This window comes from Hevea brasiliensis, chromosome 2, assembly GCF_030052815.1.
Source record: "Hevea brasiliensis isolate MT/VB/25A 57/8 chromosome 2, ASM3005281v1, whole genome shotgun sequence".
NCBI lineage: Eukaryota > Viridiplantae > Streptophyta > Magnoliopsida > Malpighiales > Euphorbiaceae > Hevea > Hevea brasiliensis.
In genome coordinates this window covers 107,235,200-107,292,934 of record NC_079494.1, presented here as the reverse complement: position 1 = coordinate 107,292,934, position 57,735 = coordinate 107,235,200, and the positions used below count along the sequence as shown (strand labels likewise).

Here is a 57,735-nt window from a genome sequence, read left to right as displayed (position 1 = left end):
TAACCTGCAGCATTGCAGAGATATTCTGGGCAGTAGAAAAACAGAAAGTCAACCCGGTACCGGCAATTCTTGCAGAGACTTTATTGACTCTTACCTATTGCAGACGACAAGGCAAGGGATCCATTAAGTGCTATTCTCAATTATTGTACCTCTGGATCATCAGTCACATATGTCCTGTAAAGACAAAGGGATAGACTTGGTACCTTGACCAGCCTCTCATCGAGAAGATGACCAGACTAGTAATCAACCCAAAGGATGAGTTGCATTGGCAAGAACTGATCTTGAGCTTCAACAGCCCTGACTACTGTTGGAGGAAATTGTGGACGTCGGGTCAACCCATTTTGGTTAGCACGGGTGGCAATCAATCAGTATCCCTAATTAGAGTGACCGGGTACACAAGTTACACTCCAGCATTAGTAATGAGGCAGTTCGGCTCAACCCAGTCCAGAGTCAACATAGAAGAATACCACCAAGGTCATTTCTACCATGAACTCGATAATGAGGAAGAATTAAAAATAGCTCGTAGATCCTGGGAAAGTATCACTATGGTGGAAAGGTCGCCTAAAGGTCCAAGTGTCACGAGCGATTATCTTAAATGGAGGGCTGGCAGGGATCAAGGACTCCTAACTGCGAATCCAACCAAATTCGAAGGCAGCGACCTCCATTAAGACATCCTTTCAAAAGAAGCTAGCACTCGTTTGGCCGACTCCCTACAAAAGGCAAACACCAAAAACTCGCAATTATAAGAGCAAATAAAACAGTTAGAGGACCAACAGCAGATCCTCAAAAGAAAAGTGAGAAGGCTCAGGGAAGAGGCGAAGACCGAAAAGATAGGGTTTGAAGAGCAAGAAATACGATGGGAAAGGGAAAAGAGCTCTCTCCAGGCTACAATGAAAGAAGCAGAAGTACAGAATAGCAAGCTTCAGGAGAAAATGAAATATCAGGGGATACTCATGAAAGAGTATAAACAAGAGAGCAAAAAGAAGAAGCTTGAACTGAAGGAGCAGGCACAGCTTATCAACGATATTATGAAAGAATGTGCTAAAGAAAGAAAGGAAAAAGAAAGACAAGCCGCTCTCTATCAAGAGCTAAAAAAGAATGTTAACCAGCTGGAGAGAATGATAGCACAAGGGAAACAAGAACTCTTACCTGAATCCGAATATGCCCTGAAAATGTTTGACCCTGCCAGACAAGAAGAAAGGCTTTATGAATATCTCAGGAAGTGTCATTACATTATAAAGAACCTTCCTGAGCCTAGGCCAATGTAAAGAATGCCATGTATGAACTATTCAATTAATGGAATAACTTTAGGCCACTGTTTAGCAAAATTTTGAATGAGTAGTATGACTCCCGTAGGTAGCCCCTCGTTAGGGTTATGCGAAAAGTTGAAAGCGCCATATGGACAAGTTCCATAGAGGTGTGTTCAATCCAGTCATTCACCGTCGGACTATCGAACGATGCCATGATAAAACTGATGCAATTATTCTTCTGCAGATTTCACTCTTGGCTTTCAGACGCCACCATATCCTTTGTCCAAACCAGGACCTTTAATTACTCTTTTTCAAAATTCGAAATTCATTAAATTTTTTATTTTCCTGCAGAAAATCAATATTGCTTCAAACAAAGCAAGCCTGACCAGACACGCAATTCAACCCAGGCGAGTGTACTTAACAAGATCACGAACAAGAAGGCTAATGGAAGACCAGGAACAAGTCCAGAACCTACAAGGGCAAGTGTCCGAGCTAAAAGACCAGGTCTCAGAGCTCATGAGACTAATGAGGGAGATGTCCCAAAATAAGCCTGCTTCAGAAATTAACTTACCACTACCTCCCCCACCTCCTACAACGGTTGATTCCCAACGTGTTTTAACCTCTTTTACCTTCTAGCCATTGATCCCGGATCCGACAATCACCGTCAATCCGGCCCCACTGAATAGTGACCCACCTTTCTCCTATTATCCGGCTATCTCGAATGCCGAACCATACCCTTCAGTCCTAATCCCTCTAGTTCATTCCACCCCTCATCTTCCAACTGGGGGAGTATTTCATGCAGTAGGAGGAGAGAATAAGATGAGAGAAAACGAGAAGTTGTCCGCTCTAGAAGAGAGATTAAGAGCAATAGAGGGGCTGAACATGTATGGTTCAGTCGATGTGGCATCACTGAGATTGGTGCCAGATGTGGTGGTGCCACCCAAGTTCAAAATCGCGGACTTCGACAAATACACCGGGAACTCAGACCCCCGCATTCACCTGGCCACCTACATTGCCAAAATGTCTGCCCTAACAGAGGACGATCGACTCCTAGTCCACTTCTTCCACGAGAGTCTCTCTGGGGCAGCCCTGAGATGGTGCATTCAGTTGGACAGGAGCAAATTGTGCTCTTGGAAGGATTCGGCTAACGCTTTCCTAAAACAATACAAGTTCAACTGCGATGTGGCCCCTACAAAGAGAGACCTCCAAAACTTGGTGCAGAGAGATAGGGAAAGTTTTAAAGAATATGCCCAGAGATGGAGAGAGAAGGCCACAGAAGTGTATCCTCCAGTGATTGATAATGAACTATACTTCTTGTTCATTGAGACATTGAAGGCTCCCTACTTCAATCTGATGATTGGAAACACTTCCAATAGTTTCTCGGACATCATCCAAGCTGGTGAGAGGATAGAAGCCAACTTAAGGATGGGACGACTACAGGAGTTGACTGAGAATCCTGTAAAGAAGACTGCCAGTTTTGGGAAGAAAAAGGAGGGTGATGTGCATTCCATCACCCGGCAGAACAATCACTCCCCACTTCCTCAGAACAACTACCGGCCATATCCACCATCTCATGGCTAAACCGTTGTAAACATTCCACCCCCTTTCCTAAATTATCCTCACCCACGCCCACAGTATCCACCACCGACAAACTACCAGCCCAGACCACCTCCTCCACCTACTCAACCCAGACCACCTCAAAATAATCCGAGACCACCAAGAAATCCTGATCCACCTCTTCCCCTACCACTTAGCGAAATATACTGATACCTTGTCGGTATAAACCAAATAGTGCCGATTCCCCTTGACCCAATTCAGCCGCTATACCCTAGGTGGTATGATGCCAGTGCTCGGAGGGGCACAGGGGCACTCGACTGACAATTGCGGGGCACTCAGAGGAAGAGTACACGCCCTAATCAGGAATGGGTGGTTGAAGATTAAAGGGAATGGTTCCCTCCCCAATGTTACCTCAAACCCATTGCCCAATCATAATATGGGCAATGGCGTGAACATGATAGAGTTAGAAGGAGAAGGGTTGACACCAGAGGTAGATGAACTGATTCCTCACTTTGAGGAAATTTTTAGAATGGCAGTGAAGGAAGGTTACCTCTATCTTGAAGCACTAGAAACTGAAGATAAGGCGGGATGCCCCTATAATGGGAGGGCAGCTAACCATGAATTGAAAAATTATGAACAGTTTAAGCAAGAGGTTCAGAACTTACTGTCCCTCAAAGTCTTGAGATGTCAAACGAGGTCGAAGATGGAGGAGGGAGTAAACACAGCCCGATTCGGCCAAAATGCCTCCACCTCTAAACACATAATTACCTTCTCAGCCCCAGCATCATCACCACCAGTAATAATTATCCGAACTCGGCCTCAGCTCCCCGTCACAAACACCCATGCCGTACCTTGAAACTATAATTTTCAAGTCTTCACCGAAGGAGCATCAAGCAGTACACCGGCTCCTAGTGTGACACCCCTTACCCGACTACAGTGTAGCCGAGCAAGTTATGCCACTTAGTGTGCCGGAGCACTCTATTTTATCTGATTTCATTACAGTCCTTTATTTATTTATTCAAAAACTTTATTGAAGATTTAGGCTATTTTTACTTTTATCAAAATCTAACTAAATTGGAAATTTCAAAAATTTTAACAATAATCCGACAAAGTGTCGGCTGTAATTTGGACTAACAGTTCTTCTGAACCTGCCAAAGACAATTTCAATATATACTCGATTTCTCAAACTTAATAGTCTCAAAAATTTTCAAACATAATGTATCTCAATACGATTCAGATTTCTCGAAATCTCATTAGATTTTCAATATCTCAATATTCACAAGTATAATCTCATTATAACTCAAATTCAATTCACATACTAAAATACTTACTTTGAATAGCTTCCATAATTCATAGGTTAATTACATGAGTTTATTTTGTACAAGATATACAAATAATTTACAATGTGCTAGGAATGAACAATATACATAACATGTATAAAATGAGCCCTATCTACATGCATTGCTGAGGAGGTGACAATCTTGAACTCTTCTGACACTTCGCAGATCTGACTCCAAAAATCTCGATCGACCATCTCTGGTTTTACCTTGAAGACTGCGCGAGGAAGCAATTCCATCGCGCTAAGCATTTCTGCTTAGTGGTGCAATAATATAACAAGAAATAATATATACAAATAAAGAAAGAACAGAGCATAATTTGAATGCTTAAGAATCAATTTAATTTAATACAATGTGTCTAATGTTAATTATCTTTTGTTCTCATTTATTTCGCTTTGGAAGCGTTTAATTCCGAAATTCACAGTGATAATGTATGATATACAGAATTAATAAAAATACTCAATTTATATTCATATGGCAATAGAAGGTACATTTAAAATATTTAGTTAAGTTATACCTATTTTTGCAACTCTCTTATCATTTTACTTAACAATTTTTATGTGGTTTGGATCATTTCATAATTGTAACTAATTCTTTTGAAGTCTTATTAACTCATTTATTTGATCTCTAATATTTTTAATTACTAATAGTCTTAATTTATTTCAATAAATTACACTGCCCAAGTGACCTACGACAGGCTGACTAAACTGGATAACGGGTCGTTGGCACTGACACCGCGGTGCCTCGGGCCGTCATACCATGGGACGCAGAACGTCAACCATGTATGCAGTCAGTATGGCTAAAAAGCCATGATATCACATAATCGGGCATAAAAGCCATGAATGTTGGCGTAAAGCCATGAATACGGGTATAAAGCCATGAATACGGGTATAAAGCCATGAATACAGGCATAAAGCCTTTCGCAGTACTGCTAAAACAATACCCTATTGGCATGCCAAACTATCCAATCTGACACACATGTCTAGGCAATACAAGGGCATATAATATCATCAAATATTAATATGTTGTGTTTTATGTCTTTATTATTTCACGATAAATTTCATAATTTGTACATTGATCATAATATTCATACATTCCTTACATCATTCCTATTGATCACAATTCACAATAATGGTATTCATATACCATTGTACTCAAAATATTTCTCCTCTCTACAATAATGAGAACTAATGTCTCATTCATACATTAATATGGTTCATTTATTCATTCATTATGTTATTCATATTGATCACAATTCTAAGCAATGGTTCACATGTACCATTGTATTCAAAACATTTTTCTTTTCTCATTTATACATTCAAGAATCTATTTATGTAATTACAAATTTTATATTTCAAGTTGAGTTACTAATATTTTATGAATTCCATTTGTGATGGGCATATATGCCCTAACTATCTATTCACATCAATTAGGTGACTTATTTTTCATATTTCAAGTAATCCATGAATATTTCATGGATTTCAAATTTATGGCCTAAATTTCTTTTTAACAATTTTGACTAGGATGCATAGTCCATATTTGTCATACAATTCTAAGCATTTAAGCTTAGAATTGGTTCTAGGTCTTCATCTTAATTCACTAATCATTTTGATTACTATTCACCATACTAGTCAACCAAAATGTTGACCTTTTTATACTTAATGGATATATTAATTCTAATTACACCAAGATCCCACATTTTGAGTTTTACATTTACTAGTATTAATTGCCAATTGCAATTTAAAGTCCCTTAGATGCATTTCTAATTTCAAATTTTGAATTTCAAGTTTTGGTGTCACTATTCACCTCATTGGTCAACAAAAATGTTGACTTTTGCATAGATAATAGGTACATTGTTTTAACACTCCCGATGTACCACATTTTGCATTTAAAACTTGTTGGAATCAATTACCAAATCCATTTCCAAGCTTATTTCAAGTTTTCATGTCACTATTCACTTCATTAGTCAACTAAAATGTTGACTTTTGCATAGAAAATATGTACATTGACTTTGGCACTTCAAACATACTACATTTTTCATTTAAAACTTGTTGGTTTTGGTCACTTTCTCAAAGCTTAGGTCATTTTGGCAAAATTGCCAATTTTCGATTTTGGTGCTCCGAAGTTGCACTGTTTCATTGGTCGATTTACTATTGGAATTTGACAAAACTTCCTTCATAGAAAATGTTCCTTATTTTGTCTAGTTGAATTTCTTTTTTTGAATCACTCCATTTGGAGTTTTGTAGCTCAAGTTATGGCTAAAATAAGTTTACTGTTCACGTGCACTGTTCATGCTGCTATCATGGGTTCTGGCAGATTTTGATCCAACTTTGGTCAGTAATTTGATCAAGTTAAGTTCCTAATTTAGTCTAACTTTCTTCATATGAAATGTTCTACTATGCCTTAGGTTTCCATCGGTTCAAGAATCGACTAAATCCGAGTTTTCTAGAGAGAGTTATAGTCCTCCAAACATTGCTGCTCAAATGAAAATTCTGGAAATCTCAGTACAGTAAACTTCACTTTGCTCAATGATTTGATTAGGTTCTGGTCATAATTTGGGGTAGGTTTCTTCATGAAAGTTGTTTGTCTATGTCTTAACTTGTTGCTGTAAAAATTTCAGGTCAATTGACCAAATCTACAGTGAGTTATGGCCAAATGAACAGTTACTATTCATTTGGTCAATTCTGCAGGGGCTGTTGCAGAGTGTCCGGATTGGGGCCAAGTTTTGGTCCTCTTGCTTTGGTCTTTTGGGCATGGTTTCTTCAGCAAAAATGTGCCATTATAAGCCTAGTTTCATGTCCAATTGGCCAAACACCAATTGGACCTACACAGCCCAAGCTATGGCAGTCCAAGTGGACTGAAATTTCAGTCACCTTCTTTCTTTGTCCTAAGCGACATTCTCATTCACTTTTCCATGCCATTTTTCAGTCCAAATTGTGGTCAACTTACCTAAAATGGTCACTAATTGACCATTAAAATGTTCTTTCACAATTGCATAAGCTAAATCCAAGTTTCACTCCCAAACCCTAGCTCAACAATTTCAAAATCATGCATTTTCACTTTATTTCATCAATCTACTTAGCAAATACATATTGTGGGCAGCCCTATTACCCATTTAACTTCATTAAATTCAACACCATCAAACCCTAACCATGGCTGCCAAAAATAAGGGATGGCATACCAATGTCTTTCATCAAGTTTCTTTGTCATTTAATCACCAATATAGTGCTTAAACATGAAATTGAATTGAAATTTAAGGTTTTGGTCACTAACCTCTTGTAGGGCAGAATTTTCTCAAGTTAAATCTTCATTTTCTTGTACTCTCATGGCTGCCAAATACTTCCTCTAGGTCCAAGGATTCATTTTAGTGTTGGGATCTTGAGGAAATATGGTGAGGAAGCATGAGAAATGAAGCTTTTGTTTGAAAATCAATGGAGGGTGAAGAGGGAGAGATTCACGTTTTGGCTGAAGAAGAAGAAGGAAACAGCAGAATTTTGGGTCCATTTGTCTCTTTTAATTGTTTAAAAAAAAGACTTATTGAATGGTGATTGGTGGAGGGTATGTAAATGACATCATGTGATGTCATTATCCCTAATTTCCTTCATTTTTCTTTTCTTTTCTTTTCTACCACATTTCAATTTAATTTTTAGCAATATTTCTTCATATTTTATGTCATATTAATTATTTACATATGGACAAGTCGGCCAAAAATCACCTCTGAAGGCGAAATGACCAAAATGCCCTCCGTTTGGCTTAACGGGTCAAATTATTTTATGAATTTTTCCCCCGGGTCTAGGGCTCCTCGTTGTGAGAACCGCAACTTACCTCTGGTTACCCATCGCTTGGGCACTGGCTCACTTGACTTAGTTGTATTTTATTTCTAACATTTTTACTAAATTTTTCTTATTAATATTTGAGTTAATTATGGTTCCTGACTTTAGTTTAAATATTTTTCCGGACGTTCTAGCTGTCCGGACCGACCACCGATCAGGAGCGATGGTATGCGGAATTGCTACCGGGAGGATGTTACACCTAGCCTTGCCTCACCTTCAGTACCTCCTAAACCGTGCTTCGCTCCTCACGAGCACTTCAAGATGATTTACGCTGGACCTTCTAGCGGTGCTACTCCCCAATCTAACCCTCAGCCAGTCACTACCACAAAGTTCTCCCCACATGATCAAGAAGTTGAGTTTATAACCCGAAGTGGGAGGTGTTACGGGAATGAGGAAAAGGAAAAGAAGAGAGGGAAAGTAAAAATGGGAGAGCCACGAGAAAATACGGAAGAGGAGGCTGAGAAAGCAGAGAAAGAAGAACCTGCCGGACCAAAAGAAGAGGAGGAACTGTTGCGTCAAATAATGAAGCAAAGCGAGTACGACGTGGTGAAACAGTTAAGAAAGACACCTGCTCGAATTTCACTATTGTCCCTAATTCTGAGCTCTGAGGTGCACCGTCAAGCCCTGCAGAAAATTCTGGATCAGGCCTTTATGAACCCTGACATCACACTAGGGCAGTTCGAGAAGATAGTAGGACAAATTCAGGCATCTAGTTTTGTCACTTTCTCAGAAGAAGAGATAGACCCTGCAGGCTTAACGCACACTAAGGCTCTGCATGTGACGGTGAAATGTAAAGGTTGCATAGTGGCTAAGGTCCTTATTGATAATGGATCCGCGCTCAACGTACTGCCTAATGCCACCTTGGCTAGGCTACCGGTTGACCGGTCAAACATACGCCAAAGTGCTCTGATGGTAAGAGCTTTTGATGGTACAAGGAGGGAGGTGCTGGGAGACATAGATTTGCCACTCCAAATCGGCGCATGCACTTTCAACGTCACGTTCCAAGTGATGAACATTGAGCCCGCATACACTATGTTGCTGGGGAGGCCTTGGATCCACTCAGCAAATGCCGTTCCTTCAACTTTGCACCAGAAGATTAAATACATTATGGACGGCAAAATCATCACTGTGAGAGGGGAGGAAGCCATGCTAGTCACCAAGCCGCAATCACTTCCTTATGTAGAAGCAGCTGAGGAGTCATTGGAAAGCTCTTTCCAGGCTCTTGAATTACAAGAAACCATTTCAAGAAATGAAGGGGCTACGGCTATGGTCTCCAAGGTGATGCTCAAGAGCGGTTATGAAAAAGGCAAGGGGTTAGGCGCCACATTGCAGGGAATTGTCGAGCCTTTACCGGCTATCCAGAAGGTTGGCCGTTGCAGTTTGGGTTATGAGGAAGACGCCATTGTGGATGGATGATTCTGGATGAGAAGTATGCTTCGGGATCAAAGATTTGATCAGAAAATCGGGAAAATGAAGGTAGTCCCGAGAATCACAGAGGTCTTCACTAAGCCGGTTATAAAAAATCCGGCGGAAATTGAAGAATCACCCGATGAACCATCCGTCGATGTCATCCATCTTTATTCCTTATATGAGGCTCTAGTCTCGCCAATAGCTGAAGGACAAGAACTGGACAACTGGACGGCAGAGGACATCCCTGTACTCAATTTCGAGTAAAGTAATTTTGGTTATCAACACTTGATCATTTTGTCCATGATGACAAGTGTAATACTATAAATGGACCCTTTTTCTTATGTCATAAATATTAATGAATTAATAGCGCATGTTATATCCAATTCTCTTCTTCTTTCCTTTTTGAAATCCATTCTTATAATATATTCCATTTTCGTTTCTTCAGGACCATTCATCAATTAACACCTAATAATTCAGTAGACTCATAAATTCCTCTGGTTAATTTTGAAATCCCCATAACTGCCATTACTTCAAGTGATTCTGAGGTGGAGCTCACAGAAGAAAGGGATGAACCTTCCCTAGTGCCTTTTGGGGATGAAACGCACACCGTAAGCTTAGGCACAGAAGAAGTAAAAAGGGAACTTAAGGTTGTGGAGAGTCAAGAATTAGAGATATGGTCAGTTTGCTCAAAGAATTCCTAGACGTGTTTTCATGGAGCTATGACGATATGACTGGTTTGGACCCTCATATAGTAACGCACAAAATTCCCCTAATTCCGGAGACAATCCCGGTAAAACAAAAATTAAGAAGAATGAACCCTGACATGCTGCTCAAAGTTAGGGATGAAGTCAAGAAGCAATATGATGCTGGGTTTCTGGAAGTGGTTAAATATCCCCAATGGATAGCTAACATTGTCCCGGTGATGAAGAAGGACGGGAGAGTCAGGGTGTGTGTTGATTACAGGGATCTTAATAAAGCAAGCTTGAAAGATGATTTCCCTCTCCCACACATAGATGTGTTAGTAGACAATGCTGCGGGATTGGGCATATGTTCGTGTATCGAAGGGGCATCTGGATACAACCAAATCCCAATGGATGAGGAAGACAAGGAAAAACTACTTTTATCACTCAATGGGGGGTATTTTGTTACCGGGTCATGCCTTTTGGATTAAAGAATGCTGGCGCCACCTACCAGCGTGCTATGGTCACATTATTCCACGATATGATGCATAAAGAAGTGGAGGTATACGTGGATGATATGATCATCAAGTCCAGGGGAGGAGAAAGCCATGTGCAGGTGCTGAGGAAAGTATTCGAGAGACTCAGGAAATATCAACTGAAACTGAACCCCGCCAAATGCATATTCGGAGCTAGATCTGGGAAGTTGTTGCGATTCATAGTGAGTGAGAAGGGAATAGAATTAGATCCAGATAAAGTTCGAGCAATTCAAGAGATGCCATCCCCAAAAACAGAAAGGGAGGTGCGCAGTTTTCTGGGGAAATTGAACTACATCTCGAGATTTATTTCCAAACTCACTGCCAAAGCTGAGCCTATTTTTAGACTACTCCGAAAGAACAACACCACTCAATGGGATTCCGTTTGTCAAGAGGCTTTCGAGAAAATTAAGCACTACCTGTCAAACCCACCAGTATTGGTTCCGCCGGTGGCGGGAAGGCCTCTGATTCTGTATATTGCAGTCCAATAGAGCTCAATGGGATGTGTTTTGGGGCAGCATGATGATACTGGTCGAAAGGAAAGAGCCATCTACTACTTGAGTAAGAAGTTCAATAATTGCGAGTCGAGGTACTCTTTCCTGGAGAAAACTTGTTGCTCGTTGGCCTGGACGGCAAATCGGCTTAAACACTACATGCTGAATCATAAGACATGGCTCATCTCTAGGATGGATCCTATTAAGTACATGTTCGAAAGCCCATTTGTGCCGGGAAGGATAGCCAAATGGCAGGTCATACTCTCTCAATATGGCATTGTCTATATGACCCAGAAGGCGGTAAAAGGTAGCATAATCGCTGATCTCCTAGCAGAAAACCCCATCCAAGATTATGAAGCCTTGGATTTTGAATTCCCTGATGAGCATGTTAACGAAGTGGAAAACGAGGAAAAAGAATTTGCTGATGTATGGGAAATGTATTTTGACGGAGCTGTTAATTTGTCCGGTAATGGAATCGGAGCTGTATTGGTATCCCCGGATGGGAAACACTTCCCGATAGCTATCAAGTTGAGATTTGACTGCACCAACAACGTCACAGAATACGAAGCTTGTGTGATGCGTCTACAGGCTGCCATCGAAATGAAAGTCAGGAAGTTAGAGGTAAATGGAGACTCAGCCCTGATCATTTATCAAGTTAAGGGAGAATGGCAAACTAAGGATCCGAAGCTAATCCCATATCAGAAGTACTTACTGGAGCTAATTAAGAAATTCGAAGAAATCTCTTTCACTCACCTTAGTCGAGACAAGAATCAATTTGCAGATGCCTTAGCCACCCTGGCTGTTATGGCTCAAATGGAAGAAGGGTAGACGACTCAGGTATTAAAGATTAAAGCAAGGAGTGAGCCGGCTACTGCTTCATGATCGAGGAAGAACCTGATGGCAAACCTTGGTATCATGACATCCTGCTTTACATCAGAACCAGAGAATTCCCCTCAGGGGAGAGCAAAAACGAAAGGAGGATGATTCGGAGATTAGCATTGGGATACTTCCCCAGTAGAGAAATTCTATACAAAAGGAGCTCCAACGGCGAATTGTTAAGATGTGTGGATGCAAAAGAAGCGAAGAAGATCCTTTTCGAGACTCATGAGGGAAATTGTGCAACCCATGCCAATGGGCATATGATGGCTAAGCAAATCATGAGACGGGGATATTTTTGGACTACTATGGAAAAGGATTGCGTCGAGTACTTCCGAAAGTGCCATAAGTGTCAAATCTACACGGATCCGATAAATGTTTCGCCTCACCAATTGTTCAACCTTGTCTCACCATGGCCTTTCGCAATATAGGGCATCGATGTGATTGGTCTCATCAACCCTAAGGCATCCAATGGGCATAGATTTATCCTGGTGGCTATCGATTATTTTTCTAAATGGGTCGAAGCGACATCATATGCTCACATTACGCAGAACATGTTCCTAAAATTTCTCAGAAATAATATCATCTGTCGGCATGGCCTCTCAAGTGAAATCGTCACTGACAATGCCAAGAATTTGAATGGTCCGAGGGTTCAAAGGTTATGTGATCAATACAGGATTCGACATCTCAATTCCTCCCCGTACCATCCCCAGATGAATGGAGTAGTGGAAGCTGCAAATAAAAATCTCAAGAGAATAATCCGGAAAATGATGGTCACTTATAAGGATTGGCATGATATGCTTCCCTACGCCCTTCACGCATACCGGACTTCTGTAAGGACATCAACTGGGGCAACCCCATACTCACTGGTTTACGGGATGGAAGCTATACTGCCTATTGAAGTTGAAATTCCTTCCCTAAGGATTTTGAAGGAATCAGGGATTGATGAGTCGGAGTGGATCCAGTCAAGGTTGGACAAATTAAATTTGCTAGACGAGAAAAGGTGGCGACATGTCATGGGCGATTATATCGAGAAAGGCGGCGGGGCATTTGACAAAGGCGTCCGCCCACGTGAATTTCAACCAGGGGATATCGTCCTAAAAAAGATACTCCCGAATCAAAATGATCCCCGGGGTAAATGGTCACCAACCTATGAGGGACCCTATGTGGTTAAAAAAGCATTTTCTGGTGGGGCCCTGATCCTGACTCATATGGATGGTGAAGAATTTCCAAGACCAGTGAATGCTAACACTGTCAAAAGATATTATACATAAGAAAGTGGGTGAAAATCCAAAAGGACGCCCCTAAAAAAAAAAAAAAAATCTAGGGGTGAAAACCCGAAAGGGCATCCCTAGAACCAGAAAAAGGAGAAATAAGGAAGGGGGTATGGAATCAAGGATGGAAATAAACTTCCACTGCATGAATCTTCATTATAAGAGCATTTAAAGTAATGGCAGTTAAGAAATTTCAAAGTCAACTACAAGGAATCTGTGAGATCCATCCATGTACCCCTTTTCTTTGAAACTGTACATTTATTTTCCAAACCATAATAAAGTTATATTTCCTCCGCATATGTCTTTTTGCTTTTATCTTTCCCGCATACTCACACTTTAATATTATCCTTTTTCAACCTCTTTCTCTAATGCGCTATTAATCTATTAAAGTTTTGTCATAAGATTAAGATTTGAATACTGATAACCTCATGTACTTTGCTATGAAATTTGCAGGGAATGGCCCAAAAAAAAAAAAGAAGAAAAAACTAGAAGTGAAAACCTGGAAGGGCGCTTCTAGTCAGATGGGCAAAAGGGAAAGTGAAAACCCGCAAGGGCACTTTTCGCAAAATAAGGAAGTCAATGGCAGAAGGGGAACTGTGGGAAGTAAGTAAGTAACCAAGGACAATGGGTTAAGTCTTGCAACTCATCCTCCATTAATCGTCTATCTTCGCAATCCTGTTAAGTACACTTCGTTGCGGAGGAACTTCTCGTGTCGAGTTAGACTTGCTTTGTAAGTTGATTTTAATTTCCAGCATTTAAATTTCTTGTTAGTCAACCTCTGGTTCCTTGATATAAGTTGATTTTAATTTTCAGCATTTAAATTTCCTGTTAATCAACCTCTGGTTCCTTGATCTAAGTTGATTTTAATTTTCAGCATTTAAATTTCCTGTTAATCAACCTCTAGTTCCTTGATCTAAGTTGATTTTAATTTCCAGCATTTAAATTTCCTGTTAATCAACCTCTGGTTCCTTGATCTAAGTTGATTTTAATTTTCAGCATTTAAATTTCCTGTTAATCAATCTCTGGTTCCCTGATCTAAGTTGATTTTAATTTTCAGCATTTAAATTTCTTGTTAATCAACTTCTGGTTCCTTGATCTAAGTTGCTTTTAATTTTCAGCATTTAAATTTCTTGTTAATAAACCTCTGGTTCCTTGATCTAAGTTGACTTTAATTTTTCAGCATTTAAATTCCTGTTGCTAACCTCAACATTTCAATACCCAATCGCCCAAAATAAGGGTCTGAATCTTTACATAATCCCTACACGGGAAAATTTTTCCCTTCAGTAGGAATTATGTAAAGAGGGGCAGCTGTCGACACCATATTTTGGCCGATCCCCGGAATCAATAAACTTTGAAACCGATTGTCACGACTCAACCTATGGGCCGGACCGGCACTAGGACCTGGGCCAGCCTAAAGCCCCCGAGGCCCGTAGTAAGCCTAACTGTTCATTAACCCAACTCTAAGGCCCATTTGTGCGCAATTTCAAGAAACCAAACGGACAGAATCCGGCCATAAAATGGACTTTCCAACGGGGAGTTTTCGACTCACCCGACCTGTAAACATAATAAATACTCAATTGGGGAGCTCAGCTCACCCTCCACATACTCATATCCTCATAAAAATAAATGGGAGCTCAGCTCCCTCATCCAATTCATCAAACATACATATCATTATACGTTTACAGGTCCAACATGATAATAATATTACAGACCATAATCAAATAAATACTTCTAACACATGCGGAAATTCTAGGAGTAAATAAAATTACACAAATATTGATAAACAACCTGCGAAGGAGAAAAGCAGGTTAACCAAAAATAAAATCCTCTGTGCTTTGAAAAAATATTGAGCAGAGTGGCGTTCGACTCGAGAGTAAAATATCAATTTTAACCATAATCTCTATAACTATCTAGAACTAATGCAACCTGTAGATTGAAATGCAACATCAAATTCATTTTCACATCATAACATAAAAAAGGTAATTTGGAGCACTCACGCACCCTGTCGCATCAATCATAACATATGGGGTGATCCCTATCTGACTCTCTTAAATCCAACTTTGGTGCCGTGAAGAACTCAAGCGGACTTTCGCTTAATAAACCAAATCGAGGGTCCCAGTGAAGAACTCAAGCCGTGACTACCCCTCGAAGGATCGGGTCCCGGTGAAGAACTCAAGCGTGACTACCGTCCTATCCATAGTCCACACCACATCACACGCACGCCAACGCACGCTGCTGCTCCAAATTACCACAACAACATCATGGCACTTTATGATTATCAATGCATCATAAATCGTGCCTAGAGTTTAACTACATAAATATATGCATATAAGTGATGCATGGGCATGCTGAATATATAATAATATCGAAATTACAATTAAAATGAATATTTTACTCACAGACTTGTGGTGGTCACTTTGGTGGCGGAGGAAGAAAGGCTGTCGGCTCACGACAATTTTATTACAATCATTTAATACAAATGACTCAATACAAATCAAGAAAAGACCCAATACGTCCTAAGTCATGCAGAAAATCAGTGAGTCTCCCTATACCTAGGACCTACCCAACTGTAAAAGGGCTCAAAACACACTTCTATATCCACAATCCATATATCCACAACTCAATCACATCACGGCCCCTCTGGGCCCATCAAATCAATCATCCATCACAATATGTAAAATTTCAATTTAGTCCTTATAATTGATCATTTTTGCAAAAACTGCTCAAATAAGCTCTAAACATTATAAAACTTTGCCCCGCGATCCTTAGAAATATTACTAAGCTATTGCAAAAAGAATCGTAATTTTCTAAGCTACCACGAATATTTTATGGATTTTTAATCCTATTTAAGCACTAAAAAATTACGAAAAAGCAAGGTTCGGGTTTACCTTTGCCGATTCCGACTTTGGGAACGTGCTCGGGATGCCTAACAATAGTGGGGTAGCCAAAATCTCGATCCAATTCAGAGACTTTTCCGTGGTAGTGCATGCGTAGGAAATTCACGAATCCGGACAAGCTGTCAAATTCATGAATTGAGGATACCTACACGAAGCCCAATAATAATATATAAAAATCAGGGGTGTTACATTCTTCCCCCCTTACAGAAAATTCGTCCTCGAATTTTACACAAGGCAGAATAAAGTACATGATTACACATTGAACAGATAAGGGTACTTGCTACGCATGTCCCGTTCTGACTCCCAGGTGCACTCTTCCACTGACTAGCTCCTCTACAAAACCTTAACCATAGGGATCTGTTTTGATCTTAGCTGTCTCACTTGGTAGTCCACTATGGCTATAGGTTGCTCCTCAAATGTCAAGTTCTCTTTTAGCTCTATTACATCTGGTTGTAGTACATGAGAAGGATCTGGAATGTATTTCCTGAGCATGGGATGTGAAACACGGGATGAACGTGAGAAAGGTTGGGTGGTAGCTCCAACCAGTAGGCAACTGCTCCAACTCTATCAGTAACCTCAAAAGGTCCAATATACGGAGGTGTCAACTTGCCCTTCTTTCCAAATCTCATGACTCCCTTCATCGGAGAAACCTTCAGGAATACATAGTCGCCTACTGCAAACTCCATATCCCTCCGTCAGAGTGCATAACTCTTACGCCTCTTGAAAATTTGTTTTCAATCGTTCCTGATTAAAGGAACTATCTACAAGTGTCTTGCACTAGGTCTACATCATGCACCTTCGCTTCTACCATTTCTGTCCAACACAGAGGAGACCTACACTTTCTTCCATATAGTGCCTCATAGGGTACCATCCCTATGCTAGAATGGTAACTGTTGTTGTAGGCAAACTCCACCAAAGCTAGCTGCTCATCCCATTGACCTCCAAAATGCAAGACACTCATGCGAAGCATGTCTTCCAGTGTCTGGATTGTCCTTCAATTTGTCCGTCATGCGAGGGTGGAAGGCCGTACTGTAGTTCAACTATGCGCCAAGTGCCTCCTGCAACTTTCTCCACAAACGAGGAGTGAACTGGGGCCCTCTATCAGATATTATGGAAGCTGAAACTCCATGCAATCTGACTATTTCTCTAATGTAGAGCGGGCGTCTTGTGCCCTGAGAATATGTAGTCTTCACGGGCAAGAAGTGAGCTGATTTGGTTAGGCGGTCTACAATTACCCATATCGAATCATATCCTCGCGTGAGTGCGAGGCAACCTGATCACAAAATCCATATAAATCATTTACCACTACCAATCGGGGATAGGGAGCTCTTACAACTTCCCTGACGGTCTCTGGTGTTCAAACTTCACCTTCTGACAAGTCAAGCACTTGGACACAAAGTCTGCTATGCCTCTCTTCATGCCATTCCACCAATAGCTATCTCTCACATCATGGTACATCTTGGTGGAACCTGGGTGGACACTGTATAGTGTATAGTGTGCCTCTCGCATGATTTCATTCCTGAGGTTGTCCACATTGGGCACACATATCCTAGAACCTTGCACTAGGGCGCTATCATTGGCAAATCCAAACTCACCACCTTCACCCTGTTATACTCTTTCTATGATCTTCATTAATTGTTGGTCTCTGTGTTGGGAAACTCTAACTCTATCTCGCAAGTCTGGCCTCACTGAAAAATGAGCCAACAAGACCCCCTCATCTGAAAGATCTAGGATTAAACCTTGATCCATCAACTCATGTACTTTCTGAATCAACGGTCTCTTCTCTGCTGAAATGTGCGCCAAACTGCCAGAAGATTTTCTGCTTAAAGCATCTGCTACTACATTGGCCTTCCCATGGTGGTACTAGATGGTGCAATCATAGTTTTCCAGAAGCTCCATCCATCTCCTCTGTCTCAAGTTTAAATCCCTCTGTTGGAAGATGTACTTCAAACTCTTATGGTCGGTGTATATCTCGCACACTTCACCATACAGGTAGTGTCTCCAGATTTTTAGTGCAAAGACTACAGCCGCCATTTCCAAATCATGGGTGGGATAGTTCTGCTCATGCCTCTTCAGCTGCCTTGAAGCATAAGCCACTACTTTTCCATTCCGCATCAAAACACACCCTAGGCCAACTCTAGAGGCGTCCACGATTACGGTGTATCCTTCACCGCTCATAGGTAGTGTTAACACAGGGGCAGTGGTTAGACACTCCTTATCCTCGTCATTATAACTGACTCTATCGAGCTCTCTTCCTGTCCTTTGCATCTTATCCACTTCCCTTTTCCTATTTTTGGTATTGTTGGTATCTTTTCAACCTGCTGTACTTATTCCTTAATTTTAGTCCTATCTCATCCTTACACCTTTTCCTTCAAAGATGTCTATCCCATCATCAACTTTAACTTTCTTTTTTATTTCTTAGTCTTATCTTGATTACTAGTTTCATTACTGAGAGAATTCTAACCCTATGATTTACTCCTACTAGCACATTCTTCACCTTATGTAACACTTATAATTACCCATAGAAAATTTTTCTTGTATCCCCTTTTTTCTAACTTAACTATCAGAACATTATCATTCCCTACCAGCCTTAGTAGGAAATTGCTTATCCTGGATGAATATGAGCCCCATAAACTATAAGTTCCATCTGAACTAACACAATTTGTAGGAAATATGTGTCATGCCTTAATTCCAAACAAGATACTTCACGTGTTCATTCTCCTTAATATAATCATATATACTGCCCATAGCTTTCTAAACTTCAACCTCAAATTACCCATCAACAACAATTTCATCTATTGAAACTCATTCATAAATAGTACTTCATCTAGCTCATAGTTTAAAACAGTCACAAGCCTTAGTAGCTAACTCAATTTAACTCCTGTCATTACTCTGATCGTCCTTTCATACTTAACACTAGGTATGTACTTACTGTCATTCTCATATCAGGAAATTGTATATGAATTGGTGCCTATCAAAATCTCAAATAACTAGGTCTCCTTGCCTCAGTCTCTGCTCCTTATATAACGCTCTGGAATCAAAAACACGAGCTAAACTTGAAAAGAAAGAAAAATATCCTTTATATTCAACTACGCCCGATTGTCCATATAATAACGTTTAACCTATGTTTCTTAGTCTCTCTTCAAATTTCATCATCTCCTAGCACAATTGTGCTCTACCTATAAGGTATCATCTGCATGAACCCTTTACTGTACCATCGTCCTTCCTGACATAATATTTTATAATTTATTAACTTTACTTATACTCGACCTATGATTCATATCTATCATCGTTTATATTGTGCCCTTAACCCTTGTTGAATCCTGAAAGATTTCTCTCGCTAATAGATTCTTTCAACACTAATTCCACCCTTATCTATGGTCATTAATTTGATCCTTAAACTTTCTAGTGATTTATTACCATCCATACTTGTTACTTTTTATTCTACCCCTCATTTGCTCTGTTGTTATTGCTTCTTGCAAAGTGATTACATTGATCACACTAAAAATGTTTGCTGACATTCATAACAAACCTCTAACTACCTTCTCACTATCTCAAAAGTCTAACCTAAAACCTATGTGTCATTATCTATCATTCTTTTCCTCTCATCATACCTATTTGATCCCTTAGACTGACTTTTATTCAACTTACTGCTTACTAACTTCTCTTTCTCTACCTATTTAGGTAGTCATAATCTCATCGCACACCTTCTAACATTTACTCATTATTATTGTATTCCATACCTCCATCACTTTTCTCACTAATGTGGTCCCATTTTGGGTTTTCCATCCTTGTCATTCTCCTTGCCAAGAATAACACTTAGCCTATCCTATATCTTAACTTTGTTCCTTTTATTATGCGCTCTTTAGGTTGTCCTTTCATTTATTTCCTTTGTCTTACCCAAAATAGAACTTGACTATTCTATCCCTGGTTCCATTCTTTTTCCTAACATAATAGTTGTACTTGCTAACTATATCTTTCAGAGTCTCTATCGCGTTATCATATGTTTGTGCTACTCAGATTTGGTCATTTGACCACTCTAGCTAGTACTTCCACTAGCATTTAGATTATATTGCATCTGCAATCAATTGTCCAAACTTTCATTCTGCATTTTCTTTATCCATTGGCCTTCTGTGATTTATCTTCGCTAATTTATTACTCTTAACACTATTATAATTAGATTATACTATTGTTTTGAATAATTTGAAATTAGAAAGGAACTCAGCAAATTACAGTCATACTTTTATTGTATGATCTCTATTCTTATCCTTTAGCTTACATAATACCCTTACCACCTCGAGAACTGATTCTGTAGTAATTTTATTTATTTGTTATTATTATTATTATCCATGTTTACTCAATAAGCCAAAACATAAGGTTAGGGCACCCAAACGTCATCAATTCAAAGGATTTACATCCATCGTGATCGATTATATATGATTCCTATAATGGAACTTGTATCCTCTCCGGGATACAGAGCCAACTACTCTCTACCACACTCTACGGTCCATCAGTGTACTATTTTGTGGGTCACCATTATTAGTAATAACTTTCGATCCCTTCTGAAAAGATAGGACTATACCCTAACTTGCTACAACAAAGGTACAACATTTACCACCTTGCCCAAAACCATGTCAAACTAATGTCTCTCTTATCATATCATAGCTCTGTAAATCATATATTCATAGTTTCGACCTTCTCTAGGTAGTAGGGTTGTACTTTTATTCCATACTGATACACACAAGGTATACTATTCTCACTAAGCTCTAAGCAAAATGTTTGTCATACTGCAAAAACCATCCAAAATTCCATACCGGATACTAGATGGTCCCACTCTATAGGTGTCACTTTTACTTTGCCACTAGTCCGAAACCTGCAGTGCGATAGCAACTCTTCTTGTAACTCTAGCTCATGCTAGGGTAGGCTGATCCTTGACTCTAGTTACCACCCAAGCTGTGACCTTCGATATTCTAGCTCTAGATCCTAACCAAGAGTTCCTAACTCCTTTGCGGATATAGAACTGCATTACGGCATTCTTGTACCAAAACATAGGTATGCGCAACATCCTCATCATAAGCACTACTGAGAAAGTGCAGCGACTCTACACAATAATCTCATGTCGATGCATGTCTGCGACTTACGAGCAGGACATCGAGAATATTGTATAGTTACTACGATCGTCTGGCGGACTAGGTCTCTTAATCTCTTATCTCTCTTGAATCTTCTATTATCATAAACTTATTACATGCGGGTCATCCACGATGTTGCCGGCAATGGTATCCTCATCCTTATCTAGAACATTGTACTTTCAAGACTCACTTTTATGTACTCGTGCCTTGCGAAATGGGCACACCATTTAACCCATCTTGTGAAAATATGGTATTTATTAGAGTACGTGTTTCCAAGGTAGATCTCAATAAGTTTGCTAAATCTATTTCATGTTTCTATGTACTCCACGAAAATCAAGACACTAAGCGAGGTAATCTTATATTTCAGAGGTATAACGTAGAATCTAGAAACAAAGAATTACAGGAAAAGGCAAGCAGAATCCTATACTCGCATGTGACTCCTAGTAGACTCTTCCCAACACTTTAGATGAACATTCCCTAAGAATCTGGAGCCTAAGCTCGATACCACATTTGTCACGACCCAACCTATGGGCGGACCGGCACTAGGACACAGGCGACCTAAAGCCCCAGGGCCGTAGTAAGCCTAAGCTGTTCATTAACCCAACTCTAAGGCCCATTTGGGCCCAATTTCAGAAACCAAGCGGACAGAATCCGGCCATAAAATGGACTTTCCAGCGGGGAGTTTCGACTCACCCGACACTGTAAACATAATAAATACTCAATTGGGAGCTCGGCTCACCCTTCACATACTCATATCCTCATAAAAATAAATGGGAGCTCGGCTCCTCATCCAATCCATCAAACATACATATCATTATACGTTTACGGGTCCAACATGATAATAATATTACAGACCATAATCAAATAAATACTTCTAACACATGCGAAATTCTAGGAGTAAATAAAATTACACAAATATTGATAAACAACTGCGAAGGAGAAAGCGAGTTAACCAAAAATAAAATCCTCCTGTCTGAAAAAATATTGAGCAGGAGTGGCGTTCGACTCGAGTAAAATATCAATTTTAACCATAATCTCTATAACTATCTAAAACTAATGCACCTGTAGAGTGAAATGCAACATCAACATCATTTTCACATCATAACATCAAAAGGTAATTTGGAGCACTCACGCACCTGTAGCATCAATCATAACATATGGGGTGATCCCTATCTGACTCTCTTAAATCCAACACAGTGCGTGAAGAACTCAAGCGGGACTTTCGCTTAATAAACCAAATCGAGGGTCCCAGTGAAGAACTCAAGCGTGACTACCCCTCGAAGGATCGGGTCCATGAAGAACTCAAGCGTGACTACGAGTCCTATCCATAGTCCACACCACATCACACGCACGCGCCGCATACGCTGCTTGCTCCAAATTACCACAACAACATCATGGCACTTTATGATTATCAATGCATCATAAATCGTGCCTAGAGTTTAACTACATAAATATATGCATATAAGTGATGCATGGGCATCTTTGAATATATAATAATATCGAAATTACAATTAAAATTAATATTTTACTCACAGACTTGTGGTGGTCACCGAAGGTGGGCGGAGGAAGAAAGGCATCGGCTCACTGACAATTTTATTACAATCATTTAATACAAATGACTCAATACAAATCAAGAAAAGACCCAATACGTCCTAAGTCATGCAGAAAATCCAGTGAGTCTCCCTATACCTAGGACCTACCCAACTTTGTAAAGGGCTCAAAACACACTTCTATATCCACAATCCATATATCCACAACTCAATCACATCACGGCCCCTCACAGGCCCATCAAATCAATCATCCATCACAATATATAAAATTTCAATTTAGTCCTTATAATTGATCATTTTTGCAAAAACTGCTCAAATAAGCTCTAAACATTATAAAACTTTGCCCCGCGATCCTTAGAAATATTACTAAGCTATTGCAAAAAGAATCGTAATTTTCTAAGCTACCACGAATATTTTATGGATTTTTAATCCTATTTAAGCACTAAAAAATTACGAAAAAGCAAGGTTCGGGTTTACCTTTGCCGATTCCGACTTCGGGAACGTGCTCGGGATGCCTAACAATAGTGGGGTAGCCAAAATCTCGATCCAATTCAGAGACTTTTCCGTAGATGCATGCAGGAAATTCTGAATCCGGACAAGCATCAAATTTCCGCGAATTGAGGATACCTACACGAAGCCCAATAATAATATATAAAAATCAGGGGTGTTACACCGATCCCCAGCACCAAGCCTCTCTTTGCCAGTTAATCACATTTCCGATCTCTCTTCAAAAGGAATCAAATTAGTACTAAGTCTCCATATCATTTAAATCCTATCCAATCTCTCGAATCAATTACCAAGTTTCTCGGCCGGTCAATCACATTTCCGATCTCTCTTGTCAAACGAAATTGAACCAACATTAACTCTTCATGCCATCCGATTCCCCATTAATAAATATTGTGGATAGCTGTTCAATAAAGTTAAAGTTTTAATCCCGCTTAATGGTGCTTTCGATCTTAAGTGTTCAAATCAGGTTTCCAATTTAAATAATCTTAAGTTCCGTTCAGTGTTTGTTCTCAGTTTAGGCCGATCTCATGTCTACAAAGTTTTACCGATCTCTCATACATAGGTTAATAATTGCTTTCAAGTTGTTCTAATATGTTCAGACAATCAAGCGCTCATGCAGCTCAGATACTTTCCGATCTCATTCAGTCATTAAAAAAAAAAAAGGGAAACTTCATTTCATTTCAAATTAAAAATTTATACAAGTCATTCGGCTGGAGGATCACCCCCAGCTTGTTCTACATTTTGTTCACCCCCTCTATCACCTTCGGCCTCCTCCTCGCTATCATCTTCGTCTTGTGGAGCCAGGTCTATCATCCAGGAAAAGTCCTCTTCGGGATAACGCTTCTTGAGCTCGGCCAAGAGATCCCCATGGGCGTTCACATAAGCACCGGCCTCGCTTGTCACCGCCTCTTCTTCTTTTGCCTTGAGTTCATCAGTGAGGCGAGCAACATTGGTGGCTCGGAGCGCTCGAACCTCTTCAAGAACATGGGCTTGCTCGGTCAACTTATCCTCGTAGAACTTCATCTGCCCCTCAATTTCAGCTATATAGTTTTGGGCGGATGAAAGTTGGGATCGGAGAGAAGCTGCTTCATGACCCATCTTCTCGATCTCTTGCCTCATACGGTGAGCCTTCTCCCGGATAATAGTTGGTTCACCAAACTCTCCACACTCAGGCTCATAGTCTGGGTCGGGATATCATCGAGATCGTTCGGGGTTAGCCTATCTCGATCCTCCCGAAGGCAGATGAAGGACCCCAAGACCTTAGCAAAGCCCGGATTCTCTCGAACCGTCCAGTTCTTCTCTAGCGAGTGGATCAGGATTTGAGCACCGCGGGAAAGGGTCCTCACAGGTGGTTGGGAAGGACCCCCTTCCGCACTTGAAGCAACCGGAGGAGGTGGTGGCGGCTCTTCATGCCGAGGAGGAGACCGAACCACTTCTATTTCAGGAACTGGCGGTCCTGAAGGTCGGGACGAACCTTCCTGTATCTCACTCGGATCGTGCCTCGGCGCCTGAGAGGCCTCGGCGTACTTCATCTTCCGCACTTTTCTGGAGACCTCTCTATTGCGCTTTCGGCTTTCCTTGGAAGCCTCGCTGCTCGCCATACCTGCACAAAGAAAAGGTCAGTGAGATCGCTAAGGCCCAAAGATCAGAGATATAGAAAGTACCGAGGCCGAGGTCAGAGAGCTGAAGCTCGAGTTCTTCGCCAGTAATCAACTCCATTGTCCAATGATGCAGTTCGGCCGTCACTGCATCTAAACAAGAGAACTTCTGTCGAGCCGCCTGATCTTTCAGTTCCATCACCATTAGGCCTTCTTCCCTATTCAGGGTGATACGCTTCGGAAGTAAGGGACCCTGGTGCAGCCAACTACATGGGAAACCCTCAAAGCCGTTCGAAATTTTGCTCCTCAGAATAAAGAAGCGATTCTTCCAATTCTTCAGGGAGGAGGGCAGATCAGTAAAAAGCCCACAATGTGGCTTCGCCTGAAAGAACCAATACTCGTCATCCTTTCGACGAGTTAGCCTATGTAGTTCGGCGAACACCTTAGCTGTAGGACTGAGTCCTTTGGCTCGGCAAAGGCCTCTGAAGGCTACTAGGATCCGCTATGAGTTCGGGTGAACTTGGGCTATGCACACTTGGTGAAATTTTAGAACTTCCTTGAAGAAGTCGTCAAGAGGGAACCGCAGCCCGGCTTTTAATTGCTCTTCGTATACCATGATCATTATCATTCTCTTCGAAGAAGTGATCGGCTCGAAGATCGCCGTGACACTTAATGAGTTCGTATGAATCGGGCTGAATGTTATACTCTTGGCTGAACGACTGCAGGTCAGTTTATTGAAGGATTGATGGCAGTCGTCCATGGGGAGGTTTTCTCTCCCTGAAGAATGTGTTTGCCTCGAGGGTGCTGCTTGACCACTGGCTGGAACGGAGGTCCTAGGAGGTTCAGGTCGCCCGCTCTGTCCGACCACTTCTACTTCATCTGACGACCACGAGATCTGAACGAAAGGGGGGCTTGCCGCTCTCTGACTCTCGGTGCAGCTCATTTTCAAAGAAAAGAGAAAATTTAAACTGAAAGAAAGATCAAAACCCTTACCGGAGTGTGATCGGTGTCGGAAGAACTTGAAAAAAATGAGAGAATTTTGGAATCGCTCGCGAGAGGCTGGAAATGACATAAGGGAGCAATTGGCGGACCCATCCCCTATTTATACCTGTCTGAGCATTTAATGCTCACGGTGTCCCAAGCGGTGCATCGGTTAGCGGGATTTGCCAGCTTTTTCTGACACGTCTCACAAATATTCCGGAAATTCCATAATTGAATAAGAAGAGATAGGCTGGTTAAAGGACCGGCAGATGAAGGTGGTTGTTTGGAATGACAGATCGACTAAGGGCTATTCAGTTAATAATCGGATCGGATGAACACATCAGAGATCGAAAAATAACCAATGCAATAATAATAAAATGATAATTGTCAATATAAAATTTCATTTCTAAAAGGGAGATTACATCATTTGGGCGATCTCTAGAGATCAGATTACATTAAAAGGGAGAATACATCATTTGGGCGATCTCTAGAGATCGGATTACATTAAAGGGGAAATTACATCATTTGGGCGATCTCTAGAGATCGGCAGTACATCCTATCTAGTGAAGGCCTATGTCAAAGCCTAGTCTCGTGGCTGAATCAAAAGATGTGTTTGATCAGGAGACCGGCCATCGACATCGGATAGATGTACAGCTTAGATGGGGTGACTATGACTCTCATGAGGATAAGAGAGATCACCATCAATATTATCGCTCGGAACCGAGCAGCTGTCAGGACACCCAATGTGGTGAGAAGCCAAATGAACTTCGAAGGGCAGTCACTAAAGATCGGAGGGAAATTAGCAGTCTTCTCGCCCGAAATCGATTCGCCGATTACATCAGTCGACCGATTCGGGGTCAACGCAATCGATATTCTCGATCTGGATCGGTGAATTAGTCCGGTTCTCTCACTGTCATTAAATATGGCCATAATGATTTTCTGATCACCGGGGTCGAAAATTGTCAGTCGGTGAACAGCGGGGAAAAGATCAAAAGCAGCTATCATGGTCGGGATTGTTACCGGAGCAGTTAGAACAGGAAAAGTGAGAAAGAGGTGAAAATGAAATGCGGGAGGATTTCCTGACGAGGGTATATATATAGAGAAGGTCTGAGCATTTATGGCTAGTAGAAAACGAAGCGGACGCCTCGAAAATTGAAAGAATAAATGTCTTGACTGAACTGACCCGGACAAAGGAGAAGACTTTGGAATGAGAGAGATCAGGAGAGGGGCCTGGCATGAGAGTTCGGAAAAAGAGCATATTGGAAAGATCGAAAGGGAGGGGAGATCGGAATGCAAAGAGAATAAGACAACTTCCCATGACTATCGTCATAATCAGAGCCGAGGTAGTTAAAGCGTTGCAGACGAGATCAAATCTCCTCTGCACGCCTCATTTGCAGAATCGCCCACATTGCTGACAGGTGCCAGAGTATGTCATGACAGTCCTGTACATCTCAATCTCTACCGTTGATCTTACTTGTAAGGATAAGTCCGAAGCCCTTGGATCAAAGAAGAAGACGACAGGACCGGCGCCTTTTATTCCCAGCCCTCGGATCGCCCTTGACAAGAAAATTTTGGGCCGTCAGATTAGAAGAGAGAAAGGACAAATATTCTGAAAAGGATCTCAGCCGTTCATTTTGATTCTCTTTGATTCTCAAACATCAGATCATGTCCTTTAAGATCCAAACCTTCCATCTCCTTCAAGGGGAATCCTGACCCTTCATTGGGAGCACACGTTCCCTATAAATACCTGCATGAAAACTGTTGATAAGAGAGGACGAAGAAAAAGGGTGGTGATTATAGTGGAAAGGCTCTGAAAATTGATTCAGTTTTGCTACTCTGCTATTTTTAAGCTAGAAAGACTTTAGAAACCAGTTTTCTAAAGTATTTTCTTTAAAGAAGTGTTGGACACTGGAACTCTTGATTTTCAGTTTGTTCATTGCTCTGCAATACCCTTTCTTAAGTTTCAGTTCTGTTTTCACCACCTTTATATCCACTTTTATTTTCTGAGCTCAATCTCATTCATTATCATTCCGGTTCGATTACATGCTAACTAGGCATTCGTCATTTCAAGGCAAGCATTAGTCCCCAGACTATTAGCCCAAAACTCTGCAACATTCGTGACTCCATAGTTAGTTCAATAGGTTCAACTTCCTGCAGGTGAGTGTCTGAACCGTTACCTTATCCAATGTTCGTCTTTATTTTCTTTTTACGCTCGTAATTTTCGTTAAAGTTTGTCTTATGTTAGAAGGTCCCATGTGGGTGGTTATTCTCGAATTTATCTTTGATATATCAGTTCATGTTATTTATTTGTTCTTGGTCTTTTATTATTTCCTAATGTAGGTGTTCTGGTTACGGGTAACGTATAGGTAATTTGATAAAATGATGGGTAGCAGTATCTTAACATAAGAGTTTTTTTTTCTAATAAACATTCGGATAATGAATCAGAGAGTTATGAAGTCGAACCACTAAACTAGCTCGAGAAGATGACTGGGTAAAGGTGGGGGGTCGGAGTAAAATTGAATTTCAGACTAGCAAATGAAATAGAGCAAATGTTGCCTGCCGAAAGGTATTGGTAATGTAACACCCCCGTTTGCATAGCCTGGTATATTTCACTGTTCCGGTGACCGGTGTCGGTCCGGACAATTAATGGGATTAGGGCCACACTTAAGACAACTTGAGAAGCCATAAACACAAATAATTAGTAATGTTTAATTAGTTAACTATAAATAAGAAAAACAGAACATAAGAGGTTAAGCGAGAGTCACGGCGATGAGTGACCTCCTGAACGCATCGAAGTCATTTTAAACTCAAATTTGAACCGTAAAGTGACGCTGCGGTCCTTATGAACCTTATGAACACAGTGGAAAAGAGAAAATCATGAAAAAGAACTGTTAAGCCAGTCAAATAATTAGGTCAGGGAGCCGGAAGAAATATTGGATTATTTGCAAACCGGGATGAACCGATGAGGGGCGATTTGGTCAATTGACCCCGAGAGCTGACTCCTGACCTAACTGTCAAATAAAATCGAAGAAAAGAAAATTTCGGAATAGAGAATTAAATTAAAGAACTAATAGAAAAAAAAAAAAAAAAGAGGAAGAAGATGGAAAAGTCAAAGTTGATGACATCATGAATGATGTCATAAACAAATTAATTTAGTGAATTATTAAATTGGGAATTGTGGTCTTCCATAAGATAAAGAAAAGAAAAGAAAAAAAAATTTAAAACACAAATCTTCTTCTTCAAAAAAAACGTCACTCTCTCTCTCCCACACCAAAACCACCATGAAAGCTCATTTTTGAGCTTGAAGAACCAAAATCCAACCATGGCCAATTGTCCTACCATAACTAGATGTTGTTTGGACAACTAGGAAAGAGGATTCAAAGAAAAGAAAGAAGAAAAATTTGAAGAAAAGGGAGAAGAAATTCTGCACACAAGGTTAGTAAACTAAACTTGAATTGTTAGTTGATTTAGTTATGTTTATAGCTTAATTAACCTAGGAATATACTTAAAATGAAAAGAAATTAATGGTGGGAGGATTAAAGACAAATTCATCCAGCTAGGGTTTTGATGTGTGTGTATGAATTTGATGGACTTAAAGGTGTGTATGAGTATATGAACCTTAAGTAGTTGAGTTATTATGGTTTAAGGCTTTGAAAGTAGTTAAACACAATGAATTAGTGAGATTAGGGTTTGAATGTTAGGGTTAGTGAACTAAAATTTGAAGAAATGCATAAATGGCATGTTTAACCTATTGTGACATGAATTAATGGTCAATTATGACCAAATAAGTTGTGTGGGAATGGTGGAAAATTTAGCTAAATTCGTAGGTCAATGGTCATGCTGCTGGCAGCATGACCAAACCTACTTTGAAGGATCAAAACTCAAATTTTACAAGCCTAATGGATATGCCACCAATTGGAGATGAAAATAGACATAAAAGAGCACAACTTTCATTAAGGAACCATGACCAAAAACTGACCAAAAGTTGGTGAAACAATTGACCAAAGTGAGTTGATAGCAGGCTGCCCTGCACCAAACTGACCAAATGAACAGTAACTGTTCATTTGGTCATAACTCGAGCTAGGTAGGTCAAATTGACCTGAAATTTTACCAGCAATTAGATATGATATAGACCTAAAACTTTCATGAAGAACACCAACCCAAATTAGGCCATTAACCCTTTCAAAATCATTGAGCAAAATTAAATTACTGTACTGCAACTCTGCAGATTTTCAGTTGAGCAGCAAGGTTTGGATAGCTATAACTCCCTCTAGAAAACTCGGATTTAGGCGATTCTTGAACCGATGGAAATGTAAGACATAGTACAACATTTCATATGAAGAAAGTGAGACCAAATTATGAACTTAACTTGATCAAATTATTAACCAAAGTTGGACCAAAAATCTGCCAGCACCAAAATCTCAGTATGAACAGTACACGTGAATAGTAAACTTATTTTGGCCATAACTTGAGCTACAAAACTCCGATTGAGGTGATCCAAAAATGAGAATACACTTAAGACAATAAGGAACATTTTCTATGAAGGAAGTTTTATCAAATTCCAACAGTAGATCGACCAATGGAATAGTGCAACTTCGGAGAACCAAAACCGAAAATTGGCAATTTTGCCAAAATGACCTAAGCTTTAAACAAATGACCAAAACCAACAAGTTTGGTGACCAAAATGTGGTATGTGGGTGAAGTTGGAGTTCCCATACCTATTAATCCTTAGAAAGTCAACTATTTGACTTAAATAGTGCAGTGAATAGTAACCCGAAACACAAAATTTCGAGAACGTCGAATTTAACACGTTAGAAATAGGTAAATGCGAAGTTAAAATTTATTTTGGGATTTATGTTAAGTTCTAGTACTGAAACATTGTCAAATTTTGTGTTTCAGTTGAAAAGAATATCGGGAAGGAACCCGAGGAAACGAGTCGAGGCTAAGGGACGACTCGCTTGAGGTTTGTGCACAATAAACCCTATTTAAGCATTTTATCCTTGAAAAATTGATTTATTACGCATTATGAATTTATGAACTTTTGTGTTGCCACCTTGCGATCAAATTGTAACTTTGGAAATGGATTGATTTTTGTATGCAATATTTGAATGAAATGTTTGAAATGAATTTTTGATTCACACTTAGCATGACAGTTACTTATTATTCCTCCTCCATTTATGGGGTTGAGATTGTTTATTTTCCTCCCTCTCTGGCTTGCCAGTTGAGGTTGTAGATTGGATGAGTACTCATTAGCTAGCTAGCCACCTCCCTCATTGGTTTCGATTAATGGGGTTGAGATTGCTTTGTCGTGGTGTACAACACGGCATTGATCGGAAATTTTGTGTCATGGCTTAAGTTGTGTACGACTTTGGCAACACTGTGTTTATGCAATTGTTTGACTATTTTGTTGTTTAATATATTATTTGACAAATGAGTTGTTATGAGCTTGATATTTGTGAAATGTGATTGCGAAGTATTCAAATTATGTTTCATCAATAAATGATTTATGTATCACATTTTAAATCTTTATTGTGCATCACTGAGTATGTTTATACTCAGCGATAGTTTAATTCTTATCATGCAGATAAAAGCAAGGAGAAAGCAGCAGAGTGAGCTGCGGAATTGACAAGATCTTTTTGATCCCTTTTTGTACGGGTATTATTTTATACCCTTATGGTTATTTTGATGTAAATACTGTAATGTCATAAGTATCAATGTAAATTGAGCAGTTGTAAATAAACTATAATAATATTATTTTAGATTTTCTTCTGTAAATTTAATATTTTTACATATGGATTTTCTGCCTTATGTTTTGTGAATGGAATTATTGAACCTACTGAGTTGACAAATTTGACTTGGATTGTGAAACTATTTTGAAATGGATTGACTTGAGTTGAATTGTGAATTATTGGAGGTTGGGAGTTGTAAAATAGTTTTGGAAGTGCTTTTTACAGGTATTTGAAGAACTGGTTTCTCAAAATACAGAGGGAACTCTGTCAAAATTTTTATAAAATTTGCGACAAAATTTGAATGGACAAAAATTTTTACTAGTATTTAAACTTTGAATAAATGGTTTTTAATTCTTACCAAAATGCTCACCACTTCCAAAATGTAAGAAAATTGTTTTAAAATCCCTTGTAGAGTACTTAATGAGTTATCGGTAGGTGAAGTTCGGTAGTTCATTAAGTATTCTACGGGAGCATGCTATGCCTTACGGAGGGGTAAGGTGTGACAGGTAAGGCGATCACATAGGAGGTCAGTAAAATTCAGTCTGGTATCCCGTATCTAGTCACGAGGCACCAATGAGTTAAAAGAAGCCTTATTCGGGTCCCCGGCATCTTCGAATGCCAGAACCCTTAGTCTTAGGCTCTTATGATGTGTAGCTGTAATCAAATTTTAAGAGGTCGAAAAAGTCCTTATCCGACTCTCATTCAAGTAAAAGAGATCGGAGGAGAGTTCTGATCCGATTCTCAACCAAAACTTTAATAAATATCTAAAAGGGATCGGAGGAGAGTTCTTAGCCGATTCTCAATCAAAATTTTAATAAATATCTAAAAGGGATCGGAGGAGAGTTCTTATCCGCTTCTCAACCAAAACTTTAATAAATATCTAAAAGAGATCGGAGGAGAGTTCTTACCCGATTCTCAACCAAAACTTTAATAAATATCTAAAAGAGATCGGAGGAGAGTTCTTATCCGATTCTCAATAAAAAATTCTAATAAATATCTAAAAGAGATCGGAGGAGAGTTCTTATCCGATTCTTAATAAAAAATCTTAGTAAATATCAAAAAGAGATCGGAGGAGAGTTCTTATCCGATTCTCAATCAAAAATTCTAATAAATATCTAAAAGAGATCGGAGGAGAATTCTTATCCGATTCTCAATCAAAATTTTTAATGAATATCTGAAAGAGATCGGAGGAGAGTTCTTGTCTGATCTCCAATCGAAATTTTAATCTAAAAAGAGATCGAAGGAGAGTTCTTATCCGATTCTCAAATCGAATTTTAACAAATACGCAAAATAATCCCATAAATGAAAAACCGCTACGCGCCATCAATTCACTAAGGTCGTCTCATTTACTTGCGTATCTGGGTAACCCGAATTAGTGAAAAATCAAATATTCCCTTTTATCAAAAGGATTAACATTTCCATTCGAACCCCCCTAACTATCGATCTTAATTTATAAAGAACGGAAGGTTAAATCTGCTCACCCTCATTGAGAGACGAGGTGGGGTGCCTAACAACTTCCTCACCCGTTTACGGACCCCGAACCTAGAATCTCTGTATTTGAAGTGGTTTCATTTTAAGTTGTATTTCACAAATGGTTTTCTTTAATTTCCCTCAAAATTAAAGTGGCGACTCCTCATTCCTTCCCACTTCGGTGAGGGTTCGTCCAGGCGACCGCAAAACCCTTGTGACAATGTTATTCTAAAGAATTGATTTGAGCCTAACGTAATTTATCTTAATTGAGGTCTAGTGGTTTGCACTTCACTGGAAATTAACAAGTTTAATAGATAGTTTTTGGATTTATGGCTAAAATAAACATAGATTAATTAGTTTGTATATGTTTTAAAATTCCATAAAACTAAATATGATGGAATTTGCCTAGTTGGAAATCACTCTACCAAATATGTTTAGGAATTAGAATTTCTATTTTCTAAATCAAATTTAATTATTTTCTAAATCAAATTTAATCATTTTCTTTTCCCATCAAATTCTCTTGAACTTTCCTCATAACATCTCTTTAAAATCCAACCCAAATATGAAATTGAGATTACCATTCTTTTTCAAATTAAGATCCCATAAATGGAATGGAAGGATTTTAAAGCAATGCTATTAACTCATGGAATTTATTTAAAATGACAACCCATTAACAAGCTAGTAAATTTAGTTACGTAATTTGATTCCTGCAGGAGACAAGTAATAAAAAAGAAAAAGAAAACTGAATTCAATGAAAGTAGTTGACCTTATAAAAAATTCATCCATTCATTAAATGCAATAGAGATTATAAATTGGTGATTATAACAGTGTTATTCCAGTAATTGACCTTATAACCACTTTCCACCTTAACCAAAAAAAAAAAAATGTTTAGTATGATATCTTGTAGATAATAGCCAATGGTCAGTGGTTAGATATTTGTTTGCCTAATGTATATGTCTTGTCCTTTAATGAGTAATGGCCTCCTGCTTGCACCATTGCACATGCATCCAAACATAGGTTGAATTAGTTAGTTGATTTATACAATTATATCTCATTATATTGTTGGGATTATTGAATTGATCATCTAATCATATATTGAATTGATTATGATTTGTAATTCCTTTATAATACATATTATATATCATAGCAATTATGTATTATTAACTATATTAGTTAAATTATTGTTTTTGTGTTTATATTAGAGATGTCATCTTCGAGACCTTTAAAATCTAAGAGGAGAAATGTAGCTGGAAATAGATTTGATATAGGGTGGCAATATGGAGATGATGTGGATAAGAATGCAAAAAAAGTTCAATGTAAATTTTGCGAAAAAATATTCAGTGGAGGCATTTTTCATTTTAAGCATCATGTGGCTTGTACTAAAAAAGATGTGGAACCTTGTATAAATGTACTGGATGATGTTAAAAAATAGATTATATCTATTTTGGTGAAGAATTATGAATTATCAGAAAAGAAAAGGAAGCTAATTTATGATATTGGTGGTGATTTAGAAGATGATAGTAATGAGGTGGAACAAGCTATGTCAAATAAAATGGGAAACAATACTTTGGATGCTTTTGTGAAGAGAGGGCATAGTATGACTGGAACCACTCAAACAACCATTAATCAGTTGATGAAAAAGGAACTAAGAGAAGAAGCATGTCGACAAATTGCTCGTTTTTTTTTTATGTCTGTGCAATGCCTTTTAATTGTGTGAAGAACCTAGAATTTACAAAAATGCTTGAATTGGTTGGAAAATACGGATGTGGTTTCAAACCTCCATCTTACCATGAAATTAGGGAGAAGTTCTTGAAGAAAGAAGTAGCTCGTACATTGGAATTACTTGAAGAATATAAAGTGGAATGGAAAAAAACCGGATGCCCTATCATGTCTGATGGATGGATGGATAAAAAAAGGCATTCTCTATGCAATTTTTTAGTGAATAGCCCAAGAGGAACAGTTTCTTAACATCAATTGATACTTCTGACATTTCAAAAACTGCTGACAAAGTTTAAAGGATGTTAGATGAGATTGTGGAAAAAGTTAGAGAGGAGAATGTTGCACAAGTGGTCACTGATAACACTACCAATTACAAAGCAGCAGGGGATTTATTGATGCAAAAAAGAAAAAGGCTTTATTGGACCCCTTGTGCTGCTCACTGTATTGATTTGATGCTAGAGGACTTTGAGAAGAAATTAAACGTCCATAATGTGACAATTGCAAAGGCAAGAAGGATCACAACTTGCATTTATTCAAGGGCTTTACTTATTTCTATGTTAAGGCACTTCACAAAGAAAAGAGTCTTAATTAGACCTGCTGTGACTCGTTTTGCTACTGCTGGCTTGACTCTAGGGTGTTTAAGTGAACACAGGTGCATTGATGACAATGTTTACTTCCAATTCATGGAGGTCAAGTAGGTATGCATCCACAAATGATGGGAAGCGAGTTCAACAAACAATTTTAGATAGTGGATTTTGGAGAAATGTTGTTACTTGTCTTAAAGCAGCTTATCCTCTTATTAAAGTGCTTTGACTGGTGGATTCTGATGAGAAACCAGCTATGGGTTTTATTTATCAAGAAATGAATTGTGCTAAGGAAAAAATCAAGGAAAATTTCAACAATGTTAAAAGAAAGCAAGCTACTAATCCATCTATATGAATTCTCTTTTCTTTTCTTTATTCCAATTTCTTTATTTCACTTTTTTGTTTACTTTTCTATATATTTATGAGGTTTTCACATTTTGTTTACTAGTTATGAGCCTATATTGAAAATTGTGGATGAAAGATGGGAATTTCAACTCCATAAACGTTTGCATGCTGTAGCTTACTACCTAAATCCTCATTACCATTATAGTCCAAAATTTTTAGTTAATGCTGACATTAAAATTTAACTATATAATTGCATTGAAAGAATGGTTCCCGATTCAAATGAAAGATGCAAGATAGATATGCAACCTGAGTACTTCAAGGATGCAAGAGGTTTGTTTGGAATTGAAGCTACCAAAGTAGCTAGGGACAAAAAGGCACCAGCAAAATGGTGGGATTCCTATGGAGATGAGTGTCCCGAGCTACAAAAGTTTGCTATTCGAGTGTTAAGTTTGGCTTGCAGTTCTTCTGGATGTGAAAGAAATTGGAGTGCCTTTGAGATGGTAAGTAGCAATAAACTATTCTTATTAACTTATTTTCTTGTTATTTTTTTATTCACTTTTTTTCAACTTTCTTATATAATTTCTATTATTCATGTAGGTTTACACAAAGCGAAGAAATCGGTTGGACCAAAAGAAAATGAATGATTTAGTATTTGTAATGCATAATTTGAAGTTGAAGGATAGAAAAGCAAAAAGAATTGATCAGCCATGTAACTTTGAGGATTTGTCCACAGATGATGAATGGATAACTGAGGAGGCTAGTCCTATCGATTCATTTAACAATGATTAGCTAACAATTCTTGATAATGCAAGTGGAGGACATGAAAGTGAAGGAGATGAAGAAGTACCTATTAGGGAGGATTTGGAAAGTCATGAAGTTGGATATGATATGGAGATCCATGATAATGATGAAATTGAGCAACCTTTCGACACTTCAAGAGATATGGAATTAAATAGCAGCCATGATGATAATGCTTGTAGGAGTACTAATGACAATGTAGGTGGTAGTGAATTTGAAGTGAATGGTGGTGATGAAGATGATTGTGATGATAATGAAGACGGAATTAGCTATGGCTTGGATGCTGATTTGAATCAAAATGTTGATGACTTTTTTTAGAATATGCTTCAATAAGCTTTTGTTATGGATTTATTGTGTGTGTTTGATAAAAATAGACTATTATTCTCTTCTTTTTTCTAAAGGTATTTCTATTATTATGTGGATGTGGAATAGATATTATTGTGGTTATGTAACTCATGTTGTAGAACTATTATTAAAAATAAAATGAAATAGTAATTATTTTCTTTTAATGTTTTGCTAGTGAAAATGACATGTGTGTTTCTAGGTACATTTATTTATGTTTTATGTTTATATGTGTAGGAAAATTTATTTATCTATTTATGTATATATAATTACATTTTTATGATTTTTTTTAATATATTGTAAAATCTTAAGATTTTATGATTCGATTTTATTGTGCCGTTATCGATTTTGGAGTAAAAATGCACGTTTGACAACCATGAGTACACCCAACAGAACTATTTACAACCCACTGAGTGATAAGGAGGGGGATCCCACTAGTGATAAGGAGGGGAATCCCACTACCGGGCAGGGGAGGCTGGCAGGGAAGTAGCCTCGCCTGCCCAAATGAGATAGAAGAGGCTGTAGAAACCGGCAGAGACTAGAAAATGAGCTATATGAAAAAGGGGAAAAAAAAAAAAAAAAAACAAAGAAGTTTCTCTCTCTAAGAGTTAAAGAGAGTCGGTTTTTATTTTTAATATAAAAACACTTATTTTGATAAATAATTTAAATTTTACGTTATTATGATAAATAGTTTTAAAATTATATTATTTTAATAATTAATCTTGAAATAGAAGCACTTTGAAATTGAACTGGGCTTTTTAGGCTGGGCTCATCGGAAGCATTTCCATGCTTTAATAAAATCAATCTTCATTTTATTCTAAACTCAGAAAAAAAAAAAAAAAAATGGCAGCAGCCATAACCTCATCACCATGCTCCTCTTTCACTTTACCCACCAAGCTCCTCCACCCATCAGTCTCCCAAGCTCCAAAGCGCCCATATCCTCACCAATGCTTTCGCTTTCTTCACCTTACTACTCCTTACAAGACTCCCACGATCACCGTTTGCCATGGCAAGGTCTCCTCTCCCCCTCTCACCTCTCTCTTTTGTATTGAACTCTTGATTGTCACCATTAAGATTTTTGTTCTCAGTTGGATGGCTCGGCTGGTGAAGAGGCCGACGAGATTGGTGGTGAAGTATTCTTTGATGATAATGACTTGATTGAGGACGAGAGCGATGATGATGAGACAGAGAGCAGTATTGATTTGCTTATCAGATTCTTTCAAAGCATGTTCAAGAAGGTCTCGAAGCGCGCCAAGAAGGCTTCTCGCTCGATTTTGCCCTCCGTAATATCACCTCAATTGGTAGATTTACTTGCCCTTTAACTTTTCTTATCCAGCGATGCACGTTGGTCATTCTTTGCTGCTCAATTTTGTTCTGTCCGCTTGCTTGTAGCTTGGAATTGCGATTGCCGGAAATCCCCATTATGATTTCCTTTAAATTATCAATGTCCATATTTATAAATTTATGCTTAAATCATGTTGCCACTGCTTCTAAAATCAGTGTAATGCAAGGAATAATTTGGTAATTTAGTGATCAAGTAAACACATTTCTTTCGTTCTATCTGATCATGCTATGTTCTTTGTGCATACACCTGGAAAAATGCATATTCTCAATTAGTTGAAATGTGTGTTCACATGGTCTATGTCTTCCCTTCTTTTGCCATTATGGAAATTTCCAATATACCAAACACCCTTTGTAACTTGGATATATCAGGTTCATCTCAAAGGATCTCACAAGAACAGTTTCGAATTTAAGATAAGAAAAGAAAAATTCCTAATCTTTTCAATGATGAAACAGGAGTAGGCTGAGGAGTGAGGGTCATATGTGAAGGGAATTCTTGGTACAGCATGTCCCATTATATGTGTGATCCAAATGTACTAACACCTCTATTTTAAGTTTCAGTTGACAGGGAATTATTTGTCATGGATAGCTTATGACAACATTTTATGAATATTCATGGACTGAAATGCTGACACAAAAGGCTTGACCTTAACTGTATAAATTGGTGGTGTTAGTGATAATTTCTGTCTGATTAAGAGCTCCAGAGCCGATGATGTAGTTATTATGTGATTTGTTGAAACAATTTGAACTTATAAGGAAAATACTGCTTAGGATATAAAAATTGGGCCCATTGTTGTCTCGCATTCCTGCTGAAGAATCTGATGCTTTTACTGTTGAATATGGTTTGCTCTATGTATTAAGGTGCCAAATTCTTTTGCTAGCAGAAAAGGGACAAGAACCAGCAGATTACAATAATTTGCAGCCATTGTGCTTGCTAAATAAATCATTGCAAGTCTGTTTTTAATCAGCTTTTAGGGCAATCATTATAATCTGGCTTTTCACTCAAAACTATTTCCATTTTCTTACTCTTATTCTCCACTTTTTCTTTTGTTTCTTATGTTTTATGGATTCAGGTGTCATTTGCTGTTGATGGGATTCTGCTTTTGGCTGCACTTTCTATTGTCAAAGCATTTCTGGAGGTATTACTCGAGACTAATTCCGTGATATTTGAGCACAGATATGAGATATAGGACATCTTCTCAAGATTATCACAACTTGTTGATACCCTGTAATCATTTTGATGGCTCAAAAGGAGTATAGAAATGGACCTGCTTAGATTAAATCAGACAAATTTGCATACTTTTAAAAGAAATGCCACTAAAGTCCAACAAAAAGGCTCAATGTCAATGAAATGAGGTGGCTTCTGCCTTATCCTTCAATCGGGGATAAATTATCTTGGAGATCCCATGGAAAGTTTAAAAGGAATTTTAGAAGTATCTGATCAGTAGCAGTTAGTCATGTTATAGGCATTTAGGAAATTGTTTCCATGGCTATAAATGTGCTGATAACAAGACAACAAAAAAAGTGGACAACTTATGTGATTGTAAATGCTAATTACAGGTGGTTTGCACTCTTGGAAGCACCGTCTTTTCAGTGATCCTGCTTCTACGTGTAATATGGGCAGCCATTTCGTACTTCCAATCAAATGAGACCAATTTTAATCAGGGTGGAAGTTCATTTGGAAGCACACAGCCAGTGGCATAGTATCGCTAGTGATCGGAGTACTAATGGATTTCCTTGCCAAATGCCATGGGTTATTTTGGCATGCTAAAAGTGGAAATAATTTTCATAAAATCTGGTGTAATTGTGAATAGGGAGTGTAAATTTGAGGGATTCTTCAAAGTTCATGTTAAATTATGTGCTTGTACCTAATAGGCTATGGATTTAGATCAGCACTGTTGTGCAGCTAGTGTCTGTCAGTTGTGTAGTACTGTAGACGTGTAACTTTTCGTGGATACAGGAACACCTTGATAACTTCATTGCCAATGCGTAATTGCTATTTGCTAGTCAGGTTAGCCAATTGAATTGCTTGTTGATGGTGTCTCACGGAGCTTCATCTTTGCACTCCCTACAGAAAATATTGATTCTGCTTGATGTGATGAGGCTGCTAAAGCACTTTGTATTGGTCAGAAGTTGCCTGAATCACTTCCTTTTTGAGTATTCATTGAACTCGAGTTGTTCTTGAAAGATTGAGCTTCTGTTCCGAGCTGAGCAGCAAGGGAATGGAGAAATGGCAAGTATTTCCAATAGTACTTATTCAGTACTCCATTAAAATTCATGAATTTAAAATCGCCAAGATGGGAATCAAAACAACTTTCTTGAGGTAAAACTGCAATTAAAAAAAAATATAAGCCTAAAATTTTCAGTTCCCATTTTATGCATAAGCAACCAATGCTAAAATAAGGATCATCAAGGGTATAATCGTTATGATTTATCAAATAAGTTTCTTCCAAAGATACAGATAAGTTTCTTCCAAAGATACAGAGCTCTTAATAGGCTTACTTTATCGAACAAGCTTCTGCTTCTCAAATCCAACGTCGAAAACAAGGTTTATACAAGTTGTAGGCATTAAAAATTTTGAACAAACAACTTTCTTTTACAAGAGCAATAGTCGTTCTAAAAGGCACTATTCAGGTACTCAGACAGAGAAGAAAGTGAAGCCTGTCAAAAGATATATATGTAGTAAAGAATCATTTTCCAACACACTATTGAATGGAGATGTCTAGATGATAACTCAAGCAGTCTTTTTTAGACAGCAACAGCTCCAAGTCTGATGTTGAAAATGAAATATGTTCCATCTTTGATTTAACATAGTGGGGGTATATATTCTGACAGCCACTGAAGGAAGAACAATTGCTACTTGGTGCGCTTATTACCGATTGATGATTATCTTTTTAGATCATGATGTTCTTTCAAAACCACCACCAACCTGCATATGCAACCAATCCAGTGATGCACCACGGCTGTATTCCCCTGTGGCTTGTGAACCAAATGTCACGCCTGTAGTATCATAGGTTTGTTGGCCAAACTGAAATGAAAAGTTGATTAGTGGTAAGAATCATAAAATGGGGAATAGATTAGAAATTTATCATCAAATCTCTTGGTTCTTTTCTAATTTATTAACTAAAGCACAGCCCTTGGTCAGGTACTCAGCCATTCTGTTCTCTTTTTCTCTCTATTCCATAATAGGAAATAAAATGAAGAAATCCGTAGATATTTCATTGTCAGGGGCAATCTCTATCAAAAGTCCACAAAGAACATGTTAACTCACAAAAGCAATTTAATCTAACCATTCCTACCGGGTTGAAGGTTCATCCACAAATATAGGATTCTGCCATATCAAATCTTAAGCAGAAAAACTTTACAACAAAAAAAATATACAAAATGAATACAATGAAAAACTTATCCAAATCATTGACCAAAATGATCTGACCATTAAACAGTGTTTGTTACTATTCACCAGAATTTAGCCAAAAGAAGAGGAGGACCATTGTAACATGGTTACATATCTAAATTAGGTTAAGGTTCACTAGCTGTAATTCACCTCATCCCAAAACACACCTCCTGCTTTGCTTTGATTGAAATGGACAACCCAATCTGCCAATCATCTCCCCAATAGTTTAGTAAATCTCAGGGAACTGTGGGTACCCTCTTCACCTTAATTAAGGTTGGAGATTCCCGCTAGAGACTGACAATCCATCAATCAGATAAGGTTGATAAACAGTTTGACTTTAATGTGTGGCCCACAAAAAGCAGTTCAACTAGGATAGAAACCCATCAAGTAACTTAAAAAATAAAAATTAAGGTGCCATCCACACTAGCAATTCAAGAATAGTAAATTAGATAAAGTGAAAGTAAATTCTGTGACAGTGAAAATATTAGGACTTACGTCTTTAGAAGGAAATGCTTCAATTTCGGGGTTCACTCTTGAATTTACTGCTTCAAGCTTCATGGATAGGAACTACAATTTCCAGCAATTTGTAGGGCTTAATTTCAACGTCAAGGGGACATCAAGGTGAAAACAAGGAAGGATATAAATAATGGAAAATACGGATGCATACCTCAACTTGACGTTGTAGTGATTGGATATAATTAATAATTTCATCAAGGACCACAGCTTTGCCAATAACCTACATCAGAAAACCTACCTTAGAAAACAATAATTTGAACCCTCTTAAGCAAAAACTGATAAAAAAAATCTCAAAACTATTCTCTTGTACTGTATAGTATAAAGCAGCGAGCTAAAGCCTAGTCATTGACTAAAACTCTTCTCTTGTACGCTAGAAAGTTATTCACAAGCAGAATTTACACATCCACAACATATTCTTATCAGACTACATGAAACAGACCTGCAGGTGTTTAGGGAGTAAACTCAATATGAATACTAATAAAATTTCAATACTATACCTTATTACAACCAGGGACTAGATCCTGAAGAATTTTCATCCTTTCACTTATCTTTTCTCTCCTAGCCTGTCCAAAATAATTCACATCAGAAAAAGTTAATATGATAGATTTATATACAGCAAAATAGCTTTAACAATAAAGAGTGCATAAATAAAAAACAAGAAACTATAGGATCTTTGATCTAAGCTCTTTGTCAATCTCTTTTAGTTGCTATTAATTAGTAGTAATATTTTTTCTTTCCCCTTTTTTCCAATTAAATATAACTTTAAGAGGACTAAAGAAAAGTACTCTTTCTGCTAGACTGTGGCTATCGGTAGCTTGACCCCTTCTAGCTCGTACGTGTATGTAGTCTTGTTTAGGTGGTTCTGGTGGTTGAACGTTCTGCTCCACATGCTTGCCTGAACTGGTTTCTGCATCAGTTTTGGAATTGCGATTATCATCTCTACTTCCAGATGTTTTAAGCTTTTTTGTATCAGAATCGCTCTGCACAATTCAGATTATAAAAGAAAAAGATAAATATGTCAAAAAAAAAAAAAACTCAACTCCCTCTAAATCTAAATCAGTAATTTACAGCCTAATTTTGCACCCAAAACCTATACCAGATAAGATAGATACCATACTTTCTATATGGCCATTTCTACGCACTTTTGATCAGATAACGAATTGAGCTATAAGTCAACTAAATTAAGTAATATTATTAATTTAGATCAAATTTTGAATTCACTGACAAAGATAGATAGATAGATGAAAAGACAACCTCAAAAGCACTAAGTCCACATTATAACGACAATAGCAAGGAGACAACTCTTTCTTTGTCAACATTGTAACTCTTCTTGATTAGACAAGGAAACAACGTCAACCAAAATGAAGAAAATTTGCATAGGTAAAGCAAATCCCAAATAATAAAAAAAAAAATGAGTTGCTGAAATCATTCAATGAAAATAAAACTAATACCACTCCATTGCTATTGCCATTGCTTGAAGAAAGGACCTTTGCGGAATCAACCTCCACCACATCACGCCGTTTTCTTGCACCGGCGATGCCGCCACCACGATTTCCTCTTTGTTCCAAATTCATCGGATCATTGCACGAAACATCCCGGTTCGAATCCCCAAACTGAGCACCCAGACTCTGCCCAAACTGACTTTTCCCGTTCCCATTCACCGGAAACTGCCAGATCTCCGCCAAATTGTAGGTCCCGTCATTCATAATCGCCTGTTGATCCATAGAAATATTGCCACACACTAGCCGATTCGTGCCCAACTCAAATTGGAAAAAATTCTCCAGTACTTCTGACTTTCTTAACAAAGCAATGAGTGTACACTCCGTCAGTGGGTTCGTTAAAAAAACAGGAAAATGAGCAGAAAGGCGTTTGCTTTATAATTGATGCGCTTTTGAAGAAGCTTCAATAAAGAAGGAAATAGAAGCAGCAGAACCCAGTAAAAAGAAAAGCGAAAGCTATCAATTGGATAGAGAGAGGTTTAGAGAGAGAGAAGCAAATCCAGAGAACGAAAGAGGAGTCTGCGTATGTGTGTGATCTCCTTGGACAGTGGAGGTTGGTACGCACTGTGCCACCACTTACTGGCTATTACAGGCACGGGGAGGAGAGACAGAGACCTCGGGAGTTGCAAACTAAGTCACCTACGGGATAAATATTTAAATGAACTTTAGTACACTAACTACTTATTAGGGAAAAGTCTTTTAGAATTGAAATTAAATTAAAATTTTGGTGTGCTTTTAGATTAATTTTTTTTGTTTTTTACGATTTTGATTTTAATTTGATTTAATTTTAATTTTAATATAAAAATAATATGAATTTAATATAATTTTAATTTAATTCTTAAAGTAAAATTATAATTAAATTAAAATAATAAAATAAATTTAAATTGATATAATTTTTATCAATTTTATACAGCTTTTTAATTTGATTTAAAATTGTCAAAAATATGCAAATTAATACCACTATTATTGTATTTATATACATAAATTTATAAAAAAAATTATTTAAATCATCATTCAAAATAATTAAAACCACTTAAAATTAATCAAATAATATATAAGTTAGTATAAATTATTAGCCTTCAAACATATGAGTTGACAATTCGTTAAAAAAAAAAAAAAACAAAAAATAAATTAATTGAATGGAATTGTTGTAAGAATTTCCCCACTTCTAGTGAGGTTCTCTTGGATGATCCAACTCCTCCATTTTTATTCTCTTAGCCCGTCCACCTTACTTCTCCACCGTCGGATCAGATTACTTTCTTCTTATCAATTCCCTGTGCCTAAATGATCTTGTTGTGGGATGGTATTTTTGAGATTTTAATTGATGGGGCCAAAGAGCTTAGCTTGCACAAAGTACAAATCCAATGTACAAAACAATTTGAAATATTTAATTTTGAATTTTGTGGTGATTTGATGATATTTTTGGATGTGGTCTGATTAGCACATGATTTTCATTCACTAATAAAGTCTAATGATTGATTTATTTGTAAAGTTGAGGATAATGATGGGTTTAGTTGCTGATGTGGGGTATAATCCTAAGTTTAATTATCAGGCCCACCATTCACTGGCCCACTATCTCTAGTGTTGGTTATCTTAATGTTTTCTTAATTCTTTCATTTGGCCCACTGAAGGTGATGTGTTTTATGACCATCCACTGTCATCCCAAGTCAAAAGGTACAGGTTTATTTGCTATTAAAAAAATTATTTTTTTAAATATATTAATTATAAAATATTAAAAAATAATTTAATAAATTTTAATTATAAAAATATTAAAATAATAAAATAATTTTTTTAATAATATTTAAAATAATATTTTTATTAAAAAAATAATTCCAAGTCATCTAAATATAATGCCCAACAGACGCATAAACAATTGTGATTTCACATTGGAATGGCAAATAACAATGAAAAGACACTTTAAAAAGGAATTTGAAAGGCCCTTTCAAATTTCAATATGGAATTCCTATAAACAAAGAAGATAAATCTCCCTTTTTATAAAGTTGCCACATACATTTCCCTGTACTGCAACAGTTCTTTTTTTTCTATGCAAGCTCCATAGTTACCTCACCAGTCGTCAGGTATTACCAGTTTTTGGAAAATAAGTAATGAAATTGCTTTCTTTCACCAATCCTACTTTTGGTAAATCCACGTGCCATATAATTTTTCTCTTAGAAGAGTAGCAGTAGCTAGCTGGACTCATCAGCAGCCAGGCCAAGCACAAGCAACAAATAGTAATACTCTCTGAAGATATTGACAAGAAAAGGGGGGCGTCAAGCCTAGTACACAAAGAGCCTTACCATGGATTCGGTTCAATTCAATTTCAAAAATTATTAATCAATTCTAATTTTGATTTTGACCTATCTGGCTTCTGTTTCACATCGAACGCGGCCATGTCTAATGGGGACTGCGTTTGAGGCCAAAGAAAGGTCTTGCCAACCTTCCCATTTGGATGTCTAATTTGGTTAGGCATATATAATCACTACAAAAGAATAGTTTGGTCCTTGCTTACAATTTATTTCATCACATGTTTTAATGGCGATTGATCTCGTCCCTTGGATCAGTAGCATTGGCAACCAGCAAATTAGAATAGAGACTCATAACCGTCTGCAATCGAGGACATGGACAAAATTGCTGTATTCAATCGACAGTGGCAATTGTTTATTTTAGGAAATTAAATGTGCAAAATACATAAATAATGTCAATTTCATTGTCTAGCACTAAAAGATTATGGTAAAGTAGCATGTCATGTGCTAAATTATCCCAAATGTAAGCTGTTGTTTTTTTTTTTATTTTTCTTGGTTAAATTTAGTTCATCGTCCATTTAAGTTATGAGATATAAAATGAGATTTAGGGATGAAAATAAATGGGGTATTCACGAAAATTACACTATCGAAACCTGATAAATATTTTTAAAATTCGAATCAGTCTAAAAACTGATTAAAATTTATTATTAACTAACCGAACTCATTTCAAACCTAATTATTATTATAAAAAACATACTGAAACCCATTTAATTTTATATTTTTAATTAAATATATATATAAAAAATTATTTTTTAATAATTTATATTTTAAAAAATTAATAATTTCATAAAATATTTCAATTTTATTTTATAGAAAATAAAATATATAAAATTTATGAATATTATTATAAAAATATAATATATTTTATATTTAATTAAATATTTATATTAATAAATTCGAGTATCGAATGTTTAACATTTAAAATTCAAATCTGATCCAAATTCATCATAAATATTAAAATTTATATTTGAACCCATCTCAAATCCTATTACATACTACCCAAATTCATTTTATTAGAATTTGATGAAATTGAATACCCATAAAAATTCGATCAATATTATTTTAAAATTTATTTATTAAATATATAAATATTAAATATTTGTATATATTCGTGATTGTGCTTTGAGTTTCCCTTTTATTTACTATTGCTGGCATTAGGCCAACGTAATAAATACGAAAACGATTTTGATTAAATCTCTGTTTTTATCTATCAAAGATGTTAGCTAGGTTCATCTAGCTTGAAGCTCCTGAATACAGTTGGTAGGTGTCTCCCTAACCACGATCAATTGGCAAGCTAATTACCATTCTTACCTATGAAATGGGTATATATTTATTGAGATTAACAAATTTACTTGACCTGCAACAATGGGAAAAAATAAATGGCAATTGTGACAGGCTGCCAACTACAATAATGATAGGGAAGGAAATCAAATAGGGTTGGGGAGCTACAATGTAGGCCACTTGAATAAGGCTAAATGGTCCACAGCTAAAGCTGTTGGATAGCAAGGACAAGACGTCTCATCCCTAACGCCAACAATCTAAAATATTGGCATCCATCAAATGGGTTTTATCAATCTTACTTTAAGATTTCTCCATTATGATTTTGTTGAATTGAAGCTCTTTTCCTTTCCTTTTTTTTTATCTTAGCCATCAAATGGGAAGACAAAGCAGATAGACCTCTGCTTCTGCTTGACTGCCTTATGGGACGAGTGGATTGGGAACCTCATGATATGAGACTTTGGAATACTTTTCAAAATCATTGACGTCTTTATGCATCACTAGTCACCAAATGCCCCAAGGATCTTGAAAAAATATTTCCTCCCACTACACCTTGTGGCCTCTGGAAAGTCCAAGGCTGGGAAGGTCACTTGCTGCTGTGCCTGTAATTGGATCTCTTTAAACGAAAATGGAAGCTCAATTAGGGTTTCTCTTTTCTGAAATCTTTTTGGAGGCCCCAAAATTTAAATTCTAATTGGGTTTGGCTACTTACTTGAACTTTTCGACATAAACTTGGGCTTGCGGCCCTGCTCATGCCTGCAGGCTGCAAGTGCAGTGCAAGGTTTCGTACTTGATTTGTTTATGAACGACAAGTTATTTTGATTATAACGCTAAAAAACGAATTTTAATGTTTTGTACTATACTGAGAATAATACATTCTTAATTTAATATTATAAATATTTAAATTTCAACCATTTTAATGAATTTTAATTTAATAATATTAAAATTATCTTCATAACCTTAAATTCGAGTTCGAGTTAAAATTGAAGTTATTTATAAAATAAATAAATAAAAATAACAAATAAAATAGAAACTAAATGGATAGGCAAAAGAGTAAATTTCAGAAGCCTATAAAAACCAAAGAAAGAGTAAATAAATGAGAGCTTTGTCAGCAATAGCTCACGTAATTCTTTAATAAATTAAAAAAAAAAGTCACGTTCTATATATTCATATATTTTCAGTGGATTGCAATTGAATTAGATGTAATTAAAAAAATATATTTTTTAAAAAGTATTTTTTCTTAACTAATTTACTGTGTGCTTCGAGCCAAAAAAAGAAAAAAAAAAATTACGGTGAAACAAAGCAATGGAGTTGCTTCTAGTGATCTGTTGGATACCAAGATTTTAGGGCTTTGAAGTTTTGGGTGCTAGACTTGTCGTTGGACTTGCTTTCTGGGTATGGGCCTTACATTTGGTTTGCAGCTTAAGCCTTATATATTGTGTACTTACGCCTATTTTGGCTTTAATGCAATGAAAATGTAAATAAGGCCTAAAAATATCATTTAATAATCTAATTTCCTTTCAAGAAATTCATCTAATAATATATATATATATATATATATATATATATATATATATATATATATATATAAAAGTTAAAATATACATATAAATTTATAAATAAATGTCATCTGTTTAAATAATTAATTTAAAAATATGTCATTTGTCAGTTAATTTTATGTTAATTTATATAAGTTAATTGATAAAAAATACCACTTAGTAAAGGATATTGATTAACGTAGTAAAAGATAATTATTAATTAATATATAAATAAGAATATAAATTATAAATATAATTCTCATTTAAAATTTACTTGAGTCAGTTTATTTTTTAAATTTTTAAAATTTAAATTAAAAAAAAGATATTGAATATTAGTTATGTTTTTTTATTCAATAATAATATGTATATATAAACTAATTAAGAAATACAAATAATCTATTATTTATTAAATTTCAAATTTTAAAATTTAATAAAATTTATTAATACTAGAAAATAAATTTATTTCTTACTTTTGTTGGATATTGAAATAACGCTTATTAAAATCTTTCTCTTTTTACTAGCGGATTGCAGTAATTCAATAGCTTTTTATATAATTATATTTTTAATTTTTTCTTTAAAATCATGATATTTATGTTTGATAAATAGTTTGTCAAATCTCATCTATTTGTGCATAAATATATGTTGTACTTAAAAAATAAATATTTCTATAAAAGATTTAGAGTTTAAAATTATTTAATATCTAGAAAGTATAAAGATTATATCTAGCTTCTATTCACAATTTAAAAATAATATATTAATCAGTATATTTATTTATTTATTCACTCATAAAAATTATAATTAATTAAAAATTTTATCATTAATAAAATTATAAAAATATAAAATATAAAAATACATGTAAATTTAAATTATTAAAATAATGAAACTGGGATAAAATAACTAGTTGATATTGAATTGTCAATTAACTTGTATTAAAAAAAAAAGCCACGTACGTAACTCAGTTAAGTAACTCTAATGTGAAGGTTTTATTTAATTAATGACCAAATTAGTATAAATGTTAAAATTTTGATAATAAGTTTATATTAAAATTTTTCATATTATCCATTGGCAGTTTGCTTCTTCTGCACTGCGCTCTCCTTGCTCTGAACTTTAATCTGCAGTTAATGGTCCAAGCATTGCATAAAACAATGGGAAGGTAAGAGATTATTATCTTTATGACTAAGTAGCTAGCCATTTGATTTTCTTCAGGTCTGAAATCACATTTGATTCTTACGTATTGGACGTGATAAATTAAAAACTGGTAGTCAAGTTCACTTTTTTATTATTAATTTTTTTATTTTTTATATTAGCCAATCATTGCTTAAAAGAAAACTGGGTGGAATCTCCAAGATTTGAGAACTTCTGCAAAGTTAGCATCTTCATATGTTTCTTTATGCATTGGCTATTGCAACAGTACACCACTTAGATTCTGAGTGCTCAGCAACTCAAGCAGATACCTCAGAAGTGCTAGGTTAAGCACTAGGTAGTATCTTTGTTAAGTTCTAGTTAATGTCTTTCATATTTGGCATTTTGATGACTGGATATTGTCTTTTTGGATTCAGAAACAGAAGGAATATGACGAAAATAATACCATTTGACAACATCAATTGTGCATGTCTGTGCTTGATCATCTTCTGCCAAGTTCATCAGAATGTATATTAATAATTCTTCCATGCACAATTTTATTTTGAGATTGTCATCAATATCACAACTTCTTATCCCATGGCAATAACTTTTTTTTTTTTCTTGAACAGATATGATAATTTATTCCATTGATTGAAGGGGTATATTTTCATGCCAAAAGAAATACAACAAAAGCACCACATAGGATGAAATTATAACAACTCCAAAGGGAGAGAAGCAACCTGAGCACAGCCACTGAAAGATCAAACTCCTTTAACAAGAGAAAAGAAAAGCCATAGAAAGGCTGAAAGTTGACGACACATACACCGAAAATCTATTTGAGCGCTCAAAGAGGCTACAAATCTATTTTTGGATTAGCTTGATCCATGAGTAAACCTTGGCAAGATCCACCATTTGTGCCGTTACAGTCTAAAGACATGCGAGTAGATCTCTTTCCACCAAATTTAGAAAGAGAGTGAACACCTTCCTATTGAAAGAGAACAGAAGCCCACTGAAGTACAGAAGAAGCTTCAAATGGAAGCCCAAAGGTAAGAGGAAGGGTTGCCGCTTTTGTATTCTGGATGCAGACATCATACAAGAAATGTAAATTTGATTGGGCCGTAATTAACAAGCCCATTTCTAGTTATATCTTGGGTGGGCTTTTCAACCTCTTGTTTAGTGCTTAACAGCTCTAATAATGTATTGTGGAGGGTCGACAGGCGACACATTGAATCCTTAGAGTAGGCTAATATCAACCCGGCCGGGCAAAAGCTGACTTACGCCCTTTCTCTTATTTTGGTAATCGGTCCCCATATGTGATTTAGGCCGAACATAATTGCAAGTGAAGACGCAGTAAAAGTCAACCAGATGAATACAAAGTTGATTAGGTAAATTGTCAAGACCAAAAAGAATATTATCGTCAATATTTGGCAGAGTTGAAGGACTGCCTCTCTGCCAAATCAAATGTATCCACCGTAGAAAGCAGAGAATGCTCTCAAATCTCTCTTTTTGGGGCCAGGTGCACAATGTCCTCTGCCAATGGAATCATCCTTAAATTTTATCATCATGCTATTAGGAGGCAGAGATTGCAATTGGAGGGATGACGAAATTATTTGCAGTTAAAATAATAATAATAATAATAATAATAATAATAATAATAATAATAATCTTTAGCCTTGAGCTTTGCCTGGAGAAAGGCAAAAACAGACCTCCACTCCATCTCCCCTGTGTAAAAGACAGAATAGCATTTTTATGGAAAATTCTACTCGTTTGGGCTTAAACGAGGAAGCAGAGGACATTCCCCATTATTAATTTGATATTTATATCATTTATTATTTTCATTTTTTTATATTTATAATTCTTTTATGGACTTATAGTTTAATGAGTAAAAATTATTTTTTTTTATATTTTTATTGAAATACTTTAATTATATCTCTTTCATGATGAATATTAAATTATTAATATATTCATTTTTAGTAGGAAATAAAAAATAAAAAATAAAAAGGATACCCAATCGTCTCAAGTATCAGCCTCTGCTGAAAACAATCACGAGAGGTTGGGTGGTGGGTATTGGCCAACTATTCTAGTGTTCCCTCATCTGCACAACACACGCAATCCTCTTTATCTTTTTGAAGAAAGGGATCCAACTGCTACATTAACTTTTTATATTTGGCACTACACCATGGAAATACAAATACCACAAGTTCAATGCTTACTTGCTTTGCCTATTCACTGTTCAAGTCAGAGGCAATACAACTGTTTAAAAACAAGGGGTTTTTTTTTTTTTTAAGAATTAAAAACAAGGGTTACATATTTAAAGGAAAAAAAAAATTTGCAATTATATTTATACTCTAAAAATAATTTAATATTTAATTTCAAAAAAATAATTTTATATTTAATGTCGAAAAAATAATTTTAAATTTATACTCTAGATAATGAAATCTCATCCAATTATTTACCATATAATTGGATTCTAGTGTATGTTAACATCAATCGGGTCAACCGGGTGCTATGTGTCACGGGGCCACATCCTAGCTCGGACAGTAGTCCCGTGCGGCACCTAGACTTCCACCCAATCTAGGCCAGCCTACTCGTATTCAAGGGTCTTTCCCCTTAAAGAGGATTTCCAATATCCTTATCGAAGGTCTCCCACGTATCTAGCCCGATCATCGAGCCTTGATGTTCTATGTAGCACGATGTCGCCCCTCATCGTGTACATCCTCAGGCATCTATCGAAAGCCTAGTAACAAGCAACGCCCGACAGCAAGGTAATAAGCAACATCCAACCGTATGGCTGAACCCAAAGCCAAGGTATAATATTTATTCCCCTTTACCGAGTAGCATCATTGGCCCGTATACCGAGCAGCATCGTTGGCCTTATACCGAAACCTCGGGCCTAGGAGAGACGCGCACTACAAGCCCCTCGGCCTTGTAGTGTCCATGAAGCTCCTTCTTCATGGAGACACCGAGTCCCTATCTCTCGAGAGCCCGATGCCCGCCGCCTAGTACTATGAGTACGTAGGGAGCTCGCTTAGAGTCACGCCCTTGCGCCAGTGACCCCGGGGATGGTGGAGAGCTTGACACCAAATTCGGCAACTAGCTGGGCCCGACCGTGCTCACCAGTGCCCAACTAGTCACACCCCCCTAAAGAGCATTAGGAGCATAGTGACCTCTGACAGGAGGAGACATCAGTATGTCTCACCCATCACACCCCCCTAGACTTTTCCATATTTATAAAAGTGTCCAGCAAACTTCTCATTCTCATCAATCATGCCCTTACACCATCTCATAGGCCTACGGCTTGGCTGGGTTGGCCAATCCTCGAGGGATAACGGGCTGTCCGCCTTACACTATGGGCCATTCTAGCCGGGAGCACCTTCTTTCTCTTCCTCTGTTATCTAATCTTTTTATCATTTTTTACAGTGCTTTTGGTTTTTTTTTGAAATAATAGCGTTTTTTTTAAATAAATTTTAATGACTATTATGAAACTTATATAGTTGTAACATTATAGTCCTTCAATTTAAAAATGTAACATATAACTCTCTCAACTTTTAAATTTTACACAGTAAAATCTCTCTAACTTCCAATTACCAGTTTTTCAGTTAGACGTTGACCTGGACAGTTCCAACATGGAGTTTAATTGGTATTTCTCTTTTCTCTCTCAACTCATGTATAAATTGAATCATTTTTCTTTCTATATATAGAATAATTTTTCATACATAAAGAGAAAAATTTTACGCTTTGCATAAGAAATGAGAGAGAAATATTGATTACGCGCCACGCGAGAGCTATTCACATCAGTTTCTAACTGAAAAATTAGTAATTAAAAATCAGATAAATTTTACTGTGTAAAATTTAAAAATTTAGAGGGTTTTATATTATATTTTAAAGTTAAAAAACTGTAGTGTTATAACTATATAAATCCAATGATAATTATTAAAATTTATCCTTTTTTTTTTCCTCAGATTTAGAGGTTTCTCCTTTTTTTGGAAGCTTATATATTCTCTTGTGTGGTCGAGAATAAATAAGTTAGAGAATTTTCAAAAAATATAAAAAATTAACTTATTTAGTTGAGAATAAGTGAAATAAATAAGATTTATTGAATGATAAATGAATAGGAATAGAATCGGAGACAAGAGTGCACAAATTGGGGTTGAAAAAAAATTATTCAAATTCAAGAATTTTTGCCATTTTTATAAGCGAAAAATTAATTTTTCTCCATTTTTTCAAAAATAAACTATTTACTCTAAGTTAGATAAATTACTTTATAAAAAATAAAATTTTTAGGAAGTGATTCATTCGAATCAAATAAAATTAATATGCAATTTAATTCTATTTGATTGAATCCATGTACAGTTTGGAAAACTTATTTTATAGAGATTAATTTTCTTTTATTAATTAAAATTTAAAATTAAAATTATTTTTTAGTGAAATTTGTGTTTTTATGTCTTCTGTATTCCACATCCATAGCCAGTGCCTAAATTTTTAGTTTAAATAGTTATTCAGCTCACACACAATCTAGTTGTTTTAGATTATCGAGCTCTATTTTGTTACAACAATTTGTTTTTAGTCTTATTTTCAAGAAATGTGTCTGTCATTTTTTTTTTTTTTTCAAAAAAAACTACTTGATAACCAAAGTTTAGAAGTTCGATTAATTTAGATTCGTGCCGGATAGACCCATAAAAGAGAGAAAAATACTTTTTTTTTAATTTTAAAAATGTTTCATATTTAAAACTCGAATTCAAAATTTTTAGTTAAAGGATAGATGACCTCTATAATATTATTGATTAAAGTGTTTTCGTTTTTTATTACTTGGATTTGATGAATAAAATACCTTATCTATATAAAAAAAAAATATTCCTGTAATGGACATTTAAAGTCTTGAAATTCTACTATTATTATAATATGTATTTCATCTTTAATATTAATAAATAAATTTGTTTAATAAGAGGAAAAAAGTAATTGAGCGTGGTGGTGATCCCATATGGTATAGATATTCGATTTGATTGGAGTAGATGCTTGGGTTTGACCTTGACGTATCAATATTCAGAAAATCAGAATCACCATTTTTATTCATTCTTTAATTTATTCTTTGCCACCCTTCACTACTGCATCTTGTTCCTTAAACATTATTCTCTTTGCATATTCTTCTTCTTCATTTTTTTTACGTACACTCATAATAGTTAATCAACATATTTTATATGATTACTATTATTTTTTAATATTTTATTTTTAGTCTTTTTATTTATTAAATATAAATTACTTCTATTACTCATTAGTAATTATTAATAAAATAAAATAAAATCAATTAAAATTAATTTAATTAATATGAGAGTTTAAGTCTTATCTAAAATTGTTTTTATAAACTCCCTTGTAAGCTAGAGCTTACAGTATTCATACTCAAATCTATTATCTCTATCCATCAATAATGAGATAAATTGTAATAATTATTACTGAATTTATATGATTATAATACTATAGTACTTCAACTTTAAAATATAATATAAAATCTTCTTAATTTTTAAATTTTACATAATAAAATATTTTTAATTTTTAATTATTGATTTTTTAATTAGATACGAATGTAAACAGCTCGAGCGTAATACTTAGTTAATATTTTTTTATTTTCTCTTATATAAAATATAAAATTATTTTTTCTATCTATAGAAAAAAAAAGACTTAATTAATATATAATTTAAGAAAAAAATATTATCTAAATATCACACTGAAATTACCTAAATCAGTATTAAATTAAAAAAAATCAATAATTAAAAAATTTTACTATATAAAATTAAAAAGAATTTAAATTATATTTTTAAATTTAAAAATTATATTATTTTTTTAAAATTATATTATTATAATTATATAAAATCAGGTATCATTAAAATTTATCCATCAATAATGGGAATTGCATGGGGAGATGTTGCAGAAAATAACCCAGGTAATCGTTGTGATTGATTGATGTGGTAGCTGTGAGTATGCATTGTTGTGGCTTGGCATTGATATTTTCCCCTACCCGTGCGGAACTAATGGAACTAATTATGATTTGTTTTCAAGAATATGGGCCCCTTCACTCGTCTTTTACACCGCGTACATAGTCCTTTGTCTGCATTTACAGATTGATATTTTATTTATTTATTTATAATTTAAATTAAAAATATTTTAATTATAAATATAATTTTAATTCATTAAGATTCTATTTATTTTATAAAAAATATTTTTTAAAAAATATATATTTTTTAATATTTAAAGGCAATAAAAAAATTATTAACGAAAAATATTTTTTTAATTAAGAAAAAATTAAATTATTTTTAAAGAATATAATTTTTATTTTTTAAAAAAATAAGTATTTTTAATTTTTTAAAATTTTAAAAATTTTATTAAAATATAAATATATTTATATATATAAAATAAATAAATATTATTAATTTAAAATTATAATTAAATAATAAAAAATATTTTTATGAAAAATATTATTTTAGATATTTTTTATATATAAATTATTTTTTATAAAATAAAAGAGGACTAAATTAAAATTTATTAATTTTAAATTTAATTGAGTCGAATTGATTCTTTTTTTTAATTAATTAAATCCTTTTAGATACATTTAATAAACAAAGTGTTATGAACTCTCTAATATTCACAAATTAATTTATTTATAAAATTATGAATAAACTCGTTAAACAAATTCACAGGTGTGTAAAAAAAATAATATAATTAAATTATTTAAAATATAATTATGAAATTAAAAGTATAATAAACTAATAATTTCAATTAATAACATTAATATGATTTATTGCATCTACCATCAATGAGTTTTAAATAATAATTAATAAAATTGTAATTTTTCAACGAGTGTTTTTCATAATGATACTAGAATCACTTTTGAAATTATGAAATATTAAGTTAATGTATTCAGCTTGAGCTCACGATCTTAATAAATGAGCTTAATTATAGGTTGAAATTGTGAAATTGAAATTTTCAAAATTAGACTTTACTTAATTCATTTATCCTAATAAAATATTATTATACCCTTATTTAATTTTTAATTTTGTAAAAAAGAGAATTCAGTAATTGAATTTATAAAATATAATTTTAAATAAATATATATATATACATGCAAATATATTTTAATTAAAAAATAGATTAATTGAACCATATATTTACACATATATCTAAGGCATAACTACGTACAAGGGTGGCTCCCTACAATTTTTAAAACTAAAAATTTTACTTATAATTTTAATATATTTTTAATTAAAATTTACTTATAAATTTTAATATTTTTTAAAAAATTACTGTTTACCCTTTAATTTTATTTATTTATTTTATATTATTTAATTTTAATCCCTCAATATTTTATTTTTTATTAAAATTTCATTAATTTAATTAATATTTATTTTTAATCCTCCCAAATCGAATTTTTAGTTCCATCCCTACATGATCCCCAATGAATTAATATACATTAGCTAGCTAATGGAATTTATTTTAATTAATAACTCAACTCAACTCAATTCAACTAAATTTTTATCCTAAAAATTTAGAATTTACTATATGAATTCATTTTCTCCCTTCTAAATAATTTTTAGTTAAATTCCTAGAAATTTGTAATTTATTTTAATTTATAAGATAATTATTTAATATATATCAAGAAAATGGGTCGGTTAATTATATGGCAGAAAGGGAAAATATTCTAATTTGTACATGCTTAATCTCTTTCGGCAGGTGAGTGTTTGTGCTCACCCAAAAGAAACTTTATTTCATGGAATCCATCTTTACTACCAAATTAATCATACTGATTTATTAATCTCTTTACATATATAAAAAAAAAAGATTCTTCTGGAATATTTTTTA

The 57,735-nt window shown here is 35.9% G+C and overlaps 2 protein-coding genes and 1 long non-coding RNA gene across 3 annotated transcripts; 2 read left to right on the top strand and 1 right to left on the bottom strand.

Moving 5' to 3' along the window:
* The first annotated feature begins 29,145 nt into the window (after positions 1–29,145).
* Positions 29,146–31,714, top strand: LOC131170637 (uncharacterized). The gene is made up of 3 exons (XR_009141408.1): positions 29,146–29,341; positions 30,806–30,869; positions 31,491–31,714. It is a non-coding gene; the product is annotated as an uncharacterized LOC131170637 (long non-coding RNA).
* A 5,991-nt stretch (positions 31,715–37,705) lies between these two features.
* On the top strand, positions 37,706–40,254 carry LOC110671180 (protein SHORT HYPOCOTYL IN WHITE LIGHT 1). Its single transcript, XM_021833571.2, has 4 exons — positions 37,706–37,907; positions 37,982–38,194; positions 39,308–39,373; positions 39,795–40,254. Exons 1-4 carry the CDS (start codon positions 37,737–37,739, stop codon positions 39,936–39,938), a joined length of 594 nt encoding a protein of 197 aa, XP_021689263.2. The 5' UTR covers positions 37,706–37,736; the 3' UTR covers positions 39,939–40,254.
* Positions 40,255–40,629: 375 nt separating this feature from the next.
* LOC110671181 (transcription factor BHLH089) lies at positions 40,630–44,293 on the bottom strand. The gene is made up of 6 exons (XM_021833572.2): positions 43,596–44,293; positions 42,930–43,124; positions 42,642–42,707; positions 42,296–42,364; positions 42,124–42,195; positions 40,630–41,262 (listed from the first exon to the last, which is right to left on the bottom strand). Exons 1-6 carry the CDS (start codon positions 43,866–43,868, stop codon positions 41,134–41,136), a joined length of 804 nt encoding a protein of 267 aa, XP_021689264.2. The 5' UTR covers positions 43,869–44,293; the 3' UTR covers positions 40,630–41,133.
* Between the last annotated feature and the right edge of the window lie 13,442 nt (positions 44,294–57,735).

Excerpts from the sequence above, each read along its gene's own strand:
- LOC110671181 (XM_021833572.2), bottom strand. The coding sequence starts at position 43,868 with ATGGATCAACAGGCGATTATGAATGACGGGACCTACAATTTGGCGGAG. Across the intron at positions 42,196-42,295 it reads CACTACAACGTCAAGTTGAG|TTCCTATCCATGAAGCTTGA; the intron begins GTATGCATCCGT and ends TGGAAATTGTAG. Across the intron at positions 41,263-42,123 it reads AAGCATTTCCTTCTAAAGAC|TTTGGCCAACAAACCTATGA; the intron begins GTAAGTCCTAAT and ends TTTTCATTTCAG.
- LOC110671180 (XM_021833571.2), top strand. The coding sequence starts at position 37,737 with ATGGCAGCAGCCATAACCTCATCACCATGCTCCTCTTTCACTTTACCC. Across the intron at positions 38,195-39,307 it reads CCGTAATATCACCTCAATTG|GTGTCATTTGCTGTTGATGG; the intron begins GTAGATTTACTT and ends TTATGGATTCAG. Across the intron at positions 39,374-39,794 it reads TTGTCAAAGCATTTCTGGAG|GTGGTTTGCACTCTTGGAAG; the intron begins GTATTACTCGAG and ends TGCTAATTACAG.